The sequence below is a fragment of the Rhincodon typus genome, chromosome 6 (assembly GCF_021869965.1).
Source record: "Rhincodon typus isolate 14 chromosome 6, sRhiTyp1.1, whole genome shotgun sequence".
NCBI classification, from domain to species: Eukaryota; Metazoa; Chordata; class Chondrichthyes; order Orectolobiformes; family Rhincodontidae; genus Rhincodon; species Rhincodon typus.
In genome coordinates, this window is record NC_063337.1 from 26953786 (window position 1) to 27020957 (window position 67172).

At 40.0% G+C, this 67172-nt stretch overlaps 1 protein-coding gene across 4 annotated transcripts; it reads left to right on the plus strand.

Moving 5' to 3' along the window:
- Positions 1–31953: 31953 nt before the first annotated feature.
- On the plus strand, positions 31954–60054 carry sparta (spartin a). 4 transcript variants are annotated; one of them, XM_048597802.1, is made up of 8 exons: positions 31954–32083; positions 44490–45325; positions 47395–47592; positions 49470–49596; positions 49975–50169; positions 52920–53078; positions 56157–56247; positions 58549–60054. In XM_048597802.1, the coding sequence occupies exons 2-8, from the start codon at positions 44516–44518 to the stop codon at positions 58736–58738; spliced, it is 1770 nt and encodes a 589-aa protein (XP_048453759.1). In that variant the 5' UTR covers positions 31954–32083; positions 44490–44515; the 3' UTR covers positions 58739–60054. The 4 variants fall into 4 exon arrangements, with proteins under 4 accessions (XP_048453759.1, XP_048453761.1, XP_048453760.1 ...); XM_048597804.1 differs by having other exon boundaries at positions 31974–32045; XM_048597803.1 differs by lacking the exon at positions 31954–32083 and adding an exon at positions 32237–32349.
- The last annotated feature ends 7118 nt before the right edge of the window (positions 60055–67172 follow it).

Here is a 67172-nt window from a genome sequence, read left to right on the forward strand (position 1 = left end):
GGAAGGGAGTTTCAGGATTTTGACCAAGAAGCAGTGAGGGAATGGCAATCGAGTTCCAAGTCAGAATGGCATGTGACTTGGAAGTGAACTGAGAGATGGTGGTGTTGTTGCAGGATTTCAATTACTCAAATATTGATTGGGCCAATGTTAGCATGTTGGGAAGGGAGGGGAAAGAATTTGTGAAGTGTGCAAAGCAAGACTATTTGAAGAGAATTTTGGTTAATGTAAAAGGAACTACCTGTATTTTTAGATAACAAGGTAGAGCTGGATGAACACAGCAGGCCAAGCAGCATCAGAGGATCAGGAAGGCTGACGTTTTGGGCCTAGACCCTTCTTCAGAACCCATTTTCTAAAGAAGTGTCTAGGCCCGAAACGTCAGCCTTCCTGCTCCTCTAATGCTTCTTGGCCTGCTGTGCTCATCCAGCTCTACACCTTGTTATCTCAGATTCTGCAGCATCTGCAGCTCCTACTATCTCTGAAACAATTTTAACCCCACTGCAAAGCCTTTTTCTGAAGAAGGGTCTAGGCCCGAAACGTCAGCCTTCCTGCTCCTCTGATGCTGCTTGGCCTGCTGTGTTCATCCAGCTCTACACCTTGTTATCTCAAATTCTCCAGCATCTGCAGTTCCTACTACCTATATTTTTAACTGGCATATATGCAGTAAGTGGGGAGTAAGTGATTGGATAGGGGCAATTAGGGACAAAAAAGTGACATATTTCCAGGGTTGTAGGACAAAACCAGCATAATGAATCTGTGCTTCATATCATGGCTTATGAAGAAAGAGACTACAAAAAAAATTCTCCGTAAATTGGATATGCTAGAGGTAATAGATGGAGTGAAAATTGATAGACAGCATGTACTGGAATGGCTGGCAAAGCTTAGCCTTTGGGGCTGGGGTACTTCTTTATCTCCAGAGGTGACATTTTAGTTTAATTTTGATAAGTTTCTATTACAGTTCCACAAGTTTTTGTTGACTGAAGTTTATTCTAATCCCAGTGCCCTGCAAGGGGCTGCCTAACTTGTTTAACATTTGTTAAAAAGAATAGAATGAATAGGTTGCCTGGTCTGGATGGCTTGCATCCCAACTCACGAAGGGATGTGGAAGCTGCAGGTAGTGGAAGAGTGTGTCATAATCTTTTAATATTGCCTTGATAGAATGGGAAAGTGGCAAATGTGATCGCCTTGTTCAAAAAGTAAATTCCTAGGAACTGCACTCCAATCAATCTAATGTTAGGTTTTGGGCTTTAGAAATAGTAATTAAGGAAAAAAATGTAGTTACTTGGAGAGGTTTGAGTTAATTAAGGAAAACTAGCAGGTAACTATATTGTGTTTGACTAATTTAATTTTTTTGATGAAATAACAAGAAGATTGATTAAGGAAATGCAGTGGATGTTGTGCATATGGATTGGGAGAAAACATCTGAAAAATTACTATGTAGAAGGTTGGTTGGCAAAATTAAAGCTCATGGAATAGAAAGATCAGAGTCCGTTTGAGTGAAAATTGGCTTAAGGTCAGAAAACAGTATTGTGGTAAATGGTTCTTTTTCAGTTCATAGGATTGCCTAAATAGGTATTGCTTGGACCACTGCTTTTTCAATATTTATGATTTGGACATTGGCATACAGAATACAATCTCAAAATTTGCTAATGATCCTAGTTTTTTGTGATGTGGTAAACTGTGAAACTGACCGCAATTGCAATAGGATGTAGGCTAAATGGCTAGACAGATGGCAGATGTAATTTAATACAGAGAAATGCAATGTGATGTATTTTGGCAGAAAGGATGAGGAGAGGCAAAATATACTTAGTATTGTGGTTTTAAATAGTGTGCGGGAACAGAGGGACCAGGTGATTCATACATATGAGTTTGAAGACGGTGGAAAATATTCAGAGCATAATTAGCAATGCATTTGTGATTTTGAAAGCAAGGATGATAGGAGTACTAACATCAGCAACCTTGAAGGAGCCAACAGCACCAGCATGAAGGCCATGATCATCCAAAACCAAGTCAGCTGGGCCAGCCACACGCTTAGGATGCCTGAGTTCTGACTACCAAAGCAAATGCAGAGAAGGAATTTCTTTTCTCAGAAGGTAGTGAATCTGTGGAATTCTTTACTGCGGAGGGCAGTTGAGGCTGGGTCATTAAGTATATTCAAGGCTGAGATACACAGACTTTTAATCAGTAAGGGAATCAGGGTTTATGCGGAAAAGGCAGAAACATGGAGTTAAGAATTGTCAGATAACAATGATCTAATTGATTAGCAGAGTGGACTCATGGGCTGAACAGGCTATTTCTGCTCCTACATCTCATGGCCTTATGGCATTGACCAGTAGCAGTTCTCCCCCTTTTCTGGACTGAGGACTAGTCCCCTGCCAAATTTCCAACATGGGCATTTGGTAGAATAAACATGCATTATGTTTGCCACACTGGCAACTGGCACATCCTGTGTGTGTTAAACTGACCTCTCATGGTGCTGAACAGCAAGATGTGCCACCATAAGCATGACAAGCAACGTGTCTGTGTAAAAGAGCATGTCAATGCCAAGCACTGAGAGCCATAGGCTCTGGCTGAGACACCAAAATGCTAACAGACATGGTATGGCAATGCAAGGCGCAATATGGATGCTGTGAGCATTCAGGTGGGTTCCAAGTGAGTGAGTGCTAAGGGAGCAAGCAAGCAGCCCCCAAGATACAGTGTGGTCCAGTTCATGAGGTGGGTGGGTTCCTGTCCTTGCTGCAGTATGTCCTTGCTACAGTTTTTCAAAGCTAATTGCTGGTGCACCCTACAATACAAGTCTGTACTTCCTAAGTGGCCCATCGGAGAGGTGGCATGACGGTCATGAGAGTTTGGCAAAAGTCAGGTGCCAATGTCCATGAATGGCGATTAGTGCCTGCAGTTTGTGCCGTAAGATACTGGTAGGCACTGAACAATGTCAAAGCTCCCTGCAGCCTGTGGTGAGCTGAAGTCTTCAGGTACTCACTCTGATTTCCATGTTCAGACATCTTGGAATCTAACTTGTTTGGCATGTTTGGTAAGATAAGAAGCTGAGGTGAGTTTCAGTGTTAATAAGGCATTTAACAAGCTATAACCCAGTGCAAAACCCATCTCGCAGCTCACAAAAGCTTAAAAGATGTAGTGAGATGCTCCTGATGTTGAGATAGACCTCGTTGGACCTCTTGTCTGATTCTGCCACAACCTTGCCATAGTTCACATCACTGAGATCCCTGTAAGATTCTTCCCTTAGTTTTATTATATATTATGTGTATAAGTGACCTCTGATTTTTGGCCTAAAAATACTTCATTATCCATATACCTTGTGCTGACATTGCGAATAGTATTGGTAGGAATAATCCAGTGAGTCTTTCTACAATTGCTTTTTTCCTCATTTAAGCCTTCAGAAATGATAGCCCAGGACAGCCGTTTTGTATGGAATTCAGAACCATGGCCAGCAATCATGGAGGAAGTGTCCCTATTGGAGATTGGCAATTTCCAAGGCATGGATTTCAGGTCCTCAAAGGTATCTTTCATGCACATTTCAATCCCTTGCTTTTGGCCTCACAACTTAGTCTCAGAAACTCAACTTTTAGATGAGTATGTAAGGCACCTGTTTCCAGCAATGCACCATTTGACTGTGTGAAAGTATATTCCCCAGTTTCTGAAAAATTAAAAAAGGTCTTCAAAAGAAATAATTTAATGCTTGTGGTTTCATATGTGCTTCATGGTTTTAACATTGCAAATGGAATTCAATTTTGCAGTGAAGTAATTCAATACTATGAAGCTACAATGTAAGGTTGTATGATATATTATCTTTATAAAACAAATTATTTCTGAAGAAGGGTCTAGGCCCGAAACGTAAGCCTTTCTGCTCCTCTGATGCTGCTTGGCCTGCTGTCTTCATCCAGCTCTACACCTTGTTATCTCTTATGCCCATTGTATTCTTTTCATTGATGATAACAGATCAGATAGATGTCAGTCTTCCTCATTACTTACACTTTGCTGCACAATAAATGCCGAGCAGGTGGAACACCTTAATGAGAGTTGAGTCAACAATGGTAGCCACATTAACCCATCACTGAGAGTAATTTTGCATCAAATGTGACAATGTTCTATTATGTTTCGTCTTTATGGCCTTAACAAAATCTTTAGGAGTGGCAGACCATTAATCTGTCTAACAATGGATGGATCCATTAGAAGGAATCATAGTTTTATGAAAGGTAACTGATCTGTATTATTAAGCATCATCATTTCTGTAGTGTGTTATACTTATCAATCCTACATCTGGCATTATTCATAGTCTGTTTGTATACTATTACTCCTCCACCACTACTTATATACTGTATCATTATTTATTCTGTTTCCCTTTTAAGCAGTTTAGTCCATTTGTCTTTAGTGGTATCCACTCCTAGGCTAAGTATGGACGAGTGCCATCACTATTTTTTAGGGACTATTTTTTAATGGCAAAAAGCAGTTTCCTATAACTGTTACAATGCTTCTAGTAGCCGCAGAACAACATTGTGACTCTGGTTGCACTTTATTGGCTTGTCTTTTGTGACATATGGAGGCAATGGGCGAATGTTTGTTTGTGCAGCGTTTCTATAGCAATGATTGATGTCATTGAAAAATGCCAGGAGGGACACACAGGTAGCATCTGACAGTGCTGTCGGCTGCTGGAAAGAAACACAGTTTGCTAATATTACCCCAACCACGTTTTAACCCCAGCAGCAAAATGGAACTGGAAATGTTCAAAAACACCCAGATACTTCCTAGCGATATCATTTGTGTTATATTACCTATCTGGTAAGCAGTATTAAATATGTGTGTGAATATGTGAAATAATTAACCCATGTCTTTATCCTGATGAAATATAACTCTTCTTCCCTTTTGGAAAATGAAATCTAAATGCATCTCCAATATTAATGTATCTCACTATGTCAGTAAGAAAATCTTCCAAAAAAATCTATTGGAACATATCTAACAGTGACTCATGTTTCATTTTCAGGGATGTGTGGCTTAGGTGGGTTATAAGGGGATGGGTCTGGGTGGGATGTTCCAAGGGTCGGTGTGGACTTGTTGGGCCGAAGGGCCTGTTTCCACACTGTAGGGATTCTATTAAAAAAATGGCGAGACTAATGGTATTTATTGTTATTAAAGGGTATGGCGACTTCATAAAGGAGCAGATATGAAGCTAAAATAAAAAATCCAAAAGTTGCTGTCTAATTTCTGGCATTCTGCTGTTTGATTCTTAAAAACAATATCTTGCTGTCTGGCTCACCAATAAAATATATTCAATGGTGGGAGGTTGCTGTTTGCATGATATGTATGAATTCAGCTCCTCACAGAAAGCTAAATCTGCTCTGTTCCAGTCTATATGCCCTATTAATGACATATAATAATATTACCTTAGTGCACTGCCAGTGGCGTTCTCAGCAGAATACCAAAAAAGTCAAGATCCTGAATGTGCAAGGACAAGTCTAATTATTGACAATTGGTGTTAGATGGTCTATTGCAACAATATTTAGATCAATATGTTTGGAAAGATGGATAAGGATTTTTTAACCACAATTCTTTAACCACAATTCTTTAAACAAAATTAGAATTCCTGTTAACATTCTACAGTGGGTAATCAGTAAAAAGCAAAGAAATAAACTAAGACCCTGACAGTTGAAGTTAGGTACGGATATAGTTACTTTCCTTAATCCATTTTATTGTAGTCAGCCTGAAGTTGTATTTCAGCCTATCTGAGCACCACACAATGTACTAAAAAACAAAAATCTTGAGTATTGATCCACAAAGTCATCATCATAGTTGAAACAATCAATAAGGCAAATTATATTGCACTACCTTTTTATTAGTGCCAGATGTAGTCATATGAAAGTCTTATTTCACTTAGTTTTATTTCATTCAAGTTCCAAAATTCACACAAATCTTAATTTTCTGTGGATGAACAGACAGTTACCCAAATATCTGCATTCAGCTCATACTATACATTGAGATTTATTTAATATTATCATGGTACCTAGGTACAGTGAAAAGTGTATCATGTCGCCATCTTAAATTACAGAATAAATTACTAAACAAGTTGTATTGACGGTAAAATACTGAATAAATGAATGTTAAATTGTTATTATGAAAACGGAAACAGCTTCAAAAGTTCATCTTTTCCTCTCCGTAGACTTCACCCTCTCTGCTCCTCCAGTCACTGCTATCCAACATCAACCTCGGGGTCCTGGCAATGTGCTCCTTTTTTGCCACCAACGGCACCATTGCTTCCGCATTTGCTGGCTCTGAGCTGGAGATTTGTGGGTCCCTCACCTCGTCCAACGCTGGATATTGATTGACGGATCCTGGTCAACCAAGCATCTTCCAATGCTGCCAGCTGTGATGTAGCAGGGATGGAGATACACAGGCCCCAGTCTCCCATAGGAGGACATCAGGAGCCCCAGGGCAACTAAAACCAAAAAAAAAGTGACTGAACTATCGAGCTGGAAAGACAATGATGAAGCCATGTGGATGTGACCAGGCCCACCACATGAGCCCATGAGCAGCGGAATCCTGTGCTCAGGAGCTGAACACTGCTGTCCCTGTCACTGCCATCTTGGATTTAAGTATTGACACTGTCAGTGCTGAGATTGTTGATACTCGAGTACAGGACACAGTAATTTCAATTGATGTCGTTTCATATGGAGTCATACAGTATGGAAACAGACCCTTTGGTCCAGTTATTCCATGCCAACCATGTACCCAAACTAAACTAGTCCCGCCAGCCTGCATTTGACCCATATCCCTCCAAGCCTTTCTTATTCATATACTTATCCAAATGTCTTTTAAATGTTGAAACTTTACCTACGTGCACCACTTCCTCTGGCAGTTCATTTCACACACTAATCACTCTTTGCTCCTCATGTCCTTTTTAAATCTTTCTCCTCTCACCTTCAAAATATGCCCCTTAGTTTTGAACTCCACCACCTTAGCGAAAAGACCTTTGCGATTCACTTTATCTGTGCCTCTCATGATTTTATAAACCTCTATAAGGTCACCTCTCAATCTCCTATGGTCCAATGGAAAAAGTCCCAGCTTATCTGGCCTATTTTTATAACTCAAACTCTCCAGCCCTGATAGAAAGCCCTAAAAAATGCTTTGGAGCTCTCAATGGATTTCAGCAAACAAACTGAACATTGGTGACAAAAGGAGTTAATTATGACAAAAACATGGATAGAAAAAGGCTTTCACAAAATCAGAAAAGCATGAGTTGCCATGAAGGTAATGTATAGACAGCGTTTTAGAAATGGCCCAGACGGTGAACATCTCTTTTATGCTTCAATCAAGGCAGGCAGGAACCATGTGCTCAGTATTTCTTTGAAGGTTGGTTCTGAGGAAGGGTCGCTCGACCCGAAACGTTAACTCTGATTTCTGTCCACAGATGCTGCCAGACCTGCTGAGCTTTTCCAGCAATTTCTGTTTTTATGTCCTTGAAGTATCTTGGTTACCACATTGACACAGGTAAAAATAACATTTCCATGCCTATTAAAAACTGAAAGAACTGCGGATGCTGTAAATCAGGAACAAAAACAGAATTTGCTGGAAAAGCACAGCAGGTCTGGCAGCATCTGTGAAGAAAATGTCAGAGTTAACGTTTCGGGTCCAGTGACCCTTCCTCAGAACTGATGGTAGCTGGAAAACGTTGGTTTATATGCAAAAAATAGGGAGGGGGATGGGGCAGGGAGTAAATGATAGGATAGAACCCGAAGAGAGAGAACAGCACTTGGATAGACAAAGGAGTTGATAATGATCTGACTAGGAGGGTGAATAGTTGTTAACGGGGACTATTCGTGACTACAATAGGTGGTGTGTAATGGCAGGCTATGTGATAACAAGGCCTAGTGTGTGGGGTAGGGGGCTTGGACATGGGAGAGTTTCGGCCCTAAAATTATTGAACTCGATATTGAGTACAGAGGGCTGCAGGGTCCCCAAGCAGAAAATGAGGTATTGTTCCTCCAGCTTGCATTGAGCTTTGCTAGAACACTGCAACAAGCCAGACACAGAGATGTTGGCCAGGGAACAGGCTGGTGTGTTAAAGTGGCAGGCAACAGGTAGCTCAGGGTCTTTTTTGCGATCAGAATGTAGATGTTCTGTGGAGCAGTCACCCAGTCTACACATTGTTTCGCCAATGTAGAGGAGACCACATTGTGAGCAGCGAATGCAGTAGACTAGATTCTAGGAAGTGCAGGTGAAGTGTTGCTTCACCTGGAAGGTATGTTTGGGCCCTTGGATAGTGCGGATGGAGTAAGTAAATGGGCAGGTGTTGTCCCTTCGCTAGGTGCAGGGAAAGGTGCTGTGGGGCTGTGGTGGGTAGGGTGTTGGGGGTGTTGAGGGTGGACCAGGGTGTCCCGGAGTGAACAGTCACTGCGGAAAGCAGACAAGGGAGGGGAGGGGACTATGTGCCTGGAGGTGGCATCTCAATGGAGGTGGCAGAAGTGGCGTCTAATGATCTTCTGAATGTGGATGCTGGTGGAAAGGTAGTTAAGGATAAGGGGAACTCTATCACTGTTGTGGGAGGGAAGAGAATGGGTGAGGGTGGAAATGGGGGAGATGGGTCAGACCCAGTTGACAGCCCTGTTGACAACGGTGTCGGGGAATCCTTAGTTGAGGAAGAAGGTGGATATTTCAGAGGCTCCCTTGTCGAATTTGGCCTCATCTGAATGTATGCAACGGAGATGGAGGAACTGATAGAATGGGATGGAGTTGTTACAGAAAGTGGTATGTGAGGATGTATAGTCCAGGTAGCTGTGGGAGTCAGTGGGTTTATAGTGGATATTTGTAGCCAGTCTATCCCCAGAAATGGAAAGAGAGATGTCAAGGAAGGGAAGGTAGGAAGCAGAGATAGACCAGTTGAAAGTGAGGGCAGGGTGGAAATTGGAAATGAAATTGATGAACTTTTCCAATTCTGGACGAGAGAGGGAAGCTGCATCGATGATATGATCGATATATCGGAGAAAGAGTTGTGGGTGGGGGCTGGAATAGGACTGGAACAAGGAATATTCCATGTACCCCACGAAGAGACAGGCATAACTGGGGCCCACACGGGTACCTATGGCCACGCCCCTGACCTGAAGAAAATGAGAGGAGTTAAAAGAGAAGTTGTTGAGAGTGAGGATGAGCTCGGCCAAACGGAGGAGGGTAGTGCTGAGTGGGACGGTTCAGGTCTTTGCTCCAGGAAGAAGGGGAAAACCCTTAGACCTCCTGGTGGGGAATGGACATGTAAAGGGATTGCATGTCCATTCCCATGCCCTAGACTGCAAGAAGACATTGACACGTTGCATATACAAAAATGTACCCTCAAGCTTGTTTGACTCCACAATGTAATTAGGGTTTGCCCTGAGACAGTATAGTCTTGCTGTGAGATAATTTGCAGTGTTCGCAACTAGATCCATATGCAGCCTTATCAGGCAGTCCTTAAATTAAGTTTAAATTAAAAATATTCACTTGGAATTGAGGAGAGCCACTGCAGATCCCCTGATCTTGATCCCACTCTACCTATCTTTGTGTCACAAGCAAATTCAGCAACCTTATCTTCAGGCCCTCCATCTAAGTCATTTGTATAAATTGTAAAAATTGATCCCCCAACACTGATCCCTGCGGCACACCATTCATTTCACCTTGCCAACAAGAATAAAAAAAATCTCTTTGTTTGTAAAATCAATCCCCTTGCCATCACCAACCTCTTTGATAACACTCTTTCAATCACCTGGGAAGTGCATTTGCACCTGAAAATGGTTCACTTTCATAAATTAATCTGTTGCACTCAGGGCATGCAAGATGGTGGACTTTCAGACGGAACTTTCATCTTCCTTGCTTTCTCAGTAACTTGTGCAGCACCAGTAATGAGGGGGCTGGTGGGAAATTGATCATTTGAAGAGTAAGATTTAGGAAAAAGAATTACAAATATAGGCTTTCACAACCTTGTGGCAGGTTACATACATCAGCATAAAGAAAAATCCCTTTCAATAATTCAGTAAATAAGCCAGACCTCGTCTCTCTGGAAATACCAACTTCCTTGTCGTAGGTAGATTCTTGTCCAATGCTGAGAAATTTTACTAATAATACCGTTGTGAGATCAGGGAAAAACATTCCTGCAAAGTTCATCTATACAATTTATAAATCCCAATTTAGAATGGGGTGTTAATTTACTTTATTCATGTTTTGCATGGATTTTTGAAACATAATTTGCATTGTGATATTTGTAACACATATGATGCTTGTTTTGTTGTACCTAATGTATTCGGTTACCTTATTTAATGATGCCCATGGACCAATAAAATCGTTTTGTAGCTGTTTGTATGAAGCCTAAAACTACATTATTGACATTAGTATTGTATAAATTTCAGACAGTATACTGCCCAGGAAAGTAGGTTGTTTGTCCAGTGTTGGATTAAGTAATGTGACAGCTGTTCCTCAGCTATGATTTGATTGCATGGCCTTTGTTTTCAGTGCTGGCAGTTAACAAAAGCTTCCTTCAGTTTTCAGCATCTCAGTGGGAAACATGAGTTTGACCCAAGGGCATTTTGCTTTTCCAGTTTCATTAAGACTGATGCTATCATGTTTCCTTGCAATAATTACAGCTTCCTAATGTTCTGAAGCTTTGCTTCAGTTGTCTGCAAATTTCCACTAATTTAAGATCAGTTCTAGCAGCACTGTGCTGCCTCCTTGCTCAGAAAACTGGATGACCTTGCAGAACATTAGTTGAGGATCATGATCTTTGCATTTTGAATGTGACTAGAGACAATACCATGCCATACCGCACTGTGACACACCAATTAATATAACCAGCTTTGATAATGCTTTGCCAAGTAGCTCACTGCAACAACATTTCAAAACACCGTATGTGTACAACCATATGGTATAGAGATAGCTATGGGTCAGCTGGTACCATTCAGACATCTAAGTCACAAGTTGAAGGCTTTTAACCCTGCTTTAGACAATTATGGTGAGTGGAAATAGGATTTGTAACTCTAAATTCAAGTTGAGATCCTGAAGGTCACTGTGAATGCCTACACCAACGGCTGGAGGTGGTTTTCTTTATGATTAGATGTTAAACTATTCCTTAAATAATAAAATTTCTGAAATGTCAAGGGCAAACTTTCATAGGTTCATCATACTGTACATGTAGTTGCATAATCAAATGCATTACAGTTTTGAGCACATCAAGCATGTAGATCAAATCTTTATGAATTCAATATATGTTTGAGCCTGACATTTTTCTTACTAACTTTTGAGTTACAAGTTCCTTATCAAAATGTCCACACGGTAAGCTACCCTGACTTGTTTGTGAAAATATTTTTACATTTTCAAAATGTGAAGTAACAATGACTGGTTAATTTTGTTAGTTCATTATTTCATCCAAAACTTCTTTTTGAAAGTCAGGAATAAATTTTATAAATAGCAGTGCAATTATTTAGTTGATAAGATCAAGTTTGTGAAGCATAGGGATAAATTTACTCAATGTTGACTCTTCATGAAATTGCAGAAAGTGTTGACCTATGTGTAGAGGCCAGAGTTGCCAAAGCAACTGTGTAATAAAATGGATATGTTGGTGAGCCCTCTTGTGAACTGTTCATTTTTAATGTATAAATGTTATGTTCAGAAGTATATGGTAGCTGTCAAGGCAGGTTTATCTATGATGATTTTGTGTGAAATATGTTTGTACAATTATTTTGTTTCAATCACTTTTGGTGCAATGTGTTTGAGGAGAAAATTGAAATGAGAAAAAGAAAAGCATTTTTGTGAAAATATGAAAGAATAATCAAAATGCAAAAGTCACCCATTAGAAAGAAACAATGAACACGGTGGCCATGAAATTTCATATGACAGTTTATACTGGTAACACACCTCTGCATCTTCATCTCCACCACAACAGCCTTTCCCCTATTGGATGTTTTCCGGTTTTGTCAGCTCATTTAACATCCATTAACAGTTTGGTGGTATAATACAGATGAATGAGAGAAAAAGTCATAAATTCTTGAAGATTGTAGGTGCAGTTTAGGGGATCAGCAGGTAAGTAGAAATGTTTGGCTCACTGAACTGACTGTTAAGCAGTCGTAATTGTTGGCTCACGTGCCATTTTTAAAGTGTATATTTAATATGACAATTTGGCAGGAGAACCCCAAGAAGGAGGCAGAATTTCAAGGAGGCAGAATGAGCGTATAATTTTAATTAGATCAATCTTCAGATGCTTCTGGATGAAATGCAGTAAGAAGAAAAATAGTTTTTCACTATGAAGTAAGCTTCATGAAAGTGTATCAAATACTGCATGGAGGACAGGAGCAGCGGCAATGAGTGCCATTTATTTTCATTAAAACTCTAGGCCTGTGCTGACAGACTTTCAGTGATCTCATAGAGGCTAAAATTACCATCTTCTTAAGTAACTCTTCACATGACTCCGTGAATAAGGGGACGCTAATAATGAGTGGTCTGCTAAAGGACATCACCTTCCAAGTCAATTTAACAATCCCAACCTCCATTTTATTGGGATGATGATTAGGATGATTAGGTCTATTATATCAACTGTATAAAGTTAACTTGGAAAAAAAATCTATCTTTCACAGATTTGATAGAGGCATGTACTGTATTTTGGTACTTCTCAGTTGATTACTGAAAATGTTTGGAACGATCATTATCGCTGAGAACAAGGGATACAAACAAACTTTTTCATTAATTATTTTTTAAAGTGCTCAAGGGAAGAGATATTCATCATGGCAATATATTGTAAATATAGTGGTCTTATGCAAGATACATGTAACACATCACATTTCTCTCAGGAGGATGTTAATAGTAGCAGCTTGCAATGATTATGTGGATGCCATCAATTGCACTCTGCATTTTGGGAAATCAAGAAAAAGACTAAACATATTATATTTTTATCTATCTAGATTAATTACTCAGCTCCTTAAGAAGTGAGTCAATGACCAGCATGCTTGGATAATCCCTTTAATAACATTGCAAAGATGTTCCAAAGTTAACTGAAATGAGATTGTGGCATCGAGTGTGGTTGTGATCGTCACTGTCATAAGCAGAGCTGTCCAGGCAAAAGATCTTAGCTACAGGTTGTCAAATGGTGAAAGATATTATTTGTTCTTCTTTTGTCTCTTTGATATAGTACAGTTGTCATTACAGTTACTTACTAAAAACTTCATTGGATCAGTTTGGCCTGTAAATTATGGGGCATTGATACAACAATGTCTACTCAAATGGCGTCTCATTCTTTTTTCCTTCAGAATACATTGTACGTAATTTCAATGCATGAAGATCAATGTAATTGCAATGCAGAATCTCAGAGATCTTATTCAACTCCTCCTGTGGGTGAGGACAAATTTCCCAGCACACTCAAAGGTTCTCAAGAGCCTACTCCAATTCAGACTATATAAAAAAAAAACTTGTAAGTTCAGAAATCACACTTGAAAAACTTTTGTCAGACAACAAACTCCAAACTAAAGCATTTCAGATTATTAACTCACACTGTCAACAGGTATGCCTGTGCTATTTATTTCAGTTAATCTTGATACAATGGGAGTGCATGCCATTAGGATTTCTAGGCTCCCAGCACCCTATTACTGATTCTAATGTCTGCTAATGAGCTCCTAGCAGATTTGGTGACTGGCCCATGGAAAGCATATGTGGAATGTGAATTTAAGACTTATTGTTTGTGAACTGTTTGTAACATTTATTACTTAGCAAAGTATAGAGGGCCAGTCAGAATTAGATTGAGTTAATGTTTATTAATCACCATTCAAAGCATGGTTTACATATTCAAAATTATAAACAGTAGAATGATCAGACATCACATGAATATCAGTGTTTACTGACACCAGCAATTGTGGGCAACTATACATGCACACTCATTGGGGAATGTATGGTTCCCAGCACTGACATATCAAGTAGACTTTACGTGTGATGTCATGCACAGTAATGTGGACAGCATGGTGGCACAATGGTTAGTTAACACTGCTGTCTCACAGCACCAGGGACCCAGGTTCGAATGCAGCCTTGGGTGACTGTATGTGTGGAGTTTGTATGTTCTGTCTGTCTCTGCTCTGGTTTCTGCTTTGGAATCAAACCCAGTTCCGCAGCATTGTGAGGCAGCAGTGCTAACCACTGAGCCACCATGTCGCCCATAGGTGGAGCAAACATGATAAATGTGAGGTAATGCACTTCAGACTAGGTAACAAGACAAGGGAGTTCTCAATGAATGACAAGACACTAGGAAGCTCAGGGAACAGATGGATCTTGGGGTGCTTGTTCACAAATCTCCCAAAGGTGGCAGGGGAGATTAATAGTGTAGTTAAGAAGGCATACTGGACACTTGCCTTTACCAGTCACTTTACCCTTAGAGTTGCAGTTATATTGGACTTTGTATAGGCCACAGCTGGAGTACTGTATGCAATTCTGGTCTCTGCACTATAGGAAGGATATGATTGCAGTTGAGAGGTACAGATGAGATTCACCAGGATGTTGCCTGGGATGAAGCACTTTAGCTATGAAGAGAGACTGTATAAGCTTGGGTTGTATACTGTGGAAGACAGAAGGTTGAAGGGGACCAACTAGAGGTATCCGGTATTTATCCTATAACGCAGTAGTTGTGTTCTTGTGTAACCTCGAGCTATAGAAAATCATGTTATAAGGAAATCGCTATACTGTACAGCAGAAAGTTTGCGTTATCCAAACAGTATCCACTATTCATCAATCACTTTACAGCCAATTCGTGATAACAAAACATGTGTTATAGCAGAAATACCAAGGTTATGAGGGGCATAGACAGGGTGAATAGAAAGCAGCTGTTCTCCTTAGTCAAAGGGTCAATAATAAGAGGGGCATAGTTTTAAGGCAAAAGTTAGGAAGTTTAGAGAGGATTGGAATGATTTTTGTTTCACCCAGAGGATGATGAGGGGCTGGTTTGCACTGCCTCGGAGGGTAGTTGAGGTGGGTAACCTCACAACCTTTACAAAGTACTTTCAAGATAATGGACCTTGTGCTGGAAAATGGGTTACTGTAGATTTAGTGTATCTTTGGCAGTACATACTTAATGACTGAGGAGTCTCCTGTATGATTCTATATTCTGGTCATATTATGGCTTTGTACAACTGTAATAAAACATCTCTACTTTTTGTTCCAACCCCCTTGCTATAAATGACAATAATCCGTTTGCCTTCCTAATCACTTGTTGTACCTGCCTAACCTTTTGTGAATCTTGTGCTAGAACATACACGTCCTCGGTACCTACATATTCTACAATCACTTTCCATTTAAGTAATACGCTGCTTTTCTATTCTTCCTATCAAAATGCACAAGTTCACATTTTTCCACTCTATACTCAGTCTTCCTTCTTTTTGTCACTCAATCTAATTATATCCCTTTGAATAATCCTTTTATTCTCCTCACAACTTACCTATCTTTGTGTTGTCAGCAAATTTTGCAACCATACATTCAATCCCTTTACTCAAGTAGATTGTAAACAGTTGAGGCCCAGAACTGATCCCTATAGCAACCTACTTGCTACATCCTGCCAACCCAAAAATGGATGCATTTGTGCCTACTTTCTGTTTCTCATGAGCCAATCAATCTTCTCTCTATGCGCATATGATGTCCCCTACACCATGAGTTCTTACTTTGTTTAGTAGCCTTTGATGTGGCACCTTGCCAAGTGTCTTCTGGAAATCTAAGTACGTCACATCTGCAGGATCTCTTTTATCCATGTTGCTTGATATCATCTACTCATTGTCCTTCTTGCATTTGGATTATAATGGGGACTTTCTGATTCTGTTTGGAGTTTGTGAAACTTCTTCAAACATTTACTCTTCACAAGATTTTTATTGGTTTTATACATCTAACTTGCACATTTTTTAAATTGCAGAATCATCTAATTGTATCAAGTAATCCCTAAATCTCACAGCCAGACTAAGTTGTCATAATGCATATCCTTAAACCAATTCACTAGGATTGAACTTCAACATCCTTTTACTCACTAAAGCACTATTGAGTTGATATTGAGGCTTTTTGTGATTCCATGCGATTGCAAGTTTATCTTTGTACTTTACTCAGTACTCAGGGCTGGAAAAGAATTATTGTAATTGTTATCTTCATTTTATGAACTTTTATACTGCAAGCAATTCGGAAATGCAGCTCACTCCTGAAAGTGTTAGCAATTGTTTTCCTTTTCCACTTTGGAAAACCTGTTCGTGCAGGATTACCAATTTCCACAAACTCACCAAAATAAATGCAACCTTCGGTGTAGCAAAGGAAGCAATGCAAAAAATATTCAGTGTTCATTTTTCAATACAAATCACCATTACAAAAATGTTCCATTCAATTAGTTTACGCATATTATATAAATACTTGCACTGTACAGATTTAAATCTATGCATACAAACATTACATTTTAATTTAGCATTTCATGTTAATTTATTTAAACTCTATTAATTTGATTCATGTAGTTCTACTGCTGCATAAAATCTAATGATAGATAAATAGGCAATTCTGGGCAGAAATCTGCAAGTGGCAGATTTTTCTATTCAATCATTCGAGTTGGCAGAGAACAAATCACTCACCAGTGCCATCTATCACACAGCCATACAACGCTGTAAGGAGTGTTACTGAGCTGATGATAGGATGTTCCCTTCTCAAACATGAGTAAGTCTTAGCTCATAGAGCTGCTGGCCAATCTGTTTGGCTGGTAGTCCTGGGCTGGCTGGCAGTCCTATAGTCCCAGCAGTAGCCACTGGAGGCAGTAGCCACTGCTGACACTCTCGGCAGACTCAGATTCTAAGTCTCAGAGTTTAGGATGGAGAGCGAGTGTGGTGCTTTCATGGTAGGGGCGAAAAGGGAGTCTCAGGAATATTGGGGAGAGAGGATTGGGGTTAAGATGACAGGGTCAGGAGGGATGGAAGTGGGCAGACCTTGGGGTAGAGAGCTCAGTCTCAAAAAGGGCCAGTAACAGTGTCTATCCTATCTCTCCTGCCTCAGCAGAGTAATCACGCTACTAGATTCCCCCTACCATTCCTGAACCCCACCTGTCAGCTAGAGAATTGTGGCTTGGTGGGAAGTAGCAATTAGACATTCAATTAATGATCTCAGTTGGAGTGTGAATGCTCAGGCTGCTCCCTGAAACTGCACATAGGCTAAGACTGAGTGGGAAGGTGGTTTAAAGGCCACCTGAGGAGTTTTACAAGACCACACCCTCCTCCTGCCCCATTCTCACTAGTAGGGCACTACCTTGAAATTTATTTGGATCTTTTCCCTACCATTTACTCTATTTTATATTCATTTACTTTTCTCTATAATTTTTAGCTCTAAAATTGCCACCATAATACATTCAGTTTTGCAAAATATATTTCTCCCCAGCAAATATGTATGCAAGCATTTTGTCAATGAAGAAATATTCCTTTTCAGCTATGAATATTTAATTGTTTTCAGAAGGGCCAGGTGATGAAAAGCACAGAGCAATTAGATAAGAGAGTTAATGTTTGTTGGCTGCCAAATTGCTCCATGACCTGGCATACGCCATGCTCCCGGATCTCAACCCAGCTGTCCCAACAGCCCCCTGAGAGTTTTTGGCTCTGACAGTAATATTCATACCGATAGGTTTGGAATAAATTGTAACATAATAAAGTGCGTACCAGATGTTTGTTTATATTAAGTTTGTATATATCTTTTTGCAAATCTGACACGCTTCTATCTTTAAGGATTAGTGAGAGATAGTCACAAAAAATGAACTAAAGGATGAAGAAAAATCACAGTTTTCACTTGAAGTTCTTCAACAGCTAATGCCATTAAAATTGGCAAGATTGGGCTCTCGTGCATAAGTACCTTTAGATAAAATGGAACGAAAATTATAGCCAAAAACAGATGTAGGGGAAAGTAGTGATAAATTCCTAACCAAGAAAACACAGTGATCAAAAAAACATTTTTAATTTAAATATTATGTAAGTTAAATCACTACAAACCACATATTGATCAGAAATACCAGGCTGAATACAGTAATGCTACTGCTCATTGATAAAATGCTTTTCTCCCCCCTCTAGGCATTCTTTGTGAATGAAGATGACTTGCCTCTATTTCAGTCCAATGGGTTCTGAGATGGCTGGTAAGTCCATTGTGTAGTCAGCAAATTTTGCCACATATGTGGAAGGTGGTGTTTTGGGTATTGTATAAACTATTTGGAGGTTTGTACGCACTCTCTGACACCTTAATTTTATGTCTGTTTGTTACTTCGTGTGTTTTGGTGCCTTCCTGAATAAACATTCTCTACCTTGATTGGGCACAAGCCGAGGTTTCTGATGAGTTAGTGGGAATGTTTGACTTGCTCGGTATTGCTTTGAGGATGTCCCTAAAACTATCTTTTAGGTAAGATATCATTACAGGTTAGAAATAAAAAGGTTATATTCTGCTTAAATTGTGCGCATTCATTCATGAACATTCTCATTGGAATTTCTATGGCTGTATAATTGTTTTGCAAGTTAGTTTGTGGAACAATTAAGTATACACTTAATGTAACAAACAAGATTATTAGATTAATGTCAAAGCAGTTATTCTGTGGGAAACAGTTTTGAATTTGGTCACTAACAAACTGGACCAACAGAACAAAGGATTATTTATTTGTTTAATTTGAGTTGGTTGTGAGTTGCCACTTGCGCTTTGAATATGTGCGACATGTCACAATTATCGTAACAATGCTAAACTTAAAGCTAGAGACAGTTGTCAACTTACTGTTAAACATAACGATAATCATAATCATTTGCTACTAAGGATTTGTTACACTTGGCAACATGCTGGGTGTGTAAACATGTTCTTACTATACTTTCTTTCTGTGGGAAAGAAAGGCCCACCTCCTATTGTCATTGTCCTTCTCGATGTCATCTCCATTGGAGTTATTGGACTTGTGCTTACTGACTTCCTCCAATGATGTAGCTCTTTTGTCTGTTTCTTCCCCTTTTAATATTAATATATCTGTACCTTATCATGGGGCATACTGTTAGTAATCACTACCCTCTACACATTTGTAGTTGAGTACTGGAATGTTCCTCCTGAGCAGTCAAGTCATCTGAACCACACCTTCAAAGATCAATAACACTTTCAATGAGAGTCCTCATCTGCAATTGATTGTTGTTGTAATGATGTTGAGGTCCTCCTTTGCCTCACGGGAGTAACTATCCACCTCCATATGGGTATATTGTGGTCTCACACTATTTGCCTATTGATACAAGAAAATAAATTCTGTTCACAAATGTCTTCAGCTGCTTGATGCAGCACTGGTGTCGTTATACTGACATGGGTACAGTTTACTCCTTGAACTTGTTGGGAAGCTGGCTACGGAGATAAAGTATGTTGCCGTCTTCATCTAAAATGCCACATCTTTGGGGAAATCAAAAAGTGTGTTAATGATGTTTATGATGCACTGGCGGCTGGCTGGTTGAGAGATGCTGCAGTGGTTAGCTGCATAGAAATTGAAGGCCAATGTAATCTTTGGTGCAACTGGCAGGACGGAGGAGCAGTTGATGTGTTACAAGAGATCTCTCTCCACCATGACACAAGGTTTCTAACCATGTCTCTTGACATTTTGAACCTTCTTTGCACTGCTTGAAATAAATTATCTGGAGATGGCACACATTTTACTCTGCTCCTCCTCGAAACTGCATTCTGTGTTAGCTTTGCCAACTCCTGGCCTGGTACTTTGCTCTGGCTATACATAGCAGCTAGCCTTCCTCTATTGCCTGTATGTGACAATGTTCCCCACCTATTTTTTTTTAGTTTGCTTCCTTCGGTGCACATTTGGCAGTCAGCGAGCTTGGCAGTCTGTCCTGTATTACACTTGGCAGCCAGAAGCAAGGAATAGACTTATGCCGGCAGACAGAGATGTTTGTCCATTTTCATAACAATACTGCCCATTTCCCACCATCCCGGAGCCTCCATCCGTTCCTGTGGCCTGGCACCAAGTACTCATTCTCAGAAATAAGGCAGCTACATTCAAAATTTAATATCTTTTAGGAGACCTTGAGAAGTATTTAGAGCTCTAGGACAGATTTGTGACTCTCACAATGTGGGTTTGGTACTTGCAGCACTGAAGAATTACACTTGCTTAAACTGTCCAATAATTTTAATTAGACCAATTGGTGCCTGGCAGAATTACTGCCTGCCTTCTTTCCCTACTAGAGAAAGTGGTTTTCACTGGAAAGTGACAGCATTTCCACATTACCTTTTTTTTGAACCCATACCCCAAGCTGGATTCCTGAACACTAACTGTTACACCATTGCAAAACATCGTCAGTAAACTATTGAGGGAGTTTCAAAGTAAAGTAACCAAAAGTAAAGGCTCGTGAATCTTTGTCAAGGGTTGGTGGTTAAATTGTCTCTTACTTGTGATGGTCATAGCCTAGCATTTGTGTGGCACAAATGTTACTTGCTATTTGTCAGCCCAAGGTTATTGTCCAGATCTTGTTGCATTTGAACATGGACTGCTTCAGTATCCAAGGATTCACAAATGGTGCCAAACATTTTGCAATTGTCAGCGAACATTCCCACTTCTGACCTTATGATAGAAGGAAGGTCATGGACGAAGCAGCTGAAGATCATTGGGTCTAGGACACTACCCTGAGGAACTCCTGCAAAGATGTCCTGGAGCTGAGATAACTGACTGCCAACAACCGTGACCATCTTTCTATGCGCTAAATGTGACTCCAAGCAGCGGAGAGTCTGGCCCCTCATACCCATTGATTCCGGTTTTGCTAGGATTCCTTGATGTCACACTTGGTTGAATGTAGCCTTGAAATCAAGGGTTATCAATCTCACCTCACCTCTTAGCTGTTTTGTCCATACTTGAACCAAGGCTACAATGAGTTTAGGAACTGAATGGCCCTAACGGAACCCAAATGAGACATCATGGAGCAGGTTATTGTTGAGCAGGTGCTGCTCAATAACACTATTGATAACACCTTCCATCACTTTACTGATGTTCGAGAGTAGACTCGATCATTGGGGTGGTAATTGGCTGGGGTGGATTTGTTCTACTTTTTATGTACAGGACATACTTGGGCAATTTTCCACATTGTCGGGTCGATGATAGTGTTGTAACTGTCCTGGAACAGCTTGGGTAGAACAGCGGCAAGTTCTGAAGCACAAGTTTTCAATTCTATTGTCGACATGTTGTCAGGGCCCGTAGATTTTGCAGTATCCAATATCTCCAACCGTTTCTTGATATGACATGGGGTGAATTGAATTGGCTGAAGATTGGATAAAAACCACAAGAACTGCGGATGCTGTAAATCAGAAACAAAAACAGAAACTACTGGAAAAGCTCAGTAGGTCTGGTAGCATGTGTGGAGCGAATCAGAGTTAACATTTCGAGTCGAGTGATCCTTCCTCAGAATGTTCTGAGGAAGGGTCACTCGACCCAGACCTGCTGAGCTTTTACAGCAATTTCTGTTTTTGTGGCTGAAGATTGGTATCTGTAATAGAACATAGAACATAGAACAGTACAGCACAGTACAGGCCCTTCGGCCCACGATGTTGTGCCGAACTTTTACCCTAATCCTAAGGTCTATCTAACCTCCAACCCTACCTCATACTATCATCCATATGCCTATCTAATAGCCGTTTAAATGGCCCTAATGAGGCCGACTCCACTACCCTCTCTGGCTATGCAGTCCATGCCCTGACCACTCTGAGTAAGGAACCTATCTCTGAGGTCTCCCCTATATCTACCTCCACTCACCTTAAAACGATGTCTCCTCGTAATAGCTACCTCCACCCAAGGAAAAAGTCTCTGGTTGTCCACTCTATCTATACCTCTGATCATTTTGTACACTTCTATCAAGTCACCTCTCATCCTTCATTGTTCTAAAGAGAAAAGCCCTAGCTCTCTCAACCTTTCCTCCATTCCAGGCAACATCCTGGTAAATCTCCTCTGCACCTTTTCCAATTCTTCGACATCTTTCCTGTAATGAGGCGACCAGAACTGGACACAGTACTCCAGATGTGGCCGAACCAGGGTTTTGTATAGCTGGAGTATAACTTCACAACTCTTGAGCTCAATCCCTGTATTAATGAAAGCTAATACACCATACGCCTTCTTAACAACTCTATCCACCCGGGTGGCAGCTTTCAGGGAACTGTGGACGTGAATTCCAAGATCCCTCTGCTCCTCCACACTGCCAAGAATCTTTCCGTTAACCCTGTATTCTGCTTTCAAGTTTGTCCTTCCAAAATGAATCACCTCACACTTTTCAGGGTTAAACTCCATCTGCCACTTCTCAGCACAGCTCTGCATCCTATCAATGTCCCTTTGTAACATCCCTCTGCACTATCCACAACTCGACCCACCTTCGCATCGTCCGCAAACTTACTAATCCACCCTTCCACTCCTTCATCCAAATCTTTTACAAAAATCACAAACAGAAGAGGACCCAGAACAGATCCTTGTGGTACACCACTTGTAACTGAGCACCATGTTGAATATTTTCCGTCCATTACCACCCTTTGTCTTCTAAGGGTCAGCCAATTCTGAATCCAATCTGCCAGATTTCCCCCTATCCCATGTCTCCTTACTTTCTGCATGAGCCTACCATGGGGAACCTTATCAAACGCCCTACTTAAATCCATGTATGCCACCTCCACTGCTCTACCTTCATCCACGTGTTTGGTCACCTCTTCAAAGAATTCAATAAGGTTTGTGAGGCATGATCTACCCCTCACAAATCCATGCTGACTATCACGAATCAAACTGTGCCTTTCCAAGTGATCATAAATCCTATCTCTCAGAGAAATACGGTAATGCTGGGGACTACTGGAGGAGGCCGAGATGGACCAACCACTCAGCGTGTCTGGCTGGAGATTACTGTGAATCCTTCAGCCTTATCTTTTGTACTGATGTGTTGATCTCTTCCATCATTGAGGATGGGGATATTTGTGGAGCCTCTTCCTCCGGTGAGTCATTTCATTGTCCACCATCGTTCATGACTGAATGTGACAGGACTGCAGAGCTTATATGATCCAGTGGTTGTGGGATTGCTTAGCTCTGTCTGTCACTTTCTGCTTATGCTGTTTGGCATGCAAGTATTCCTGTTTTGTAGCTTCACCAGATTGACACCTGTTTTTTCAGTAATGTCTGGTGCTGCTCCTGGTATGCCCTTCTGCACTCTCCATTGAACCAGGGTTGATTGTCTGGCTTGATAGTAATGGTTGAGTGAGGGATATGTCAGGCCATGAGGTTACAAATTGTGCTGGAGTACGATTTTGCTGATGTTGATGGCCTACAGTGCCTCACGGATGCTCTGTTTTGAGTTGCTAGATCTGTTCGAAGTCTGTCCCATTTAGCATAGTGATAGTGCCACACAACACAATGAGATTATTCTCAAATTGAAGGCGGGACTTTGTCTCCACAAGGATTATGCATTGGTCACTCTTACCGAAACTGTCATGGACAGATGCACCTGCAGCTGGCAGATTGATGATAAGGTCAAGTATGTTTATGCCTCTTGTTTGTTCCTTCACCACCCGCTGCACACCCAGTTTAGCAGCTATGTCCTTTAAGACTTGACCAGCTCAATCAGTAGTGCTGCTGCCAAGCCACTCTTGGTGGTGGACATTGAAATCCCCCACCCAGAATACATTTTGTGCCCTTGCCATCCTCAGTACTTCCTCCAAGTGTTGTTCAACATGGAGGAGTGGCGATTCATCAGTCAAAGGAGGACAGTAAGTGGTAATCAGCAGGAGGTTTCCCTGTCCATGTTTAACCTGAAGCCACGAGGCTTCCTGGACACAGGAGTCAATGTTGAGGACTCCCAGGGCAACTCCCAGGGCTGCCACCTTTGCTGGGTCTGTCCTGCCAGTGGGACAGGACATTTCCAGGAATAGTAATGGTGCTGTCTGGGACATAGTCATACTCATAAAATCATACCTTACAGGCAATGTAGAGCAGTTGCTTGACTAGTCTGTGAGACAGCTCTCCCAATTTTGGCACTAGACCCCAGATGTTAGTAAGGAGGTCTTTGCAGGGTCGATAGGGCTGATTCTGCCATTGTCTTTTCCAGTGCCTAGGTTGATGCCAGGTGATCTGTCTGGTTTCATTTCTCTGAGACTTTGTAGCGATTGATACAACTGATGGCCAGCTGGACCATTTCAGAGGGTAATTGAGAGTCAACCACATTGCTGTAGATCTGGAGTCATGTGTAGACCAGACCAGATAAGGATGGCAGATTTCTTTCCTTAAATGACATTAGTGAACCAGTGGGTTTTTCCAATGATCGGCAACGATTTCATGGTCATCAGTAGATTCTTAATTGCAGATATTTTTTGTTGAATTCAAATTCAATCATTTGCCATGGTGGAGATTTGAACTTGGGTCCCCTTGAATATTAGCTGAGTTCCTGGATTAATAAAAACCTAAGGAACTGTGGATGCTGTAATTCAGAAACAAAAACAGAAATTGTTGGAAAAGCTCAGCATATCTGGCAGCATCTGTGGAGAGAAATCAGAGTTAACGTTTTGGGTTGCGTGACCCTTCCTCAGAACTGGATTTCCTGGATTAACAGTCTAGCGATAATACCACTAGGCCATCACCCCCCTGGTATGGCATTGATGCAAAATCAATTACTGAAAAAAAAATGTGTAGAATGATTCATATGGGCAGATGTAGCACTGAGGCATTATTACTGCAGATGGGTAGAAGAGATGCCACAGGCTGAGGGGTCAATTATACCTTCAAGGACCACTACCCTCAGAGAGGCATGGGAGCATGCAGCAAAGAAGGTCAACTACCATAGTTTGGACCAGAACAGCTGACTATGTCTAAGGACTTCACAAAGGTAGTCAACATAAGTGTATGCTGTAAATTTTAAAATGTTGATCAGTTACTGTAGATTTGTTTAATTTGATTCTGTATACCTAACTGAGGAATCTGGATTAACTCCTTCAAATCTTTTCCAAAAATTTTAAATTGATAGAGACATAACCAGCAGGAAGATTCAGATGCTGAGTTAGGAAGTAACGTCAAAGTTTATTGAGTATGAGCTTAATAAAACAATGTATTTATCCAATAACTAAAAACTTATCAACGAAATAACAGAAGGAAACAGCAAGGTGATAGATGTCGACCGTATAGACTAGATGTTAAACTGGATGAACAACTAGAAATTGGATTGCTGATGAGATATCTTTGACCCTGAGATCAAAACACATACAGTTTTCACAATGACAGGAAATCAGCTTATTCACAGAGAATCTGATCCGAAATCCACAGTTCATGCTTGCAGGAAGCCCCGAAATCAGGACTGAACTTAAGAACTATTGATAAGGTGATTATGTATATTGCTTTTGTTTGATTTTGCTTAAAGATTTCTGAATAAAATTTTCCCTGATATCTCATTTTGAGTTAAAATATAAAAGATAAAGACTTTTCTGAAAGTGGGAAGAATGTATAGAAAAGAGAAAAGAAGGGAGAGAATGGAACTAGGTGAATTGCTTGATCAGAGAGCCATCGCTGACATGATAGGCTGAATGATCTCTTTGTACACTGATTCTACTGGTCCTAGAATTAATTTCTCATCCAAAAACTGTACATAACCGAACTATAAAGCTTTTACTAAAATAATTGTTGCTTTTTCAATTGATGTTATAAACATTAATCTTCAATATTTTACTAAAGGTCTTGCAAGTTCAATAAGTAAGAGGCATTGGGGTCTAACAATGGAAATGTATATATAAATTAGGTACATTTGTCATGGTGTCTCATGGGTGTTCATCTGGAGATTGTTGATTGCCTCAAGATTCTGTGGTGGGATTTCTTAATGTTTCTTCTGAAAGTATCCAGTTTTGTTTTTCTCTCATTTCATTTTGCCTTTCCCAAGAACTTGCAGCACTTTTGTTGGTTGGGTGAAATGGTACACAAGGTTCATCTCATTAAGAAGGCAAAATTTAACAGCCCTGCAAGACGGTTGTGCCACCTACCTTTTCATTATGTTCACAAATTTAATGAGCTTTCATTGGCATATGCTGGATGACATAAGCTGCCACATTTATCAAACTCACAGGCAGAATGAGTTCAAAGGCTGGATGCATAGGGCTTTGTAAACCTTTACACTGTTGACCTTAAGTGACATCAAAAATCAGTATCTGGAAATGTAAAATTGCAATTTCGACTTTTGAAAATCCATGTCCAATCTTATACATGTTTCAGTGCTGTCACCAGTGCTCTGAACTATTTCTAGATAAGGACAACCTTGGAGTTGGGCTGCTGCAATAAAAATGCATCAGCCTGCAGTAAAATAAAATGCCTATGCTGGTGCAGGGTAACTGACAGTTCCATATATGGAGGGGTATAAATTCATGTTAGACAGTGTTGCAAAACAGAGAGATGTGACAATTTTCACAAATCTATACCTTCTTTTATCAGTCCATACATGTTGCTGTATCCCACATGAAAAATTTCAGTAACTACCCGCAAATGATGTTAAACTGACAGGATGTTGTAGACTTATTGCTCCCTTCCTTAATTTTTAAATACAAGAGTACATTTGCAATTTGAATTAATTCTGAAGCACTTTGAAACATTATGATAGCACATCTATAGCTTTCTCACCTGTATCTTATAATTCTCTGAAGTGAATACTTGTCAATCATAAGTTCCATTGTTTGTTCTATAACTATTTTGCTTTACTTCCTAAATGGAAAAACAAGTAAAACATAACCCAGTGATACTTGGAAATGAACATCCTGGTTATACTGGAACTCCATTTTCAGGTATACAAGACGAGTTGGATCATTATGTATCATTTGTAGGTTTTATGATTTTTCTTTGTTGTACCAAATCCTTCCTTTGCCCTATTCTTAGGTTCTCTTGCAGCATTGCTACTCTTTGTTCTCTCTCCACTATAAAAATGGATAATAGGTAATCATTTTAAAAGCCTGCTATTTCGTATTGTGCATTAGTCTCACCAACATCTGTCTTCAATACAAAACAAAGTACTGCTGATGCTGGAAATTTGACATAAGCAGCAGCTTCACCAGTACCTGCAGGAAGGAAAATATTTTAGGTTGTTGATCTTTCATCAGACTGGCAATGTTAGAGATGTAAAAGCTTTTTAAAAAGATGATGTGAAGGGTAAGGAGAAAGACAAAGATAGCAGAGACATATAGAAATCAAGGAGAGAAGGGCAGAATATCTTCAAGATATACATTTCTTGAAGAAAAATGGCAGTGAATTAAACACTAATGCAAAAGCAAAGTGCTGCAGTTGCTGGAAATTTGAGCTAAAACTAGAAAATGCAGAACATACTTAGTAAAATAGGCAATGCCCACATTCCTCCCTATCACTTTTTTTCCTATTATACAACTTGTGCTGTGCTCAGGCCTCTGTGGCAATAATCATATTATTATTGACACTATATGATCCACACGAATGGCTGAAAATGTCAGGCTTTATCCTCTGTGAATTGCATAACTTAACTGCCCTCTACTGGACTGCAGACATAAACTTCCTGAGTGAAGATTACTTAATTTCCATTTTGCAGTATTGAAATGCAAATCAGTTCACTATAAACATATTTATTATTGTTCTGCGTTGTTGTCATCATCGGCTACCTTTGCATTAAGATTGTGAGTTTCTACCATGGATCTTCATGTGGCTGAATAGGCTGATTCTTTGTACTTTAGGCACACGGAGCAGAATGTCCTCTAAAGTAGTGGGACCTAGAGAGTGGGATGTGCTACCTTTCTTTCCTCCTCTGCTGCTCTGCTTTATCATTATGTTGTCTGTACTAGATAGCCATGCCAGTTTAGCACATCAGATAAAATAAAACAATGAAATGTGGATGCTGGAAATCTGAAACAAAATCTGCAGTTCTTTATTTTATATTAGTGTTTAATTCGCTGCTGCATCTCTTCTAGATATGCCCACCTTGAAACTGCTGAGTTTCTTCAGCATTTTACATTTTTGTTTTAGATTTCCAGCATCCACAGTTCTTTATTTTAGTTTAGAGTTTAACTCACTGGAACAGATGTGGCAGCGAATCTCCGCACATCTTTCCCACATATGCCCATCTTCAGGAGGTTCTGCTCCTCTCTCCAACAGGGTATACATTTGCATAAATATCACCCTTTCCCAGCTGCTTTCAGTTCTGATGAAGGGTTGCTGGACTGTACCGATGCTGCCAAATCTGCTGAATTTCTCCAGCACTTTCTGTTTTTGTTTCAGTTGATCTGGTAGTGGATCTCCCTAATCAATGCCAACTACCTTTCAAAAAAGGCCACCAAAGTGTGGGAAGCACTCAACGTATTCCAAAGTCTTTTCTTCAATATTTATGGGAGGTGAGATGTTTTATTGAGGGTTGATAGGAGTTTTGCCTTGGCTGCATTCAAGGTCAAGCTGAGTTTCTTGCAAGCCGACTTGGAGAATGAAAGTAGCTTGCAAATCAGGTGCAGAGTGGGCAATGAAACAGCAGTCATTTGCAAACTGTAGATTATGTTTGTCTATGATGGTCAGTTTTGTTTTGGCATGAAATCAATTGCGTTTAAAGAGATTTTTATCTTGGTGGTATTTAATAAAAACATCAGAGATCAGTTGATCTTTGAGGTGAATAGGCTTAGTTGGGTAGATTGTAAGTGGGCTGGAAGCTATGGTTTTCATAGGTGTTTGTTTCAGATCTCCCAATGAAGACAACTGCAGTCATATTCTCACGAAGCAGATGGAAGATTATTACAATTTATATAACTGATTTGGGTGAAGGGACCAAAGGTATAGTAGCTAAATTTGCTGATGACACAAAGATGGGTAGGAAAGTGATTTAAGAGGACATAAGGAGCTTACAAAAGGATATAGATAAGTTAAGTGGGTGGGAAAAGATCTGGCAAATGGAATTCAGTGTACGAAAGTGTGAAATTGTCCACTTTGGCAGAAAGAATAAAAAAGAAATGCAGTATCTAAATGGTGAGAGGTTGCAGAGCTCTGAGATACAGAGAGATCTGGGTGCCCTAGTGCATGATTTGCAAAAGGTTAGTTTGCAGGTACGGCAAGTAATCAGGAAAGCTAATAGAATGTTATGTTCAGTTTTGACAGAAATTGTACACAAGAGCAGAGAGGTCATGCTTCAGTTACACAAGGTGAGACTGCTTCTGGAGTACTGTATACAGTATAGGTCACTGTACTTACAGAGGATGTTAATGTGTTTAAAAAAGTTCAGGGAAGGTTTACCAGACTAATACCTAAAATGAGCGGATTATCTTGTGTGGAAATGCCAATCAGGCTAGGCCCTTATCCTCTGGAGTTTAAAGAGTCAGATGTGACTTAATTGAAACATGTAAGTCCTGAGTGGACTTGACCAATGTTAAAAGAATGTTTCCTCTTGTGGGAGAATCTAGAACTAGCGGTCATAGTTTAAAAATAAGGGGTCACCCATTTACGAGGAAACATTTTCTCTCACAAGGTTGTTGATCTTTAAAATTCCCTTTCTCAAAAGGCCGTGGATGCAGAATCTTTAAATTTTTTTTGCCGAAGTAGATAGATTCTTGATTAGCAAGGGGATAAAAGATAATTGGGGATATGCAGGAATGTGGAGTTGAGGTTATAATCAGATTAGCCATGATCTTAATGAATGGCGGACCAGGTTCGAAGGGTCAAGTGGCCTATTCCTGTTCTTTGTTTGCATGTTTGTATATTCATATTATGATAAATTTCCTTGGACATCCAAATCTTTGGAGCTGAACCACAAAACCTTGTGATTTACTGACTCAAATGCTTCGGTCAGGACATTGAATGTTATTCTCAACGTTTTTCTTGGATTTGTCTGGCAGCAAAGACCATGTCAGAGGTTCCTCTGGAAAGTATAAAGTCACAATGTATCTATGAGAAGATATCCTTAGCTACAGGAAATAGGTGACTTAGGAGAACATGTCATGATTTTCATTGCTATGGGCAAGAGGGAAACATCATTGTTTTGACAGCATGACTTACCTTCCTTCTTGAAGACAGTTACAACTGTCACATTCTTGAAATTGAGTGAAGTGTGTGGGGAAGAGCATTCTTCTACTCCCCAAGTATGGAGGATGAATGCATTAAGTCTAGATATGAGCAAAAACCCATCATCTTGAAAGACATCAAATGGAAATGGTAGATTTTAAAGCTTGATTGCTTGTTGCAGTTTGTTAAGGGCATAGAAGGCACCTCCCATATCTTTTTAACACATAAAAAGTGAAAGCATCAAATTCATTCCCTAGGAGATAGCCGATGCTGGAGTCAGAGATAACACAGTGTGGAGCTGGAGGAACACAGCAGGCCATGCAGCATCAGAGGAGTAGGAAAGTTGACGTTTCGGGTCGGGACCCTTTTTTTTTTCTAAAACACAACGGCAAAGGAGAGCCTTGAGGAGCAAATGAAAAATGTTCAATAATGGAATACACAGAAGGAAAAATAATGGAATAGCAAAAACAGGTAAATGGCGTATAAGAAGTTAAACATGCCATAAAACAACTACAGCGTATTCCTTAAACACGTGAATGCAGTGAAAGTTGCTGGGGACGATGAGATGGTGAAAAGCTGCAAAGTGTTGCTTTGCAAATTTGCTGATTTCCCAAACCCCATGAGACTGGGTGAGTTGTTGTGAAAATGAGAAAGACAGTAACTTATGTCAAGGTTGTTCTCCTCCATCCTTAAGTCACGAAATATCACTACATTTTTGTGCCCAGTTCCTTCTTTTGCATGTGACTTTTCAGAAGGGTCACTTTTCTGTTGCTCAAGTATTGTGTACAGTTCAGTGTGCTACATTACAGAAGGGATGTGAATATATTGAAGAGAGTGCAGAAGCAATTAAGAAGAATGGTTTCAGGTGTGAGAAATTTCAATTACGAGGATAGATCAAAAAAGTTGGAATGTTCTCCTTGGAGAAAAGATGGCTAAGAGGAAGCCATCTGAGGAAGGGTCACTGGACCCAAAACATTAACTCTGTTTTTTCCTTCACAGATGCTGCCAGACCTGCTGAGCTTTTCCAGCAACTTTGTTTTTGTGGCTAAGAGGAGACTTGATAGAATTTTTAAGAATCATTAGCAGACTTGATAACATGGTTAGGGAGGGTCAGGTACCGCTCAGTCAAGAACCAGAGGACACAGATTTAAAATGATTTGAAAAGGAGCAAATGTGATGCGAGGAAATGACTTTTTCACACAGCACGTTGTCTGGAATGCATGACATGGAATGCAACAGAGGCAGTTCACTTGAGGCATTCAAAAGAGCATTGGGAAATTATTTGAATAAAAATAATGTCGAAGGATACGAGGTAAAAATGCTCATTTGAATAGTTGGTACAAACACAACGGGCTAAAAGGCCTCTTTTTGCACCATAACAATTCAGTAGTTGAGGATTAGCAGCTGCTTTACAGTTGTTTTAAACAGAGGGGAACGGGGATATGGAAACCTTACCGCCAAGAATCCGAATCAGTCGCTTATATTTTCTAATCAGCACGTTGAAACATGCTATTACACACCTCTGAGGCAGGTGGGACTTGAACCCAGGTCTACTAGACCCAGAGGTAGGGATACTACCACCGTGCCACAATAATCTCTGTGGCGGCTGATTTACAGACTGATGGCAAAGACCAGAGTCACACGGCAGAGAAACGAGCCATTCGGTCCAAACAGTCCATGCCGACCATAATCCCAAACTAAACTAGTCCCAGCTGCCTGCGCCTGGCCCATGTCTCTCCAAGCATTTCCTATTCATGAACGTATCTGGAACAACCAGTTTATAGACCAGTCCTATCGACATGCGGCAGATGTCACTGAAAGCACAAATGGTCCATTTGATTTAATTTACACGAAATGTCGACACGCATAAAAATAAAACAAATGGACGACTCGAAAAAATTTGGCCCAGTTTCCAAACATCCTCCTTACCGAAAAGCGTCCCTCCGCCTCCTCGTTGCTACTGGAGACGACTGGGAAGGCACGTGACCGCGGCGTGACATTTGTCCTCTGCCCATGTGACTGAGGGTCACGAGGTCACTCACTGAAGGAGGTAAAGTCCATCTCTACTCCGAGCAGACGGACAGATAGGTGGGTGTGGGTTTGTTTTTCTTTCTGAACAAATTCAGTTGTAGTTCGGGAATATATATATATATATATATATATATATTTTTTTTTTCACGAACTGAAATCCATCAATTATTGAGAGCGAGAGGCCTGTCCAGGGAAGGAGGGGCCGGTTACTGGCTGCCTGGTCAGTAGGTGTGGGCTGGAATTTGCGGGCTGGGTATCTTGGTTTTGGCAGATCAATCCCATTTAGTCAAGTTTGCTTCGCATCCTGTGGGTAACCTTAAAAGGTATCGATCCTAAACTTTCTGTTGACCTAACTCTGGGGGAGGGTGGTTGGGAAGAGTTACAATTTTCCATTACCATGCGCGTGTGTGGTGAGGATACAAACTTTAGAAACAGAAATTGCTGGAGAATCTCTGAAGGTCTGTAGAGAGAAAACAGTTATATGTTTGGAGTTCGGTGACCGTTTTTCAGAACACATGCAAAAATAAAGTTCTGTTCGTGTTTTTATTTTCCAGCATCTATAGTTTCTTAGGATTTTTTTAGGGGATATAAACGTTTCTTGCTTGCAGTCCCCAAACGAACGAGTACTAGTTTCTAAAATTATGCTGCCGCAGGATCTTGATTCCCTTAACAGCGGAACCAATTTTCTATGCTACCCCATTCCACTATTAATTCACCTCATAACTTCAAGCCCCGTGATTCGATCAGCCCTCAAGCCTCTAATTCTCAGGCATTTGATTTATGGTAGTAATGTGTACCTAACCACAGCGAATATTTTTTTCTTGTGAGCAATACAGGCAGATCGTAGCAAACAAGGACATACAGATCATAGGGTGCTTAGAGCAAGACGCACGAGGTTTCAGCTATACAGTAGTAAGATCAACACTATTTGATTTTAGAGCGGTCTATTCAGTAGTCTAACAGTAGAGAAGAAGCTGTTCTTGAACCAGTTGGTACGTGTTTTCAGGCTTCTGTATCTTCTGCCTGATGGAAGAGGTTGGAGGAGAGCATTATTGGGGTGGGAGGGCCTTTGGCAGCTTTTCTGTGGCAATGAATAGCAATACAAGTTGATACATCTTACAAATTTATTTTTCTATACTAGAATCTTTCTGCTAAATGTATTTACATTTGTACTGTTCATGGCTGTGCACTGGTTTTGCTTTTTAGTTGCAAATTAAACTCAAGACCTTCAAGAATTTGGCAATGCACTGAACTGATGTGCAGTTTATTATACTTAAATACTACTTGCATTATTCAATGCAGTACAGCACATGAACAGGTCCATTAAGGTTTCCCATGCACGGTTTCTATTCCTTTGTTTGCCTCCATTTGTGTGCCTCCATAAGATATGTCTTAAATGTTGCTAACGTGCCTGCTTCCACAACCTCCACTAGCGGTGTGTTCCAGGCTCCCGCCAATCTGTGTGAAAAATTTTCCTTGCACTTCTCCCTCAGACCACCCCCTCTCACCTTGAACCTGTGCTGTTTTGTAACTGACCTTTCCATCCTGGGGGAAATCCTCTGACAAGCCACCCTATCTATGTCTATCATAATTTTGTAGACCTCTATCAGGTCACCCCTCAGGCTCTGTCTTTCCAGAAAAAACAATGAGTTTACCCAGCTTCATGTAACTAAAGCTTTCCTGACCTGGTAAACCTTCTGTGCAGCCTCTCCTGAGCATCCACTTTCTTCTGGTAGTGTGGTGGCCAGAACTGCACGCAGTATTCAAATGTGGCCTAACTAAAGTTTTGTACGTCTTCAACATAACTTGCCAACTTTTATATTCAGTGCCCCAGCTAATGAAGGCAAGTGTTCTATATGTCTTCTTGATGACCTTATCCACATGTTCAGGGATTTGTGGACCTGTGCACCCAGATCCCTTTATGTCAATGCACATAAGGATTCTGCCATTTATTGTATAATTCACACCAGAATTTGATCTTCCAGAATGCATCACCTCTCATTTGTCTAGATTAAACTCCATCTGCTATTTCTTTGCCCAAATCTGCTGTATCCTTTGACAATCCTCCTCACTATCTGCAACTCTACCAATTTTGGAGTCATCCACAAACTTACTAATCAGCGCATCTATATTTTCCATTGTTATAAATATTTTATATATATATATATATTATATACTACAAACAGCAAAGTTACATAACCTCTTTACTATAGAAAGGTACATCAAAGATAAAGGGTCAAAATGTTGAGATATTATCAGAAAAAGATGGAAAGCTTGGTTAGAGATAAGTTTTAAGGAAGGCCTTAAAGGTGTAGAAATCCTGCAATGCTTATTTCAGGAGCTAGGTGGCAGATTAAAAAGCAGGATCTCAAAGATTGTAATCTTTGGATTACTTCTGGTGCTACGTGCTAGTGTACGAATAGCTGTATGGCACCGATGAATGTGTGACTGAAGAATTGGGCCAGGAGGGAGGGCTTTAGATTACTAGGTTTGTTTCTGGGGCAAATGGACCCTTTACCAGTTCAGATTGCATCTGAACTTGGGGTGGCATGAATATCCTTGTGGGAAAATTTGCTAGTGTAGTTGTTGGAGGTTTAAACTAATTTCCCAAGAGAATGGGATAGGGAGTGGAGTGGAGTGAAGTGACGGACAAGAAGAGATCGGACTAAAAGGCAATGCAAATATAGTCAAATTCCGGTACAAAGAGTATGGCAAGGCTGGATTGCATTTATTTTAAGTGAGGACTCTTAAGTAAGGCAAAAGAGTTGAGGGTGCTGATTAATGCATGGGGTTGTGATATCATTACTATGGAGACTTGGTGGAGGGATGATGGGTAGGACTGGCAGTTCAATATTCTGCGGTGTAGAATCTTTAGACAAAATGAGGAGGTGGTATCGCAATATTGATAAAGGAGTCATTTGCCACAGTAGGGAGGATTGATGTCTTAGCTTCCTCCAATGAGGCAATACATGTACAACTTCAAAACGAAATAGGGCAGTTACTTTGCTGGGTTGTACTGTACGACCCTAACCAATCACAAGATGTGGAAAGACAGATGTATAGGCAAGTGTAAAAACATTTGGGTAATAGAGGATGTCAACTTCCCTCAATATTAACTGGGGCAGACAAACTCTGAAATGCTTCAGGGAGTGGAATTCTCAAGCTAGGAGAGCTTTTTAAGCCAGATAATAGAATGCCCTAGAAATTGGGGTTGGGGGTGGGGGGCAACAGTTGAACCCTGGTTTAGGAAACCAAGACCAGCAAGTGGTAAGTGTGGCAGTCTGGGAGCACTTCAGTGACAGTAAATTATGGTCACTAAGGTTTAAGGTAATTATGGACTAAGATGGACCAGAAGTGTTGGGGAAGGTGGATTTTGATGAGATGAGAGTTAGCCAAAGTGGACTAACAGCTGCTTGCAGGAAAATCACTTAGAACAACCCAATTGTGATTGCACAAGAAGTTTTTAATGTGTAGCAACAGAAATAATGTTTTAAAAACAATGTCAAATGCTGAAGCCCAAAATTTTTGCATTCCTGACTTAATCTGTGCCTTTCATTGGATTGAGCTATGGAAAAGACCAAATTAGATTTGTATTTTAGATTTTTTTAAAGAAAGTGTTCAGTTGTTCTATGCCATACTTGTAGCGCAGGTGGAACTTGAAACCAGGCTTTCTGGCTCAGAGGTAGTGGCAGTACCACGGTGCTACAAGTGCCCCGTCCTGTCCCAGTTGTCATTTAAATTTATTAAATTGGCATGAAGCTGCTAATAGCCATGTATGCAAGTTTGTAAGGAATGTCCTGAGATTTTCTAAATTCAATTGAGGTTGATTGAAAGAAAAGCGTTAATTTACTATCTATGTCGTACTTGTTTGATATGAACACTGACTCAATCTGCACACTTAATTAGTGTAAGTTTTTTGAAGGACTAGCCAAGATAATTGGCTTATAGCGGATGGTATTGAGGGTTTGAGGAGTTAGGATCCAAATTCAGAGGTTCTGAACTAATCATCTCTGGATTCTTTCTTGAACCATGTATCAATTGGCATAGGATCAGGTAGTTTGGAGAATTGTGTGGCTCAAACATTGGTATGGGAACAAGGCTTTTCAGCTCCTGGAACATTGACACCAGCTGGTATCATTGTTTTGGAAATTGTACATCTAGGGCTTAAAATCTAAAGAGATGGCAGGGGAGGGTTGAATGGAATGGAAATATTGAAATCTAAAGAAGAAGGGTTGCCATGATCTCTACTGATTTGGGTAAAGACCAGAGTGGGACAAGAGGACGCAAAATTTAGAGGTCAAATTGTATTGTTAAATAAGATCTATGCAAATAATAGCTATTTAAGAAAAGGTCGTTTATCTAAATGTGCAAAGCATTCACAAAAAGATAGATAAAATCTAAGGTTTTGGAGTAGATTTGTAGCTCGGGTTGTGGGTGTTGAGGTTGTTTAAGTTGGTTGGCTCACCAAGCTGGTTTCTTGTTTTGCAGACGTTTCATTACCGTGCTTGGTAACATCCTCAGTGCAGCCGCCGATGAAGCGTCAGTGTGTTTTCCCGCCTGGTTTTTAAACTCTGGGGTCCGTTGACATGGATTGCCTCACTTCTGGGTTTCCTTCGTAGTGGATCCACCTACCTACTAGCCTCATCCTGCCCCCTTGACCTGTCCGTCCTCCCTGGACTGACCTATCCCCTTCCTAACTCCCCACCTACACTCACCTTTACTGGCTCCATCCCTGCCTCTTTGACCTGTCTGTCTCCTCTCCATCTATCTTCTCCTCTATCCATCTTCTATCCGCCTCCCCCTCTCTCCCTATTTATTTCAGAACCCCCTTCCCCTCCCCCATTTCTGAAGAAGGGTCTAGGCCTGAAACGTCAGCTTTCCTGCTCCTATGATGCTGCTTGGCCTGCTGTTTTCATCCAGCTCCACACCTTGTTATCAAAAGATCCAGTGTGATTGACTTCTATGTTAAACTTAAACGCGACATACTTTAATTACAAACATAAGGAACATAAGTATGAGGGGACAGCTTGTTAAGTTGATCGGGTTAATAGAGTAAAAGGTATACTAATAAACTATGGAAATCATTTCAAAAAACAATTTAAAATTTTCTACAAAAATCATTCCATTGAAAAGCAAAATACACACTGGCTTATTAAGGAAATTGAAGATAATAAGACTAAAAGTATAGGCATATAATATTGCAAAGAATTTTTTTCTTAAACAAAAGCATTGGGACTGTTTTAGAAACCAGTGAAGAGCCAGTGCAACTTCGAATTTTCGAAAGGGGAAAAAATAGAACATGAGGTCAACAGGCCGAGCATTTAAAAACTGAAGCACTTTTACAGGTCTGCAAAAAGGACAGTAGCTAAAGTAATCATTACTCCCTTGGTGATAGAGACAGACAGGAAAAAGTATGAATGTGTAGATGGCAGTGGTGTTGAACAAGTCATTTGTTCGCCATCACAGTAGAAGATACTATGGCAATGAGAAGCTGAAGGGTTGAAAAGAATGAGGATCTTGAGGTAACTAATAGCAGCTGGGAAGATGTATCGTAGAAACTTAAGGGACTAAAATCTGACATTGAGTCTTAATGGCCTATAACCTAGGTATCTAAAAGAAGTAGCTGTGGGAAAAGTGGAGAAACTGGTTGCGACCTTCCTAAATTCTCTAGATTCTCAATCTCACCAGATTGGAAGCTGGGAAACCAGATGTAATATACTTGGATTTTGAAAGGATGTTCAATAATGTGCCACAGAAAAGGTTTAGACTCGAGGAAGGGGATTGTGGATTTGGGAATAGTGTATTGGCATGGACAGAGAATCGGTTAATGGACAGGTAGCAGAGTAGGGATAAAGCATCATTTTCGAGTTGATGAATGTGATTCATGAAGTGTGTAAGCATCATTGCTGGGGCCTTAGCTGTTTCTGACCTATATTAATGACTTGGATAAAGAGATTGAAATTAATGAATCTATACTAGCTGATGATACATTCCTACCTCACCTTGTAAACTGAGAGGAGCACTTCTAAAGATGCTAAGAGAACAAAGCAGATTAGTTGAGGGCAACGAGACAGCAGACGGAGTAAATGTAGACAAGTGTAATATTATTAATTTAATAAGTATAGTAAAGTTTTTTTTTAATGATATGAAACTTGTTAATGTTCGCAAGGACTTTGTGTTTGTAGAAAAAATGTAATGTTATCACACAGGTATGCCAAGCTATAAGGCTGGTACATGATATGATGGCCTTTAATGCAGGGGGATGGTTTGTGTGGTCGACTCCTCCTATTTCTTGGTGTTCTTAAGTAAACTAATGCACACAGGTAATTTAAACATTAAAAAAAGTAATTGAATATTGGTATTTTGATTGGAACTTTTATTCCATGGTAGTTCCAAGGCTGAATTTCAAAATCAGTGATCGGTGCAGTCTATGGCAAGTTGACGTTGAACCACTGAAGTATCTTTCTACATCTCAACTGTCAAGAAACTGACAAGCTGATTGGAAACCCTATCTTTTCCTTTAAAGAACTAATTGCTATTAAGATTCTTCAGGGTGCATTCCTTTAAAATAGCTTGGTGCCAAATAGAGTTAAGATGCTTTATACTTTTTGTGAACAGAATGTTACATTGAGAACAACTGTATTCATTGTGGATAGTGGCTTTTCATAATAATCCTAATCACGTGATGTTTTGTTCATAAGAGACCACAATCAGCTATTGTGCTTTTTTTTTGCAGTTATTCTGTATAGTACTTGATGCAGCCAAGTTATAATCCAAACGTTGTTTAATAATGCTGCATAAAAGAGGAAATCAGTGCTGCTGCTTGTAAAAATGTTTTGCAGCTTTAAATGGATGAAATTCATGCTTTGTTATACATTTTATTTTTGTGGTGTTATGCTTCAAGCACTGATCAAGTTTCATGAATTACATTCTGGTGCATATATATCCATATTGGCCATTTTGTTGATTTCGTCTTGTGAAAATGAGAGTCATACAGCATGGGAACCTTTGGTCAAAATAGTCAATGCTGACCATGTTCCCAGAGTATACTAGTCCCACCTGCCTGTGTTTGACCCATATCCCTCCAAACCTTTCCTATTCATGTACTTATCCAAATGTCTTTTAAATGTTGTAACTGTACCTGTATCCACCACTTCCTCTGGCAGTTCATTCTACACACTAACTACTCTGTAAAAGAAAATTTGCCCCTCGTGTCCTTTTTAAATCTTTCTCCTCTGTCCTTAAAAATATGTCCCCGAGTTTTGAACTCGCCCCATCTTAGGGAAATGATCTTTGCTAGTCACCTTATCTATGTCCTCATGATTTTATAAACCTCTATAAGGCCACCCCTCAACCTGTGGAAAATATCTCAGCCTTTTTTTAATAACTAAAACCTTCCATTTCTGGCAACTTCCTGGCAAATCTTTTCTGAGCCCCTCCAGTTTAATAATATTCCACCTCTAACAGGGTGACCAGAATTGGACACAGTACTCCAAAAGAGGCCTCACCAACATCCTGTACAAACTCAACGTCATGTCCCAATTCCTATACTCCAAGGACTGCAATGAAGACATGCATGCTAAATACCTTCTTAATTATCCTATGTGTGTGATGCAAATTTCAAAGAATTGTGTACCTAAACTCCTAGGTGTCTGTGTTCTACAGCACTACTCAAGACCGTACTTTTAATTGTGTAAGTCCTGCCCTTGTTTGTTTTAACCAAAATGCAATACCTCGCATTTATCCAAATTAAACTCCATTTGCCTCTCCTCATCTAATACTGATCGCTGTGGAACACTGCTGGTAGCAGGCCTCCGGTCCGAAAAAACAACCCTCGCCACCACCCTCTGTCTCCTATCTTTGTCAATTTTGTACCCAGTAGGCAATCTTGCCCTGAATTCCATGTGATCTACCTTTTACTACTTAGTCTACGATGCAGAACCTAATCTAAGGTTTTACTGAAATCCAAGTCAACAATGTCTGCTGCTCTGCCCTCATCAATCTTTTTGATCGCTTCCTCAAAGACTCAATCAAGTTTGTGAGACACAATTTCCCTTGCACAAAATGCACAATGATGTAAGATAACAAGGTGTAGAGCTGGATGAACACAGCAGGCCAAGCAGCATCAGAGGAGCAGGAAAGCTGACGTTTCGGGCCTAGACCCTTCAGAAAATCCAGAAGTTCATAGCACAGTGTAGTCACAGTGCAGAAATTGGCCATGTGACAGTTGTTTGCATTGAGGCATCAAATGAGCAATTCACTTGGTGCTGTTCTCCTGACTCTTCCCTGTAATCCTACACATTCTGTCTTTTCAGATAACAGCCTAATTTACATTTGAATGCTTCAATTAAACCTGCCTCTTTCACATTCTGAGGTATGCATCTGTGTCCTGTTGGTCTTGATCTTTTTGCAAATGGGAACAGTTTCTCTCTATCTCATCAGTCAAATCCACTCTTAGTCATTTTTCCAAGGAAATCAGCCCTAACTTTTCCAGTTGACTTTCATAACTCAAGTTCCTCATCCTTGGGGGGGAAAAAAAATTTCATTGAATCTTTTCTACACCTTCTCTACTAACTTCATTTGCTATCTAAAGTGCGTGCCTAGCATTTCAGCTTAGGCAAAATTAGCCTTTTAGATAAGTTCAGCATATTCTTGTTCTTGAACTCCATGCCCCTATTAATAAACCCTATGCTAATTTACCACTTTCAATGACTCATGCATAAATACACATGGGACTCTTTGTTCCTGTACCCCCTTTGGAGTTTGGAGATATTTTCTAATCAATCTGTTCGGAAATGTTATGTGCCTCTGGAGAAGGTAGGACTTGAATGCTGGCCTCTGGGCTTAGGTAGCCCAACCACTGTGCCACAAGAGTCTCCTTTGAAGTTTGTTTAACATTGTCTCTAGTGATGTTCTTATTGAACTGGATCATTTCTAATTTCTCTGCACTGAACTTTGCCTACCATCTTTCTGTTCATTCCAACAACTTATCTGTCTTTCAAAGTTCTGCAGTATCTTCATGTGGGTTAGCTATGCTTCCAAATTTTGTGATTTTGATTTTGTGCCTTGTACATCCACGATCAAGGTCAATAATTTATATCAGGGAAAAACCAGGGTTCTACCGCTCACCTGGGGGGAGCTTCACTGCACAACTATTTTCAGCCTGAAAAACATTGATTAACCACTACTTTATATTTCTTGCCACTCAATCAATTATATATCCATGCTGCTACTATGTCATTTATTCCATGAGCATTAACTTTGTATACAAGTCTGTGTGCTATTGTATCTTGTGCATTTTTGGAAGTCCATGTACACCATTTCAACAGCATCGCCCTCATCAATCCTCTTTCCTACCTCAAACAAGCTCCCAAGTTGGTAAGACAATTTTCTCCTAAGAAATCCATGCTGGCTTTCCGTAATTAACTTGTATTCATCCATGTAATAATTTTGTATCCAATTATTTTTTTCCAGAAGTTTCCCCACAGAATTAAACTGATGGGCATGTAGTAGCTGGGCTTACCTTCACATCCATTTTTGAATAAGGGTGTAACTTTGCAATTTTCCAGTTCTTTGGCATCACTCAGTATAAAGATGATTTCAGCTGATTATGTCAACAGGTACAACAGTAACAGTCCAACTGTTGTTGCTACACAGCAGTTTTCTATTTCTGGTTTGGTGTCATGTAATTAAACTGTCAAGCTCCTTTCAAGTGAAATCTTGGAAAGTTGTCACCTCTCAAATCCAAAACAATCTTTCCTAGAATTCCATTTTTGCCTCCCTGAGCAGGTTACTATCATTGCCACCATGCTGAAACAACTCTTCTCAAAGTCACAAATGACATTTGATCTGATTACGACCATGATACAATATCCTTTCTTGTTCTTCTTGACCTGTCTGCAATCTTTAACAAGTTGAACAACATACTCCTCCATTATTCAGATGGGTGGGAATGCCAGCTCATTCCATTTCTATCTATTTATGACCAGAAAATCACCTGCACTATCTTCTCCTCTTGCATTATTGCCTCTAGAGTCTGTCTTTCTTTCGAATCTATCCCTGACCATGCCCTGCTCTCCTATTTCTCATCTAAATACTCTCCCTTGGCAATGTTACTTCAAATCTGCATATCAGGCCCCAAACATACTCTGCTGCCACTTTGCTCTACTTCCCCAACACCCTCTCGACCCCTTCTATATTATCTTCACAATGTCAGACAGCTTTCCTCATATCCAGTCTTGGATAAACTAATGTGTTTTACGAGCTAAGTATTGGAACGTTAAACTGCTTTCTTCACTTCTCATCACAAAGCTAAGGCTCTTGGCATTCTCCACGGCGATTATGAAGTTGAACTGGATTATTCGCAGCCTTCGTGGCACGATGAATTTTACGGAATACTTAAACCGTGCCTCGTCCATGCAAAATTTGTTTAACCCTTTACATTATTGTATTTGTCCACAAGCTATTTTAGTGGTTTCTATACTGGGATCCCTAAATTGCGTGGTTAATCCATCCATAGTTTCTAGCTTCTTACCATTTAGAAAATTTTGGATTTGTTTTCCTCAGGTTCCAAGCAGATGAACTTGTATGTTTCCACATTGAAATCCATCTGCTATAGTTTTGCTGATTCAGTATATCTGGCGATGTCCCTTTTGCAACATTCTGCTGCCATCTACACTATATGTTATACTACCTTATGTAATGCTTCTGGGAAGTTTGTATGACACAGTTTCTTCATCAAAGTTATTTCTAAATATAATGCAAAGCAGAGATAAAAGCAAAGTACTGGAGAGACTAGGCACATTTGGCAGCATCTGTGGACAGATAAGTTAATGTTTCAAATCCAAAATAACTCTTCAGAAAAGCTGAAGCCAAGTCCAGAACACTGGGGTTACAACAATTTATGTTCTGCCACTGAGTATCGATTGTTCCTACCTTCCTAGCACCTAACAAGTTTCTTACCCAAGCCACTATGTTGCTTACAGTTCCACCCCTACTCGTGTTTTTAAGTCCTTGGACTTTTTCCAATCACTTATGGGATGAGAACATCACTCGATAGGTCAGCTTTTCTTGCTCATGCCTAGTTGCTCTTGAAAGATGGTGGTGAGCTGCTGCCTTAAACTGCTGGAGTCCATTTGATGTAGGTGCACCTGCAATGCAATTAGGTTGTGAGTTCTAGGATTGTGATCAGTGAAGTCCATAAACTACTTTATCAACATTCTTAGTAAAATGTGGCGAGCAACCATGTTCTGATAAATCCATAAATTTTTTAATGTGAGTATAACAGTTTAAAGTTTTTGAGAAGATTTGTAGCTTGGGTTGCAGATGAGGTTGTAGACTTGATCGCCGAGCCGGTGTGTTTGGTTGCAGACGTTTTGTCACCCTGCTAGGTAACATTGTCAAGTGTGCCTCCAGTGAAGTGTTTGGTGTTCTGTCCTGCTTGTTATTTATATGCCTTGGCTTGCTGGGGTGGTTGGCATTACCTCCAGTTCTGTTTTTCAGTGGTTTGTATATTGTGTCCAGTTCAATGTGTTTGTTGACGGAGTTCTGGTTGGAATGCCAGGCCTCCAGGAATTCCCTAGCATGTCTCTTTGACTTGTGCTATTATGGATGTGTTGTCCCAGTTGAATTTGTGTCCTTCTTTGTCCATGTATATTGAGATCAGTGAGAATTGGTTGTGTCTCTTGGTGGCTCGTTTGTGTTCGTATATACCTATTGTCAGCTTTCTTCCAGTTTGGCCTATGTAATGCTTCTCACAGTCCTTGCATGGTATTTTGTATATTACGTTAGTTTTATTGGTTGTGAGTATGGGATCCTTCACGTTTGTCAGTAGCTGTTGCAGGGTGGTTGTTGGTTTGTAGGCTAGCCTGATACCTAGGGGTCTGAGTAGTCCTAGGGTTATCTCTGATATGTCACTGATGTACGGTAGGGTGACTAGTGTGTATCTGGAGGTCTAGCATTCCAAATGAAACTCCATCAACAAACGCATTGAACTGGACACGATATACAAACTACTGAGAAACAGAACCGGAAGTAATGCCAACCACCCCAGCAAGCCGAGGCATATAAATAACAAGTGGGACAGAACACCAACGCTTCAGTGGAGGTGCACTGATGATGTTACGTAGCAGGGTGACAAAATGTCTGCAACGAAACACACTGGCTTGCTGAGCAAGTCTACAACCGGAGTATAAAAGTTCTGGGGCTTGGACATAATAGCACTCTGTATAATTGGATTGCATCTAATTCAACATACAAAACATTTGACCTGACTATCTTTATGGCATTCACAATGCTCTGACCATTTGTGAACCTTAATGAGATAAAAAACAGAAAGTGATTCCAGGTACCAGGTGGGAAACTGCTGCTTTTGCTTTAAGTTGTACTTGCATGTGAGTTCTGCTTCTTTGGTTTTAAATCTGTCAAAACATTTCATTTAGATGTATTTCTTTATTTCTGTTAGGTTTGGACCACTGCAACTTTGCAAATATGAATGCAGCTGAAAGTCTTAATCGCATTAAGGAGGAATATAAAGAGGCATTTACCTTTGTTAATAAAGGGCTCACTGCAGATGAATATGGTCAAAAAGAAGTTGCAAAGCAGTATTACAGGCAAGGAGAGAGGCACTTAATTGAAGGATTGAATATTCCTTCAAATAGTCCAGAATGTACAGGTCCCCAGTGGGACGTAGCCCGTCAAATGCAGAATAAGATGTGTGCAACATTAAGTAATATACAAACAAGGTTATCTATTTTGGAGCATGAAGACAATTCAATGGCATCTAATCAAACAAACCAATTTTCTGAAACTTCAGGACCTGATAACTCAAAAGCGGAGTCAAGACTGTATCCAGTTGTACCAATACCCTGTGAAGAGAAAGCTTCAGTGTTGTCAAACACTCAATCTTCTGCCATGAATGTGAAACCAACTACCAATGGAAGCTCCTTGAACATAGCGGCTAGTTTGTCAGCAGATGTTCCGTGTGCACTGAATGAGCTGCCCCCAGTATACACGCCTGAGGCTGCGGAAGGACACAAGACCATTTCCTATGGAACTGAATCTGGCGAGTTTGCTGTTGTTGGTGGTAATGCTATTGGGCAAAGGACCCATCCTCCTCCATTGGAATCACTTGGTATAGATGCATGTGAGCTCATCTTAATTGAGCAAGGAGTGCAGATATTCTATGTAACACGTGATGGGCAAGTGAGTGCACCCTCCTATCCAGGATACCTCCGCATTGTGACATTTTCTGATTCAGATGCTGATGCAGCACAAAACCGGCCACCTTCCTTTCTGCAGGTATGTTTTTAGATTATTGCAGAAAATTTATTTGTTAACATTTTTGGTTCAGATGCCTACTATATGGTATTTATTTTCACAATTTGTACTGCAATTCAAAATGTTTTTGCAAAATAATAATTTGAAGGGATTGTGGAAGTCTTGTATAATAGAAGCTTGGAATTTTTAGTTATTTTGTTTATTTTATTCTTCATCATACACAAAGGCTAGAACTTTGAACCATTTACCGGGTATATTCTGTTTAGCTGTTAGGAAATTTTACTGAGGGTAAATTTCTCACTCAAATAGCAACTGGTGAATAGCTGAAGAGAAAATAAGGAATAAGGGCAAGACAAAGTCTTACACGTTGACCCACACTAAGTCCCTATGTTTAAGCAAATGCATAAGAAAGCTAAATCTAGAATATGCAGTTAGAATACACACTCCCTGATGTAGAAAACCTATGAAGAAATTATGGATATCATTTTCAGTTTTATAAATTCAAGCTATCTTTTTTATTAATTGTTTTTAAGACTGGAATTAGAAAACTCGGCAAGTAGTTTATAGTGAAGTGCCATTAAATGGATTTAACTTTTATGTTGGGATATTGAATATTTGGCCTCACTTGAGATGTTGTTAAATGTGGAAATTGTCTTTGTCTCCATATCCACCTAGTCACAACTGTGCTAAAAATTAAAAATATTAAAAATAACTTTGATTGTAATAACAGTTTGCTTGAATGAGAATTAGTGTGAATCTAACTTTTATCTAACAATCCAAGGAGATTTTCAGCTAAATCTACAGAAATTACGACTTGTTCATTTGATAACTATAAGTATTCCAGTGTGCCAATGGCATTCGATAAGTTTGTCCTTTCAAAAGGTTAATGCATAAATTTGGCTTAAGCCAATGAATTTAAAGAATTTTGTGACCTATTAAACATAAACTAGTCAGAATAAATTAGAAATGCAACCTAAATAATATTTCTTTGAGTGATCGCAGCTGTTATTTTCTGCCCTTTTATAATAGCTGCAGTCTTTCTCCTTATCAGATCAGTTATCATACAATGCAAGCTAAGTCACAAACTGCTCTTCACTACCTCTTGCATGGACTCTTAAACCCATTCCTCCTAAACTCTGGTCAGTGTCATTACTAGCTTTTTAAACTGCAGTTTGTTATACTAACATGGATTTCTTTTCTGAATAAGAAGAGCAATGTGAAACAATCCTGCTTCTCTGGTACTTCTCCCAGCTTCCATCTTGTGGTGCCAAAATGCTCAATCTATCTCGTGAGAGAGATTTTTTTCCCTGATGTATGTGGATATTTGTGGTATGCCTCAAGGTTCCTTCATTGTAGCCCACATATCCTATCTCTACGCTGATCAGTGAAGTTATTAGTATGTGGTTAACTTCCAGATATATGCTTTTCTTTTTCACTATCCATCCTAAACTTCATAACTATGAAGGCCTTGTTTGGCTGCTGGTCCTACATTAAATAACGGGTGAATTAAACTTTCTTCTGTTCAACTTTGTTGACTTAGATAAATCATAGAATTATAGAATCCCTACAGTGTAGAAGCAGGCCATTTGGCCCATCAAGCCCACACTGACCCTCTAAAGTGCGGCCCACCCAGACCCACCCCCTGCCCTATCCCTGTACCCCTGCATTTCTCATGGTTAATCCACCCAGCTTGGAGAGATGATTTAAGATTCCATGCATTATTCAAAGGGGAGCAGGTGAGTTCTTCCAGTCTTTTGGCTACAATTTATTCCTCAATCAGTGACTGAAACATATGCTCTGGTCACTTATTTCACTACTGTTTGTGGGAGCATGCTGTGCACAAACCGTGTGCTGCGCTTTCTTACATGATAATAACTATGCTTCGAAACTAGTGCTAAATTTTGTCTTTGAGTCGTCTAAAGCATTATATGAATAAATTTTAATTTGGTATAATTGGGTCTTTCATGCACAGGTGGTAATATGAGAACAAATTGAGTGAAAACTGCAATACTATTTATTATGTTATCATTTTAAGGGTCAATTTGTAGGTGGACATAAAATAATAATGATCATATTTCCTTTTCTATTAGGTTTGTGATTGGGTGTACCCACTTATACCTAGCCAGTCTCCTGTACTGCAGTGTCACAATGGAGTCTACATGTTTCCTGATATAATGTCACAAGATCCTCGTGTCTATGTTGGAGTAGTGCTGTCTTCTGAGCTGCCACAATCAGACAGAGAACACTTTGAAGACTTGCTGAGACAAATGACTTATCTAAAGGTTCAGGTAAATTTCAGTAATTGAAAAGTTGACTGAAGCTGTGGAAAAAAGGTCACAAAAAGTTTCAAACACTTGATATAATTAGCAAATTTTTTAAAATGCTAATATTTGGATAACGGATAAAAATTGACATTAACCAGCTTAACACTGCCATCTGATTGTAGGAAAGGATGCGAAAAGATTGCTAAGCAGATTAAATGGGTAAAGAATGTCACAGGTGAAAACTGAATTTATCAAATGTAAATAAGGAAAGGACTTACCAATAATTCATTGGTTAGGACAAGAGGTAACAACCATATAGACTAGAAAAATTCCAGAGTTAATCTCCAGTCTGAGCTTGACTCTTAATGCCTGTAAAAATGCTCATCGCCACTCAACACAGCTGATGAAGAATCAGGAAAAACTTCTATTCCTGATTGCTATCCATTAACTTATGCAAAAATGCTGAAGTTGGAAGTAAACAGAAATTTAGCTAAAGATAGGGGCGGGGGCGGGGGCGGGGAACATTGAGACATTTAATTTAGTTTCATAATACGCCATTCAGTTTGGCTCCAACGTTAGAATTAGTATATATCACGTGAGTGCGTGCATTGCTGTGAACACACTAAAAAGTACTAAACGTAACTATTAATAAGAATTAACATCACCCCTTGTTTAGTTCCCTACAAGAAAAGGCATTTTATTGTTTTTTTTTTAAATTAGATTTAAATAAGAAGTGAAGGAATATTTGAGATTGTGCAAGAATCATGATGTATTTGCAGAGCTCAGGCATATTTGAAGACTTCAGAGTCCTTAAAAAAAAAAAAAAAGTATGGAAATGCATTGTGAAGTCTGAAAAGATTTTTTATACAAGATATTTCTGTAAGCTCATTGTTTTTGTGAATGAGCGGTCCAGATTGTGCAGTTATCATTTTTCTAGTCTTACCTCTAGTAAATTCATCGGTAATTTACATGAACAGTGCAAAAAAATGAAATAACTCAATTTAGTACCAACCGAACTGACTGGAATCTCTGGTTTAGTCTATAGCATGTTATCAAGAAACAGGCAAGAGAGTTGAATTTTATAGCCATTATTTACATTTAGATAGTTTGCTTTTATCCTGCAAGCAATTAATGCTTCACTGAAATGCTTTTGGACCTGTAGGTCAGCTTATACCAATGGAAATATATGCTTAACTGAAACAGAGTTTTATTCGAAGCAAGAGATTAGAAAATGGCAGGGGTAGGGAGGGGGAGTGCGTGGTGGTGGAATCAAAATGAATTCCAGACTATCAAACAGGTGATGGAGGGAATAGGAATCGATGAGTCCCAAGAGCAGGCTCTTTTTGTTTTAAACACGTGTTTTTGCATTGACACCTTACTTGAATAAATTTGATTGAAATCTTCATTGCACAAGGTCTGTGTTTATACAGATTTGAGTATGTTGTTCAAAATTTGGAGTGTGAACAGTTTACATCTTAGTAGACCTATGTGAACAAAGTGATCCTAGACAAGGGAGTTTCTAACGTAGTAGACATAGGAGAAATACTCGTGTTTGAGTGTGAACACATCAGTTTTATTTGCTTTGATTTGTAAAAGACAGTAATACTCCAGACTCCCACAATGTAGTTAACTGTTAAATGTCCTCCAGATAATTAGGGATGGGCAATAAATGTTGACCTAGCCAGTGACACTTGCATCCTATAAACAAATTAATGTATGTATCTCTCAAATGCATAAATTCCTGGATGATTATAATCTCAATATCTTGTTTTTTTTATAGAACTGTATAATCCTGGAAGAAAACACAATTCGGATGACAGCTTTTAACTGACTACTTGTAAGCAACCAATCTGGTGCTGTGAATCTAATTGTATTTTACTAATTATTTATTTGTTTCTTAGGATCCAGAAGCTTCATCTGGAGAACTTAATTTGAGCCAGACCGTTCGAATTTGCCATGAATCACAAGTTAGTAACCAAGAGGCTATACCAGAGTGGAGTGGAAAAATGGCCCGTGGAATTCTAACGGGTGAGCAGTTATTGTACATAAGTGAGAGAACTGTTTTTAGAAGATATGAATTTCACCATCAGGGATGTACTTTGAAAGTGCTCACAACCTTTTGAGTTGCTAACTGATTCTTCTGAAATTCATTGCTTGACTGATAAAATAAGCTCAATGTCAAAATATCTGATGCTGTTGTGGTTCCAGCTGGTTTCAATATCTAATCGTTAGAATTAGACTGGAACTGCTTGGATACTTGTGTTGTACTCTGCATATGTATGGAAACGTTATTTGATAAAGGATATTACATTACCTATTTCTATAAGCATCACAATTAAATGTATTGCCTGTTAGTGTATGCTGAGCAAAATGGTGTAAAATCTACTTTTTAACTTCATTTTTCAGGGGCCTCTTGGTTGAGCTGGGGTTTAGTTAAGGGAGCTGAATTCACTGGTAAAGCAATCCAGAAAGGAGCTTCTAAACTGAGAATGCATATTCAGCCTGAAGATAAGCCTGTAAAAATAAGTCCAACAGTGGAAAAAGGACTCAGTGTTGCAAGACAAGCAACAGGAGGTGCTGTAAAAGTCAGCCAGTTCTTGGGTAAGCTAACAACCAATACCCTTTAATATTCACTTAAGGATTTCTTACGAATCTAGAAATGGTTAATAATAATAGAAAAAGACTCCTCAAACTTGGATGTGACTCCCAGTGGGGTTGCCAACAAGATTTTGGTGTTACAAGCTCCTAGACAGCAATGGTTGCTATGGAGTTCCAACTGACAGCTGTAAGACTCCTTCTTTTAAATTCCCAGTTTTTGAATACTGGGATGGCTTACCTGGCTGATTCTTGATGCCTCATTACTGTCTTGTAAAATCCTGACTTAATTTATGTGGATTAAATGGGCATCCTCCCCACTCTCAAGCATCCCTCCTTTCCCCTACCATCCCATCCCAGCTCTTATATGTTTGGGACCATGGCAAGTTTTAACTTCCAGTTGGGGCTACAGGTCACAGTATGAAAAAAGCCAGTAGATATTAGCTGGAGGTATATCTTTGGATCACGTTTAAAGGATTCCTGTGGTTTGTGCATGCTCTTGACTAACTTGCAATGTTGTTAAAAGTTTAAACTTTGACTGGCTGGGTGAGAAATGGGTACGTGGAAATGGAGGAGGAGGCTGTGAAAGTGTGAAAATGGTTTTAAATTGAACAAAAAGAAATCCCATCTAACTGCAAACCAGGGAAAACTTGATATTGCTGAGGGAATGAATTCCTTGCAATTAATGTAGAATCTCTAGCCTAAGGCTGCATATGTTCAGGATCTTATGTAGGAAGGAGAAATGTAGTGGCTGCTATTGTAATCAAAACTATTCATTGTTAAATTTAAATCTGGGATTGATATCGGATTTGCAGTATGCAGGATAGTCAGTGCTTGGGCGACATTTTCCAGCTTTGTGTATATACAATGAAAACATTAGCTGTGAGCTCACCAGTCTCTGGAAGATGTGTTAAAATTGTGGCTATGTCAAAGTGAAACAGTTGTTTTGAAAAAGTGTTTTATTGTTAACTTTTATGTCTTGTTTTGTACCGATTTTAAGCACTGTGGGAATTAATGCTCTCTGAAATCAATGCTTCCTTTGATCTGGCCAAAAATTTAATGGAAGGTTGTAATTATTGAAGATATTGATGAATTCTACTAAATCTGCTTCTGTGCCAGTTGTTTAGAGGTACTGTTATGTGACAGCATCACCTAATCAATGAGAATGAGAAATGAAAAAAATCAAAATTTGATCTCTGTAATCAAGAGGAGGCCTTGGAAAAAGCATGTTATTTTGACCCCTACAACATTTCTTTTTAAAAACCAAAATAAGCTCAAGATTTCTTGTATATGAAAATATTAAGCACCACCAAATCACTGTTAGCTTAATAGTATGGTTTATAACTGTTTTGTACCCTGTGTTACTACTTTCTTCCTGCAAAATTTCTATTTATAAGGTTAATCAATCTGAAGGTTATTTAACTAAGTCAGACCACTTGCTGTTTTATAGCTTTTTTTTTCCATTCTGACTTGTGTGGATATTTTGTTTAGATGTTCAGACAGTCTCTTTAAATAAAAACCACCACTAAAATGTTAACATGAACTTTGATCCAGATATTTGCAATAACTTGCCCTGTATCCAATGCATAGATAATGATAAATAGCCAAGTGTATTTTCACTGATACACTGTTTCTGCAGATGAACTGGACCAAAGAATCCTCAGCATGTTGCCCAAATAATATCAAAGTAGGCTACATTGAAGGAATGGCTTACATAGGAATTGACTATCTCAAGATGGTAGAACTCTATTGTGTTATTATAAAAAACTAGGTTGCACTCAGTACGATTTGAAAATTTCTTACTTCTATATTTCCTTACAGATTCTAACATGTTATCATTACCAACAAACTGTAGTGTCAATAGTCTCATCAAGTAGAATTAAGCTGCTCCACTGAATTAAGCTAACTGATTGCCCAACTATGGCACATGGGATGGGAACTGAGAATGATTGTATAGAGATTGCATGGGAGAGGTTGTAGAAGGTACTTAGGAGAAGAGCAGTTGTTGGGTTTTGGTGGTTGTGAGCAGAAATGGGAGGGATGAATGGTGGGGCGAGAAACTGGAATTAAAACTATGCTTAAAAATGATTGTAAAAACGTGATTGTGTTTCACCTGTACGTACACCTCCAAGGAATGGAAACATTAAAGAGTGCTTGAATAAAAAGCATTGAAACTGTGGTGCAGTAACGTTTTTTTTACTTAGCTCACTGATGGGTCCTCCTTGCAGCTGGGAGAATAAGTTTCTGCAGCTAACAAAGTTAAGGATGTCTTTTTAAATGTCATCATTGACATATGTTTTTGCATTGCCACTGACCAGGAGAACCATGCAATTTTGTGGTAACTACAGTTGCCTGCTAGTCTGTTGTAAACTACAAAAATGGGACAAGAGGTGCTTTTAAGGAAGTAAACTCAGTATATAGGGAGTGTTCCACCTGTAGTTTCTTTTTAAAAAGTGGCAAGAACCACCCAAGCAAATATAATTTTGTTAAAGGCATAATGGAGCTGTAGCTTGTAAAGGGAGAATAATTTAAGGTATCAACCCCACAAGAGCAATATAATGACAAATGGTGGAAAAAAACAGATTGCAGCTTTCACTGTGGTTTGGTCTTTACTATTTGATTTATGATACGTAAAATAAGGTTTTCAACAATGAGGTTTTGGTATTTAAGTTAGACTGAAGCTCCTTATTGCAAGTTTATTGAGCAGTTGAATTTGTCAGAATCATGAAGTTAAGGATGTTGTTTTAAATTCTCAGTGGATGGACTTTGTGCTGTTGCTAGTACTGTTGGAAAAGAGCTGGCTCCACATGTAAAGAAACATGGAAGTAAACTGATTCCAGAAGCTATAAAGAAAGATAATAATTCAAAAGCCAATCTAGATGGAGCCCTGGCGGTGGCAGCAAGTGGAGTTCAAGGTACGTGTTGATTTTATTTGACTTCCTTTCAACTTCTCCAAGTAGTTAAACATGTTTGATTCACTGTCTTTTTAAATCAGTTTTTTGTATTAAACTTGCAGAAATCAAAGGGATACTATGTTAATTTATATAACCATTCAGGTATGCATTATCTGGATTAGTGGAGAACTTTAATAACTGAACATAACTTTTTAAGCACAGAAGAAGGGCATGTGATCCATCCAGGCTTACTAATCACCTCAATTTACCTCTTTGCTCTTCTAGAAATATGTCACATTGTTTAGACTATAGTGGTATTATTGCTAGACTATTAATTCAGAGAACTAGGAAATGTCCTGAGGACTTGGGTTCAAAATCCACTGTGGCAGATGGTGGAATTTGAATTCATTAAAAAAGACTGAAATTGAGTCTAATGGTCATGAAATCATTCAGTTGTCATTAAAGATTAAATTTGGTTCCCTAATGAAACTGCTGTAAATTACCTGCATGTGACTCCAGACCCACATGTGGTCAACTGCCCTCTGGGTAATTAAGGTGGACAATAAATACTGGCCTAACCAGTGACACCCACTTCCCATGAATGGAATGTATTGTATTGAAGGCGGCCATTCTGCCCATTGTATTCATAGTAGCCAATAAGTAGTCATTCAGGTTAATCCTATCTCCATCTCTAGGTCTGTAGATATGGTGCTTCATGTGCATGACTTTAATAGCTGATTTTCTGCTGCTATTACACTTACAGACAGTGTTCCATATTCCCATCCAAGTGAAAAGATTTCCTTTGAATTCCCACTAAGCCTGCTTTCTTTCAAGGTGCATAGATTTGAGTCCCTTCCTATTTGTTGCATTTAAATCCTTTTATGATATTAATCACTGCAATTAGGTCTCTATTTTGCTTCCTCTGTTCCTAAGAAAACAACTGTGGCTTAACACATGTTTTATAGAATTCCAGCATAACTTCTCAACTGCAATTCTGCATCTAGTTAATAGAAGCAAGTTAGCCAAGTACTTTCCTGTCCAGCCACTTCTACGAGTATACGCTGCAAGTTCCTTCTGTTCTCTATGCTTTAATTTCCTACTATTTTCATACATTGTTAGGCTTCACAACTGCATTGCCTCATTCTTCAGATTGAATTCCGTTTGTCAATGTTCAATCCACCTGACTAGTCCATTGATATCCTCCTGTGGTGTACAGTTTTCTATATCATTAGCAACCAACCATTTCTTTTGTATTCTCTCAAAATTTTCTAATAGCCTCTAAAAGGCAATCATTTGTATACCGCAAGAAACAAGGGTCTAGTACTACGCCATGTAGGACCCAATTGGGAACAATAGGACTCATCAACAGTTACCCTTTGCTTCCTACTTCTGAAACAGTTTTGATCCAGTTTGCCATTTTGCCTTCATTCCAAATAGACTGTTCACTTGAATAAACCATTCCTGGTCTATAGCTTTATTATTCTCTAGGTGAAATGCTTAATTCACTTCCCTGTTACTCTTGACTCCATAATGTTTGACTTTGACAATGGGATTTATATGATTTACTGCGAACAACTGGTCAGAATTGAAAGATCTCCTTTTTTCTGAAGATAAACTGAAGTTCCTTTAAAGTTTATTGGTCCCCAGAAGTTTGTGTGTGTACTCTGAAGAGTAAACTATGCTCTATTTTAGTGATCAGAATTGTGGACAGTATTCCAGCTGAGATCTCCTTGACAGTTGAACATGACAAATAAGGAACAGTACAACCAGAATCAGAAGGTTTTCAATCTAGTGGATAACTGGGCCAGTAGGTGGCAATGCAATTCAATTCAATGTAGATGAATGTAATGTAAATTGCACTGAAGCAGAAACTGCCCCCAAAAGGAAGAAACGTGTTAATTGGAACAGTGTTACCACATTAAACTGCTCTTCAAAGAAGTTGTATCTGATTATATTCTAACTCCCATTTAGCCACCATAGAATCATGCTGTATAGAGGAGACCCATGGCCCATCAAGTCCACATTCTCAAAAAAAAACTCTAAATCTATTCTAGTTTCACTTTCCACCACTTGGCCCAAACCTTGAATATTATTACATTTCAGGTGTTCATCTACATAAATTGTTTAAAGGTGGCAAGGTTTCCTGCCTCAAAATACACTCCCAGGCAGTGCATTCCAAATTCTCACCACCTTCCAGGTGAAGACATTTTTCCCCACGCTCCGACTAAATCTCTTGCCTTTCACCTTAACCTTATTTACTCCTCCTTGTCATTTAACCCTTCAGCTAAGTGGAACCACTGCTTCCTGTTTGCCCTGTCCATGTCTCTTTTACACTTCAAACAGGTCTCCTCTCTGCCTTCTCTGCTCCAAAGCCCCCCTCAACAAACTGTTCCATCCCGGCAACATCCTGGTGATCCTTCCTACAGTTTAATGATCAGAACTGCATGCAGTGCTTCAGCTATGGCCTAACCAAAGTCCAGTCCAGTTATACACCTTAGTTCCATAATCCCTTGCTCCCATTGGCTAGCAAAAATCTTCCAATTTTAGACTGAAATTATTTGTTGATCCATCTGTTAATGCTTTCCTGAGTTAGAGACTGCTGCACTTGTGTAAAAATGTTTTTCCTCACTGAAATATTACTATTTAGTATTAAAATGCATAATTAACAATCTTTGAGGTTCTGTTCCTCCAACCTCTCACTTTAACCTCTGTAAACTGTAAGTTCAAAATGTTAAAGGAAGGTTCGTGGTTAATGGTTCCTTGTTCTCTGAAACTCCTACATTTCCAAAGTTTTTGAGAGGCTTCACTAACTCCTATATTCTTATGAACTGACATAAAAGTCCTTTGCCTTGCCTTCAAGTGTTAATGGTATCTTTGCTCCATTCTACGTTAGTGATCTCCATCAGACTAAAGGCCCTACTTGCACCTTCCAGTGATTTGGTCTATTTGATGTTTTCTCGTTTCCTTACTCAGCATTTGGGAGCTAATCACATTTTTGAACAATATTGACTGGAAATGGAGGACTACCCCAAATCCTTGTGTGACCTCCTAGGTGAATAATCAATTCATGTAAATTGCAGGTTTTTTTTAAACTTGCAGGATTTGCCACTGTTTGGAATGGTTTAGAGTGTGCAGCAAAGTGCATAGCCAAGAATGTTGCAGCAGAGACCGTCCACACAGTGAAACATAAGTAAGTACTTGTTTATTTAAAGCAGAATTAATTAGAAATGCAATTTACAAAAACAGTACATTATTTTGTTCATAACTGTGCTTCATACTTTGTTACAGATACACAAGTTACATTTCAAAAACGAATTGAATTGCTTCAAGCATCTTAATTCACTTGATATTAATTGCTTTAAATCAGCTTTCCCCTTTCTGACAATGCATTATGATTTTTTTTGTGAATCATTTAGGTGTTCTCATGCTGACTGACTTATTTTCTCCAGTGTCCTACTGATTGTTAGTTCTCTTTCCTCTGAGCCTGTATTCTATGGGGAATTAGTCTACCCACATAGGAGGTAATCTAATAATTTGTCAAATTTAGTAATGAAAAATAGAATCCCTATTTACCATTAACCTAATTTTATGTTGCCAATGATATAAACTGGTATTTAATGTATTTCTAAAATTTGGTCCCTTTTACCATCATTGGTACATCACTTCCTCAAGTTTAGAGGAGGGTTAATCAAACATCTTAAATAGTTATTCAACTGCTTTAGTGTTGTTGCTGCAGATCTGATTATTGTCAACTGAAAAATCTCACCAGCACCAAGATTTTTCATTGTTGATGATGGCTCACACTGATGTGTGATTTATATTTCAGAATAATCCCAGAAATCATCCCTGTGCTGTGCTACCTAATCTCAGCCAGAAGAACATGGTGATGCCAATATTGCTATTTCTTGTCAAGGGAATAGGCTGTTTCTCCTTGACGTCATAATATGCAATGTCCCCTTATGTTCTATGTGGCAAAGGCAGAGAACTGAAGTCTGTTGCCACCAAGGTTCAAGCTGATGAGGAACTTGAAGTGGGAGGGAAAGGATCCAGTTCTCATGTCTACATAGGTACCAAGACTAAGGAGGAGGTCCTGTTCAGGAATTACAAGCTACTCTGGGTTAAAACGCAGAACCACAAAGGACATAATCTCTAGACTAATACCTGAGCCACATGCAATTGATGTGGGGTAAATAAGATTAGAGAACTAAATGCCTGGCTCAAAGACAGGTGTGGGAGAAATAGGATCCAATTCATGGGGCACTGGCACCCATACTAGGGAATGAGCTGTTCCATTGGGATGGTATTCTAGTGAATTGTGTAACGAGTGTTATAAATGGGGCTTCAAACTAATTAGTGAGGGGTCTGGTGGGGAGGACTCAATTAAGGGGAACCCTTTTGAATTTTTGTTTTTAAAGACTAGATGAGAGGGCATAAGTGTGTCTTCACTTCCCTGCAATCAAATCTAAGTGTGACAGGAAGGGGTAGAAAGTATAAGCAGAAAGTGCAGCAGAAATTAAAACCAAAATTGTTGTTAATGCCAAAAAAAATCAAAGGTTCAGACTCTAATTGGATGCATATAGTATTTGTAAACAGAAAATGAGTTGATGACACATAGAAATAAATGAACATGACTTTACAGCTATTACAGACATGTGGTTGCATGGTGACCAGGATTAGTACTCAACATTCAAGGATATTTGATATTGTGGAGGAATAGAGAATAAAGGAAAGATGGGATACCATTGTTAATATGTAATGTTTCAATGCAGTGGTGAGTAGTGATATAGGTGTAATAAATTGTGATAAGAGAATAATCTAAGTGGAGATGAGAAATGGCAAAGAGAAAGAAATCATGGTGGTATATAGGCCTCGAGTTGCATCACTGGTACAAAGAATTTCTTGAGGATAACAAATGTCTGGCATTCTCTACCCCAGAAAGTGTGGAAGCTAGATGGAGTCATAGATTCATACAACACAGAAACAGACCCTTCACATCAGTGAAAGTATTTAAAGAGAAAGTAGATAAACTTTGAAATATTGGAGTTGAGGCTTGTAAGAAGCTGGCACAATGGTAATTGAGGCCAGAGGTCTTATGGAATGGCAAGGCAGGATTAGAGGAATCAATGTCGTCCTTCTGTTTCTTGTTTTTGTTCTTGCAGCTCTCACTTGGAGGGTCCCAGCCTCTAATCAAAACCTGATCCTTATCTCTTCTCTCTAGCCAACTGTGCTAATTCTGTATATTTTAATACAGTCAAATTTGCTGCTTGTATTGTGATTCTGTTAATTGACTTGTAATGTGCAGATGTATTCAAATTTATCTGTGATCAAGTTCCAGAAAAGGACTGGCATGTCGGAAAGAGAACCTTTTTAACATTTGGATAAAATTAATTGGGTAAAGTGCGCAGCATGTTAGCATGGCAAAAATCTGGCATTTTTTCTGGTTGCTTTGCTTTGCTTCTTGAAATTATCAAAATGCTCCTTTCTTATAAAGGTATGGCTCTGCTGCTGGGAAAGCTACAGACAATGCTGTGAACTCCGCCATCAACGTTGGTGTTACAGCTTTTAACATTGATCATTTGGGTATCAAGGCTGTGGCACGACGCACTGCGAAAGAAACTGGAAATGCTATTCTAGTTGAGTATAGATTACAAGAAAAACCAGAGAAGCAAGACAAAAATTGAACAATTTCATCTTTGAGAAGATCTTGAAGAACTCAGCTGGTGGAATTTTAAATGTTGATCTCGTACCTGAGTGAAAGCTATGTGAATGCATATATTTTGATTTTATTTAACTGACAAGCAGCAGTTTATCTTGCAGAATGAAGAACCGATTGCACTTTATGTTCTGTATACTAAGTTGATTTTTGTGAATTTATTTTGTCTTTATTTTCAGATGTTGGAATGGACATTAATATACAAAGAATGCAGCACTTTCACCCTTAGTTGTGTAGACAAATGAGTTTCAAAAAAAGTGGTTGGCACTATGAAGGGTAATTGGGTGTTCTATCTTGCTGCCTCAGATTTCTGTAGTTCTGACCTAATCTCTGCTCTACATTTGATTAGTTAAGCCAGAATTCACATTATTTACAGTGCACTGGATTAATACACCAATAGTAATACGTGTGACTGCTTGCTTCATTGGATATAAACTTTGCATTAGCATTCCTAAGCTGTTGAAATATCACTTTTCAAACTGAAATTGAGGCAATGGATGTGAGGTATTAAAAACCAGTCTGTTTCCCTTGTTTGTGGATATGCACGAGCTCTTTTGGATGTAAGCAGCTATTTTCCATAATTGACTGAGGTAATTTGAAATTTACTTTAGTTGGGTACTGGGCACCTTCAGGTTTGATATTTTGTACCATGAAGATTGGCATATTTGTCCAAATTGGAGAAGTATAAAGGAAAGAGATTAAATTAATGAAATCTACATTTGACACAACCTTAAAAGAAACCATGTTGCACTATTCTGTAATATTTCTTTGCTTGCACAACACGTAACTAAAATGATCATATTAGCAATGATGATATCTATATAATGTGTGAGTACAATTCAGCTTGCCACTCTGTGGAGCATTGCACTTCTTTGTCAAAGTGCAGACAGGAGAACAGTACTTAATCTATGGATAGTGTTTTTTTTAAAAAAATGAATAGCTTTTGCACCAATACAAAACAAATTTCAGTATTTAAAGTGAAATAGCAGTGACTAAAACCACAATATTAAAACAAAAAAAGTATTATGGTAGCCTCAGGCTAGTCTAGTTGGCACTTGTGCAATTTTTGAGAGCTTCCCAACTTAAAAGTTGATGTAACTTAGTTGTGAATTTGTAATAGTGAAATTCAATTATTCAAATTTATAATCTGTAAAATGGTTCTGGCATGAAGTACACTTAACATCTAAATTGACTTAATGCTGGGAATTGACATTGAAAGGATGTTTTTACTTCCACTCTTGGGATACTAATTAAAAAAGCCTACTTTTGTAGCATGAACCTTTACTTGAAATTCTCAACTTTCTTTTCCTCAATTAAAGTGCCTTAATTTTAACCTACCTTAAGTGTAGATGTTTGTACAATTCTATAGTGTAATGATGAATTATCATATGTAAGCTAATCATTGGCTTGTAAATTGGGCAGATCCTTATTGTCAGTTTCACAACAGTTATACTAGTTAGTATTCATTCTTATAGAAAATCGTAGTTACAATCTGTTGAGAACCCTACTTTTCAACTACTCTTCAACTCTATCTTGTGGCTCAATTCGTCATTGATCAACCAACTGAACAACGCAACGGAGGGGAAGGCTTCACGTGTATTTCCTCAGTCATCAAAGAGCCTGCTATGTCAGTGCAAAAGATAAGGCTGAAGCTCTTTGCAGCACTCTTCAGCCAGAAGTATTGAGTGAATGATCCATCTCTGTGGCATCGTAGATGTTAGTCTTCAGCCAATTCAATTTGCTCCATGTAATAGCAAGAAGTGGCTGAATGCACTAGTTACTACAAAGGCCATAGGCCCTGCACCTTCTGGCAATGGTAGTGTGCTCCAGAACTTGCTGCTGTCCTATCTAAGCTCCTCTTGTACAGTTGATAATGTGGGGGTAAAGAAAGCAGGACAAATCCAACCCAGTTAATTACTGCCCCATCAGTCTACTCTCACTCATTTAAGAGATGGAAGATGTCATTAACAGTGCTGTCAAGCAGCACTTGCTTGGTGAAGCCCAGCTCCCCAGAGTCCGTCTATCATCTACAACGGCTCAAGTCAGCAGTTTAATGAAACACTCTACTTGCCTGGATGGCTGCAGCTCCAACAACAAAAGGAGCTTGACAGCAGCCTGCTTGATTGGTACCACATCCACAAGCATCACTCCCTCTGCCACCAAAACTCATTACCACTGTGTACTATTAATCAGACCCACTGCAGAAATTCACCAAAGATGCTTAGAAAGCACTTTCCAAACCCACAACTATTTCCATTTTGAGGGAAAAGATCAGCAGATACATGGGAATGCCACCACCTGCAGGTTCTCCTCTAAGCCAGTCACCATCCTGACTCAAATGTAAGGATGTTCCTTCACTCTCACTGGGTCAAAGTCCTGGAATTCTCTCCGTGAGGGCATTACGTGTTTATCTACACCACGTGGACTGTGAGTTCAAGAAAGTAGTGTTCCACCACCTTCAAGGGCAACACAGGACAGGCACTAACATCCACATCTTGAGTGAATTAAAAAATAAATAAACCAGGGATCAGGTGAAGAGAATATTCAACATACCTCAGTTGCATGCAACATATTGATTAGCCAATCTATAGTTTTATCTTGCTTCAAGTGGTAACAATTAATATTTCTTCCCTTTTTTACCTCTCCCACATGTCCAAAAGGATAGGCACAAATGCTACCCTTGCTAGTGACATCTACATCCCATGAAAGTATTGGAATATTTATGAAACGTGTGTACGCTGAAGTTGCCTTAAATATACAAATGTGAAAAATACATTTAAATCAGTGTAAATACATTCAAGTCTTTATTTCATGGAGAAAACAAACAATTGAGTGACACAAATTGGGAGGAAAGTTCACTCATTAAACAAACATAACTATTATCATGAAAGCTCAAGTTAATACTACAATCTTGAATGGGTTGGAAATATTGGCTTTCATTGCATTACAGGCATATTTTTCCCCACAAACTACTGGTTCAGTCCTGTGATACCAGGCTTCACGGCTGCTACTCGTTCCAGTCTCAACTGTACCTAAAAGAGATAAAAGCTTAGTTTGCTTTAGTTGTTAAGCTGCACTGCATGTACAAGATCAGAGTAAGATATTCCATATTACATTAATGTTCTTCAGCTTTTCAGATGGAGAGCCAAGATCATCTGATACAATGGTAGCATTGCAATCTCTGAGCCAGAAGCTTCAGGTTCAAGTCTGTTGATCAGCTATGCTACAGAAAACAGTGGCAAACCATTGCAATACTTCACCAATGCATATGTACCAATGCAGTGGAAGTCGGTGGCTCAATTGTCACAAATGAGGATAGGAGAAAAGACAAACTGCAGAGAATATTGGATAAATCTAATAGGTTGATTAGGACAAATGTGATTAGGCATAGCTATGGAATTAAATACTAAATTACTTGTCATTATTGATAACACTCCTTATAGCCAGTTTCATTTGCCCATTGCAACAACTTTTGAAGAATATAAAAATAAAATACTGTAGCTACCAGAAACCTAAAAACAAAAACATTGCTGGACACATGACAGGTTTGGCAGCATCTGTGGAGAGAGAAACAGCGTTAAATGTTTCAAAGGACATCCAGCTGTAAAAACCACCAAATTCAAAGAGGATGGCTGACGTTGGAGAATGATCAACCAGCATTCCAATGACCTCATCTTCTGAAAGCAAATAGAGAAGTGGTGGTGGTTGAAAGGCAGGTTTTGCCAACATATGCCAACATATTGAGAGATGTTCGGAGCATTTACATCTGTTAGAGGGGAGATGGAGTCTTAAACCTGTTGAGGAACAGTTATACTGGACTTAAACATTAATTGTTTCTCTCTCCACAAATACTGCTAGACTTGCTGTGGAGTTTCTCCAGCATTTAGAGTCATGATTTTATAGACCTCTAATAGGTCACCCCTCAGTCTCCCACGCTCCAGGGAAAAAAGTCCAAGTCTATCCAACCTCTCCTTATAACTCAAACCTTCCAGTCCAGGTATCATCCTAGTAAATCTTTCCTGCACTCTCTTTCAATAATAGGGTGACCAGAACTTGTTTTGGTTTAGATTTTGGTTAAGGAAGAACTACTGTGGCTTGTACTGTATCACCACTGTTTCCAAGCCAGAATGCTCCAAGTCAAGTTCCGCTTTGGAACTTGTTGACAATGAAGAACCCAGCCACTGGCACAGACAAGCCAGCATGCATTAGTGCTGGTCCCCAGCTTGGATAAATGGGAAAGGATTAAATGGCAGGAAGGACCTCCAGCTTTAAAAGCATCCACCAAATCTAAATAGGATGCTGGATGTTGAAAAGTGATCAAGTAGCGTTGATTGAAAGGCAAAAATAAGCTAACACATTGGCAGATATTCCTCTGCTCTTTGCAATTGTTTTTGAATCTATTACATCTGTAAGAGGGTAGTTGGAGTCTTAATTAAACAGTTGGCACCTGGAACATTCTTGTCCTCCATAGTACCACACTAGACTATCAGCCTGGATTTTTGCACACAATTCCTCAAAGAAGAGCTTGAATTCACAACTTTCTAGCTCTGGTAATAGTGCCAACACAATTCAGTAATCCTTAAGGCTGTAGTACAGACCCCCCACCCCACCTGACTGCAGAAAGGAAATTGATTCACAGATACACCACTGACAGCACAATGCAGTCCATTGTGCCTGTTCCAGAGGGGAAGTTTGACAATTCAGGAAGGGGTAGGAATAATGAACATAAGGTATTGTTCTCATTATGATTAAGGAGTAAACTAAAAACGAATGGAATTCCTAAAAGGTGTACAGTTCTTCCTGAATCAGTATGGTGAAATGGTGGCAGAAGTAAAGTTTTTGCTAGATCTAATCCTGAGTAATGAAATAATCAGGGAGGCATATTAAATATTAGCCAGTGTTTAATGTCCAGAATGGGAAAAAATAATAATATAGAAGCTAAATTAGAATGGGAGTCTTTTACAAAAACGAACAAGATTACTGAAGTGAAATAATTGTATAGGTGAACAAATGTGTTCCCATTTATAAAAGTCTATTTCAAGTTTTAATATACGAAAAAATAACAAGCTCACACCGACAGCTTTTTCGAAATATATCAGTCTCGTGAAAAATTTATAAGTCACTTTTTTTCATCTGAGCAAACATCAAAAAAGTTGGTCAAGTTGAATTGCTACGCTCAAAGACCCAGTGGATAGGACCATCAATAAACTGTGATCAAAGCAGTATGTTGTATAAACAGTTATCTACAATCCCTGCAGTATTTAATATGGAATTACAAGAGGTGATGGAATAGTGGGATTGTCACCAGAGGTGGAGGTGATCTCCGGTGTTCGAATCCCACCCATAGCAGAAGGCTGCATGCTTGTTTTAATTCACAATCCGGAATTAAAAGTCCAAGGATGACAATGAAACCATTGTGGATTGTTGTAAAAACCCATTTGATTTACTAATGCCTTGGAGGGGAGAAAATTTGCTGTTCTTACCTGCTTTGGTTTAAATGCATCAGACCATAAGAAATGTGGTTGACTCTTAACTGGTCGTATAAAAAAAAATTAAAAAAAACAACAGAAAATTGGATAGACAACTGGACACTGACCAAGGGCACCAGAAACTGCAACAGTCTGACAATTATAACAAACCATGAGATAACAAGGTGTAGAGCTGGATGAACACAGCAGGCCAAGCAGCATCAGAGGAGCAGGAAGGCTGACGTTTCGGGCCTAGACCCTTCTTCAGAAATGGGGGAGGGGAAGGGGGTTCTGAAATAAATAGGGAGAGAGGGGGAGGCTGATAGAAGATGGACAGAGGAGAAGATAGGTGGAGAGGATACAGACAGGTCAAAGGGGCAGGGATGGAGCCAGTAAAGGTGAGTGTAGGTGGGGAGTTAGGGAGGAGATAGGTCAGTCCAGGGAGGACGGACGGGTCAAGGGGGCGGGACGAGGCTAGTAGGAAGGAAGGGGGGGGGGGGCTTGAGGTGGGAGGAGGGGATAGGTGGGAGGAAGGACAGGTTAGGGAGGCGGGGATGAGCTGGGCTGGTTTTGGGATGCGGTAGGGGGAGGGGAGATTTTGAAGCTTGTGAAGTCCACATTGATACCATTGGGCTGCAGGGTTCCCAAGCGGAATATGAGGTGCTGTTCCTGCAACTTTCAGGTGACATCGTTGTGGCACTGCAGGAGGCACAGGATGGACATGTCGTCTGAGGAATGGAAGGGGGAGTTGAAATGGTTCGCGACTGGGAGGTGCAGTTGTTTATTGCGAACCGAGCGTAGGTGTTCTGCAAAGCGGTCCCCAAGCCTCCGCTTGGTTTCCCCGATGTAGAGGAGGCCACATTGGGAACAGCGGATGCAGTATACCACATTAGCAGATGTGCAGGTGAACATCTGTTTGATGTGGAAAGTCTTCTTGGGGCCTGGGATGGGGGTGAGGGGGGAGGTGTAGGGGCAGGTGTAGCACTTCCTGCGGTTTCAGGGAAAAGTGCTGGGTGTGGTGGGGCTGGAGGGGAGTGTGGAGCGGATAAGGGAGTCACGGAGAGAGTGGTCCCTCCGGAAAGCAGACAAGGGTGGGGAGGGAAAAATGTCTTTGGTGTTGGGGTCGGATTGCAGATGGCGGAAGTGTCGGAGGATGATGCGTTGGATCTGGAGGTTGGTGGGATGGTATGTGAGGACAAGGGGGATTCTGTTTTGGTTATTGCGGGGAGGGGGTGTGAGGGATGAGTTGCGGGAAATGCAGGAGACACGGTCGAGGGCGTTCTCGACCAGTAGTGGGGTGGAAGTTGCAGTCCTTGAAAAACAAGGACATCTGAAATGTATGGGAGTGGAATGCCTCATCCTGGGAGCAGATGCGGCGGAGGCGAAGGAATTGGGAAGAGGGGATGGCATTTTTGCAGGAAGGTGGGTGGGAGGAGGTGAATTCTAGGTAGCTGTGGGAGTCGGTGGTTTTGAAATGGATATTGGTTTCTAGGCGGTTGCCAGAGATGGGGACAGAGAGGTCCAGGAAGGGGAGAGAGGTATTAGAGATGGTCCAGGTGAACTTAAGGTTGGGGTGGAAGGTGTTGGTGAAGTGGATGAACTGTTCGAGCTCCTTGTGGGAGCACGAGGCGGCGCCGATACAGTCATCAATGTAACGGAGGAAGAGGTGGGGTTTAGGGCCAGTGCAACTATGAAAGAAGGATTGTTCCACGTAACTTACAAAGAGGCAGGCATAGCTTGGGCCCAAGCGGGTACCCATGGCCACCCCCTTTGTCTGTAGGAAGTGGGAGGAATTGAAAGAGAAGTTGTTGAGGGTGAGGACGAGTTCGGCTAAGCGGATGAGGGTGTCAGTGGAGGGGGACTGGTCAGGCCTGCGGGATAGGAAGAAGCGGAGAGCCTTTAAGCCATCTGTATGGGGAATGCAGGTGCACTGATCTCTACATCGCCAAGGCCAGGCACCAACTCTCCGACACCTCCTCCAACGCCCCCTTGATCATGACCCCACCCCCGACCACCAAACCATCATCTCCCAAACCATCCACAACCTCATCACCTCAGGTGACCTCCCACCCACAGCCTCCAACCTCACGGTTCCTCAACACCGCACCACCCGCTTCTATCTCCTTCCCAAAGTCCACAAACCTGACTGCCCTGGTCGACCCATTGTCTCCGCCTGCTCCTGCCCTACCGAACTTATCTCCACCTATCTCGACTCCATTTTCTCCCCCTTGGTCCAGGAACTCCCTACCTACGTCCGTGACACCAACCACGCCCCCCACCTCCTCCAGAACTTCCAATTCTCCGGTCCCCAACACCTCATCTTTACCATGGACGTCCAATCCCTATACACCTGCATTCCCCATACAGATGGCCTAAAGGCCCTCCGCTTCTTCCTGTCCCGCAGGCCCGACCAGTCCCCCTCCACTGACACCCTCATCTGCTCAGCCGAACTCGTTCTCACCCTCAACAACTTCTCTTTCAATTCCTCCCACTTCCTACAGACAAAGGGGGTGGCCATGGGTACCCGCTTGGGCCCAAGCTATGCCTGCCTCTTTGTAAGTTACGTGGAACAATCCTTCTTTCGTAGTTGCACTGGCCCTAAACCCCACCTCTTCCTCCGTTACATTGATGACTGTATCGGCGCCGCCTCGTGCTCCCACAAGGAGCTCGAACAGTTCGTCCACTTCACCAACATCTTCCACCCCAACCTTAAGTTCACCTGGACCATCTCTAACACCTCTCTCTCCTTCCTGGACCTCTCTGTCTCCATCTCTGGCAACCACCTAGAAACCGATATCCATTTCAAGCCCACCGACTCCCACAGCTACCTAGAATACACCTCCTCCCACCCACCTTCCTGCAAAAATGCCATCCCCTATTCCCAATTCCTTCGCCTCCGCCGCATCTGCTCCCAGGATGAGGCATTCCACTCCC

Coding starts and splice junctions, on each gene's coding strand:
- sparta (XM_048597802.1), top strand. CDS start 44,516: ATGAATGCAGCTGAAAGTCTTAATCGCATTAAGGAGGAATATAAAGAG. Junction 45,326..47,394: donor GGCCACCTTCCTTTCTGCAG/GTATGTTTTTAG, acceptor CTTTTCTATTAG/GTTTGTGATTGGGTGTACCC. Junction 49,597..49,974: donor GGCCCGTGGAATTCTAACGG/GTGAGCAGTTAT, acceptor TTCATTTTTCAG/GGGCCTCTTGGTTGAGCTGG.